This window comes from Jatropha curcas, chromosome 4 (assembly GCF_041381405.1).
Source record: "Jatropha curcas cultivar XTBG-Jc1 chromosome 4, XTBG_Jcur_1.0, whole genome shotgun sequence".
Taxonomy (NCBI): domain Eukaryota; kingdom Viridiplantae; phylum Streptophyta; class Magnoliopsida; order Malpighiales; family Euphorbiaceae; genus Jatropha; species Jatropha curcas.
Window position 1 is genome coordinate 8,975,438 of NC_143154.1, and position 72,089 is coordinate 9,047,526.

Consider the following 72,089-nt stretch of genomic DNA (forward strand, 5'->3'; position numbering starts at 1 on the left):
CTCTCTTCATTATGGGATTTTCCAAAGCTTCCTCTCTCTATATCTCTATAAACAAATAAATAGAGAGAGAAACCAGAGCAAGCAAACCTCATCAATTTCAAAGGGTTCTGTTTTAATACCACATCATCTGATCCTTGGATTGGTGATTTGACATTTTTAACAAATTTTATCTGCATGATTCGTAGTGTTTTTTTTAAACCATCGATATCCGAAAATTAGTTAATATTTGTATTCTTTGGTTATGAGTATGAATTGCTAACAGACACTCTTTATTATAGTATCTATCAACCTGTCAAAAAGCAGGACTTATTATCAGGGACCGACTAAATCTGGATTGGAACTTAGTCACATTTCAGACTCTTCGCCCCTCCCTGTAGGTGTATTTGGTGAGATCGAACCTGAGAGCTCCTCCCACATGCCCACTTGTGCTGCCAACTGAATTATTCTTATTATAATTAATCATGAATTATTCCACTAAAAACTCATGACTGAACTCCTTATTTATTTTACAATTCCACAACATAATAAAATAATGTTCCCCACGTTAAGATTACAGATGCTGTCATTTAAATAACTTACTGACAATTTATTTAAATCACAATATAACTTTAAGATTGTCGCTCAACTTATTTCATGTGTCGGATTCAATATCCACCTGCAGGTTTTACACTATGAAACCTTATAAGCTTACTTAAAGTGCATCATCAATCTCTAAACCGAGACATGGATTCTATCATTAATTAATATTTCACAAACACAAAATATCTTTGCCCAATTCACCGAGAATATTATTCCAATAATGAAACTCACCCTTTAATGAATCAAAGCACAAGACAATCAATGTTTGCTCATATTAAAATAAATCAAGATTAAGAACAATAAACATTATTTCTAATGTCCTAGAGAATATGTTTAACAGTCAGTACTAAACATCCATTCTCTACTTGGTCCAATTAAATACATACAAAATGTACTAATCACAATTATTGTTCATATGCTAATAACATTTATTAATGCAAATTTCCAATTAAATACAAAGAAATAATTGTCAATAGAAAATCATTCATAGCTATACTATTACATATGCATGGTTAATAGTATATCTCTATCAATCTCCCACTTAGACTCATAACCATGCATCTATAACTTTAACTCCCATTCCTTCTACATGACTGTCAAAAGTCTTTGCTGGTAAGCTTTTTGTAAAAGGATCTGCCAGGTTGTTTTCCGATGCAATCTTTGTCACTACCACATCTCCCCTTTGAACTATGTCTCGTATCAAATGATACTTCCTCTCAATGTGTTTTGCCCTTTTATGGCTCCGTGGCTCCTTCGAGTTTGCAACTGCCCCACTATTATCACAATAAAGTGTAATAGGCAATTGCACTGAAGAAACTACGCCTAGATCCATAAGGAAGTTCCTAAGCCATACAGCTTCCTTTGCAGCTTCAGAAGCTGCCACATATTCAGCTTCCATGGTGGAGTCAGCAACACAAGTTTGCTTAATACTCCTCCAACTTATGGCTCCACCTCCCAAGACAAAAACATTACCAGAGGTTGACTTCCGAGAGTCCTTATCAATCTGAAAATCCGAATCTGTATACCCAATGGGTACAAGATCGTCAGATTGATAAACTAACATATAATCCCTAGTCCTTTTCAAGTACTTGATTATATGCTTGACTGCAGTCCAGTGTTCTCGCCCAGGATTAGATTGAAATCTACTAACCATGCCAACAGCAAAACAGATATCAGGTCTGGTACACAACATTGCATACATAAGGCTTCCAACTGCAGAAGCATATGGAACTGCCTTCATGTTCTCTATCTCCTCAGGTGTCTTAGGACATTGGTCCTTAGATAGAGTGATTCCATGTCTGAAGGGAAGAAAACCCTTCTTGGAATCCTGCATGCTGAAACGAGCAAGAATGGTATCAATATAAAGTGCTTGAGATAAGCCAATCATCCTTTTCTTGCGATCTCGCATAAGCTTAATCCCAAGAATATGAGCAGCCTCTCCCAAATCCTTCATGTCAAAACGTTGGGATAGCCAATCTTTGACAGAATTCAACATACCTACACAATTCCCTATAAGCAGAATATCATCCACGTATAGTACCAGAAAAACAACCTTACTATCATTCCATTTCTTATACACACAAGACTCATCATGACACTGATCAAAGCCAAAACTTTTAATCGCCTGGTCAAAACAAGTATTCCATGACCTAGATGCTTGTTTAAGCCCATCAATTGTTAATTTTATTTGCAAAATTGTCTTAAAAATATATTATTTTGCAATTTTGATTATAATTAATTTATTTTAATTATATGAATTAATTTGTGAGTGGTTTTGTTTTTATTACTTTCTAGTTGTAATTATTTGCATTTCTTCACCATCGGAAGATGTCATGTTTTAATATAATTACTGAACTAGTCTAATTTGTCTGTATTGATTTAACTCTCCATCTGAGTAAATTAATTAGTGACATGAAACAGATGTAATATTTTCTCACACATTATCTTGAGGAAGACTATATTAAAAACCATATTCCCAAAAGTCAATTAGCCTTGTATGAATTGAGAGGAGAAAATATATCAACTAGAACCTTTCCATTAGAACAACAACCTAAACCATCAATGGTTGGAGCTGACATTCCATTGCCTAGTCGTAGTGGAAGAAATGTTAATCGACCAGTAAATCAATATCAGCCTGAATATTCAGTACCTAACATTTCACTACCACCTGAAAGTAGTGGGAGTTATGTAGAAACTGAAGTGGCAGCTGTTGATCCAAATATACAGGAGCACAATGTTGGGGCTTCTAACATTTCATTGCCTCCTGGTGATGACAGACATGTTGAAGTTCCAGAACATAATCAAGATGTAGTCCCACCAGTCATGGACTTGCCGGCTTTACAGCCACAGCAAGATGAAGGTGTGATTGCAGAACCTGTAGTACTTCGTCGTAGTGGGAGAATTAGACGACCACCGGTTCGATATACACTTTTGGGAGAAGCTTTTGATAGAATCCCTGAAGAAGTGAATATTGAACCTGTCTGTTACGATGAAGCACTACAAGATAAAGATGCTGATAAGTGGCTTGTAGCTATGAAATTTGAGATGGAGTCCATGTACTCTAATCAAGTCTGGAAACTTGTAGAACCACCTGAAGGGGTTAAACCCATCAGATGCAAGTGGATCTATAAGAAAAAGAGGGGTATAGACGGTAAAGTGCAAACTTATAAGGCAAGGCTTGTTGCGAAAGGGTTTACTCAGAAAGAAGGGATCGATTATGAGGAAACTTTTTCGCCGGTAGCCATGCTAAAGTCTATTAGAACTCTTCTATCCATTGCAGCTCATTATGATTATGAGATTTGGCAAATGGATGTCAAGATAGCTTTCCTAAATGGAAGTCTTGATGAATGCATCTATATGAAGCAACCAGAAGGTTTCATAAACAATGGACAAGAAAATTTGCTTTGCAAATTGAATAGGTCCATTTATGGGCTTAAACAAGCATCTAGGTCATGGAATACTTGTTTTGACCAGGCGATTAAAAGTTTTGGCTTTGATCAGTGTCATGATGAGTCTTGTGTGTATAAGAAATGGAATGGTAGTAAGGTTGTTTTTCTGGTACTATATGTGGATGATATTCTGCTTATAGGGAATTGTGTAGGTATGTTGAATTCTGTCAAAGATTGGCAATCCCAACGTTTTGACATGAAGGATTTGGGAGAGGCTGCTCATATTCTTGGGATTAAGCTTATGCGAGATCGCAAGAAAAGGATGATTGGCTTATCTCAAGCACTTTATATTGATACCATTCTTGCTCGTTTCAGCATGCAGGATTCCAAGAAGGGTTTTCTTCCCTTCAGACATGGAATCACTCTATCTAAGGACCAATGTCCTAAGACACCTGAGGAGATAGAGAACATGAAGGCAGTTCCATATGCTTCTGCAGTTGGAAGCCTTATGTATGCAATGTTGTGTACCAGACCTGATATCTGTTTTGCTGTTGGCATGGTTAGCAAATTTCAATCTAATCCTGGGCGAGAACACTGGACTGCAGTCAAGCATATAATCAAGTACTTGAAAAGGACTAGGGATTATATGTTAGTTTATCAATCTGACGATCTTGTACCCATTGGGTATACAGATTCGGATTTTCAGACTGATAAGGACTCTCGGAAGTCAACCTCTGGTATTGTTTTTGTCTTGGGAGGTGGAGCCATAAGTTGGAGGAGTATTAAGCAAACTTGTGTTGCTGACTCCACCATGGAAGCTGAATATGTGGCAGCTTCTGAAGCTGCAAAGGAAGCTGTATGGCTTAGGAACTTCCTTATGGATCTAGGCGTAGTTTCTTTAGTGCAATTGCCTATTACACTTTATTGTGATAATAGTGGGGCAGTTGCAAACTCGAAGGAGCCACGGAGCCATAAAAGGGCAAAACACATTGAGAGGAAGTATCATTTGATACGAGACATAGTTCAAAGGGGAGATGTGGTAGTGACAAAGATTGCATCGGAAAACAACCTGGCAGATCCTTTTACAAAAAGCTTACCAGCAGAGACTTTTGACAGTCATGTAGAAGGAATGGGAGTTAAAGTTATAGATGCATGGTTATGAGTCTAAGTGGGAGATTGATAGAGATATATTATTAACCATGCATATGTAATAGTATAGCTATGAATGATTTTCTATTGACAATTATTTCTTTGTATTTAATTGGAAATTTGCATTAAATAAATGTTATTAGCATATGAACAATAATTGTGATTAGTACATTTTGTATGTATTTAATTGGACCAAGTAGAGAATGGATGTTTAGTACTGACTGTTAAACATATTCTCTAGGACATTAGAAATAATGTTTATTGTTCTTAATCTTGATTTATTTTAATATGAGCAAACATTGATTGTCTTGTGCTTTGATTCATTAAAGGGTGAGTTTCATTATTGGAATAATATTATCGGTGAATTGGGCAAAGATATTTTGTATTTGTGAAATATTAATTAATGATAGAATCCATGTCTCGGTTTAGAGATTGATGATGCACTTTAAGTAAGCTTATAAGGTTTCATAGTGTAAACCCTGCAGGTGGATATTGAATCCGACACATGAAATAAGTTGAGCGACAATCTTAAAGTTATATTGTGATTTAAATAAATTGTCAGTAAGTTATTTAAATGACAGCATCTGTAATCTTAACGTGGGGAACATTATTTTATTATGTTGTGGAATTGTAAAATAAATAAGGAGTTCAGTCATGAGTTTTTAGTGGAATAATTCATGATTAATTATAATAAGAATATGTTGGTCTACATAGGTTCTTATTATAATTAGTAGCCTGATTTATTTTATTCCTGCGGTCCCTGTAGTGCCCTAATTATTTGGAAAGTTAAGGGTGTATTAAATAATGGATAAATTATTTAGTTTTAAAATAATTGATAATTATTTTAATTAAATAATTTTTTATTTAATTTATTTTATATTAAAAAAAATATCTTCCTATCGAAGAGAGTTTTTTTAATATAAGATTTGAAAACCCTAAGAATAGGGAGACGCACGTTATTCTATTCTCTGCCACTCAGAGAGTTCCAAAAGAGAGATAGTTAGGGATTACTGCAGAAGATCGTGGGTGACTCCAAGATCTCTGGAAAGAAGACCGGTGAGCGATTCTGCGCTTCAAGAGGTCAGTTTATTGATTTGTTCGATAATGTTTTTAGTTTGCCTCATATGGTTTCGAAGAGGGTTGTTTCCGCTTTATACCCGCTCCCATCACCCACTTGTGCTGCCAACTGAGCTACAATCCGTATGTCTTTCTTTTTTTTTTTTTTCCTTTCCCGTAAGATATATATTTTTTCATTTCTTTTAAGTGTTTTTTTTTCTTTCTCATTTTTTTTCTCAACTTTTTACTAATTTGAATTGGTTAAAGCCAATCCTTCAATGTGAGTGATATTGGCTTCATCTTTGATGGACGAGTTTTTGTTTGTATTAAAGATAGCATATTATTCTTTTTGTTAGAATATATATTATTTAATCTTTATAATATGGAAAAATTGCTGGTGTAAAAAGGAGCCTTCAGTTTACAGAGTCTCATCAAATGCAAAATCAGATTCGCATCTTTTATTTTTTATTTTTTATTTTTATGTTTCAATTATTGTTTTATTTTGAGAAATGGGTTTCACTTATGACTTTGTTTTTCAATTACAAATATAGGAAGCTAAAACGATAACTATAAATTTATAATAACCATGCTTTATTCATCTCAGTCTCTCAATGCCTTGCGTGAATTATTGGTATTTATGATTGGGTTGCTAACTGGCTTATTTTTAATTGTTTTAAGTTGGATGTTCTTATGTAGAGAGGAGGACAATAAGAAGATTGAGGGTAATTCTTGTCATTTCAAAAGATTTCTCCGTCTTCTCTCTTGCTTTTTCTTATATTTTAACGGTAAAAGTAGCTAAAAATGGATGGAAAAACTATATAGTTTGACGGAGGCAAACCTTGGGCATGATTTAGATATTTGACCAAACTACATGACTACTTAAATAATTTTGTCAAACCTCAAGGACAAAATAATAATTTTCCCTAACTAAAATATTTAGAAAATATCTTATTCTTTGCTTTACCATATAATAAAAGTAAAACCGTTGAAAAAGCAGGGAATCTGTTTTTAAACTGACTTCTCTATTTAGCCTGTGTTTAAGGTTAATGTGTAAAAATAAAAGGGCTAGGATTTCCAGTTTTACTGTTGATCTATAAAAGCAAAAAAATAAAAAAAAATAAAAAACTAGAATTTGAGTTTTGAAATTTATTTTGCATCTTCATCAGTTCAGTGCGTTGGAATTCCATTATCTGCATTCTCAACTCCTCAACAAGTGTTTCCTCTAGGACCTTGTGAACACAAAAAGTTAAGATCTTTTGTTTCAGCTTAGGTTTCAACAGGTTGCTAACATATATATTCCTTGGATTCTTAGGGGTAATAAGGTTGACTTTCTCTAAGGAATCTTGAATTTCAGTATGAATATCATCTAACTTAGAAGATGCTAGTTCTTCCCAAAGATCATTTCAGCTCTATTAAACTCTAGGAACTCCTTTCTAGCTAACCTGTCATAGAGTTACTATAAATAAGATCTAGAGATAGCAGCTGTAGTGGCTGCCACATCCTCGTTAGTATATGGTTTCTTAATCTGGTGAGCTATCAGGAGATGAACTACGATCCTATAATGCCCTGATTTTTGGAATTATGAGCAACGACTTATTGGATTGTTAATTGGTACTAAATTAGGGTTTTAGTATGATTTGAGATCCAAAGAAGTTATTTTCATAACTATTGAGTCTTAATTGTGATTCGTGCATTACATGTTAGAGCATGATCAGTTATGCATAAAAATGATTTTTGAATTGAGAGTTGTGAAGTTGTACCTTAGGAAGCCAAATTGAGGAATTAATTGTGATATAGTTCTAATTGCACCAGTTAAAATGAAATTAGATTTGAAAATAAGGTTAATTTGATTTTTCATTATTTTTCTAAATTAATGCAATTTTCCCTATTTATTGAGCATTTAATTGTCCAATTGGTATTTATTAATAATTATTAGTATTTGTTCATCAAAATATAATTTAGTAATGTTTACTAGTAATTATTTGCTAAATTATGATTTATTAAATATTTATTGATATTTTATTTATTAAAATTGGTTTTGAGTTAATAAAATGAAGTTTTATTAATTAATGCCTATTTTTTTAAAGTGTGCGCCACATTAAGAGGAAAAAAAAAATTATTTTCCTATTTTTCTAAAGACGGGGCTAACTTAAGTGAAGAAGAAAAAACTAATAATAAAAAAAATAATAACCTAAACTGAAAGAGGCTGAAGCCTCTTGTTTCTCAAACAAGAAAGCGCCACTTTCTTCTACGTGCACAAAGGAGAGAAAAGAGTTAGGAAGTTTTTCTGTGATTTTGTACCATCAAAACAAGTGATCAAACAATAAATTAAGTTTTATTAAGCATAGATTAGTGATTTAAAATAAGAGATTAAGGTGAAATTAAGCTATAGTCGCAGGAAGGCATTCTGTAATTAAGGTAAGCTTTCGTTTTGCAATCCATACGGAGTTTTTGAAATATGAATACATATTTAGAATCAACATGATTCAGAGATTCTAAATATCTAATTTTTGCATATTTTCTGTGTGTTTTCTGATTTTGTGCCTGTAGAAGGTACGGACTTTTGAAAGTCAAATAAGGTTAAGAAAGGGCTTGAATTTTGAAATTGATTGGATATTTGTGAAATTGGAGGTTCGTAATTTTCATATTTATGCTTGATTTGATTTTTTATCACTGTTTGTGAAATGGGTAATTTGGGGATTTCATTGATTTGGGTTGAATTACATAAAATTGATTGGTCTATTATGCAATTGGCTATTGAATGGTTGTGTATTTGCAAGGAAATAAAAAAAGGAAACCCGAGTTATGAGAACATGACTTGGCCGAATGGTGTAGGGGGTTGAACATGTGAGTTTTTATTAATTATTTGACTATTGCTTGTTTAATGGTGTTATAGTAATATGGTATGATTAAAGACTTAAGTTGACTCATGTATACTTTAATCTCTTAAAAACTGAATATGATTGTGTTTAAGTTCTTAGTTTGACTTGTTCGCTTTGTTTAATTGGCATGCTATGATGTTTAGTTAGCTAATTATTGTTACAAGATTAGCATGTGTTATGGATGCATGTTGAGGTTACTAGTAATGAAGTATGAATTGACTATGCATGACATAAGTAAGTTAGCTATGTTAAGTGAATCTAAATATGCATGTAATGAGGTAAAAATTGTTGTTATAATAGTAAATGCAGACCAATGAATATGAGAATATACGAATTAGACTTGGATAAGGCTAGCTTCCAAAGGAGGCAGAACCAACAATTGCAAACCAATGAATGTGAGAACATACGAATTAGGCTTAGGCAAGGTTAGCTTTAGAAGTGATACGGATCCACCATCATCAATCATCTATGGAGCTCAAGGGAATAAGGAGCATGACAATGACAATCCATTAGTACTTCCTCGTGGACCAATTACAAGGAGCTGTGCAAAGAAATATGGAGCAACCATGTCCTTATACATTCAAGAACAAGTTACACAAGAGCTCCATGACCTTGCTTTCAACAAGTGCTATGAAGAACTTAAAGGCACACCTAAGTTTCTCACATTGATGGAAGCACATGTTGAGATGAAATCTGAAATTCCAGCATATGGCACGCCCAGACCGTGCTAGATTGGCACGCCCAGACCGTGCTAGATTAGCACGCCTGATACGGATCCACTATCACCAACCACCTATGGAGCTCAAGGGAACAAGGACCACAACAATGGCAATCCATTAGTACTTCCTAGTGGACCAATTACAAGGAGCCGTGCAAAGAAGTATGGAGCAACCATGTCCTTATACATTCAAGAACAAATCACATAAGAGCTCCATGACCTTGCTTTCAACAAGTGCTATGAAGAACTTGAAGGAACACCTAAGTTTCTCACATTAATGGAAGCACATGTTGAGTTGGAACCTGAATTTCTAACACATGACATGGCTAGACCGTGCTTGGTTAACACGCCCGTGCAAGGTGGCACGCCCCAGACCGTGCAAGCTTCTGCCTCTCAAGGAACAACACTTGATTTGAAGCACGCCCGTGCCAACTCGCATGCCCCAGACCGTGCACTCTTCTGCCTCTCGCAAAGGAAGTCTTACATTGACGGGCACGCCCGTACCAACTAGCACGCCCCAGACCATGCACGCCTCCGATTCTCGCGAGAATGCACTTATTCTGAAGCACGCCCCAGACCGTGCACGCCTCTGCCTCTCATTAAACTAGTTAGCTTATTTTGAGTTTTTGCAATGTAAATGGGTCGGGCCTCCTATAATTCAGCCACCCTTGATTATTTTAGCCTTATTTTGTTAGATTTAGTCAATCTTTAGTTGATTTGGATTAGATATCCAAATCCTTAAGTTGTTATGATTTGTTAGTCAACTCCTTAGTTGGTTTAGATTTGCTAATCCTTATCCTTAGCTGATTTAGACTAACTAATCTAAATCCTTTAAGGATCTGGACCTCTTAGAATTAGTATAAATAGCTTGCTATATTGTAATTATTATTATTCAACAATCAATACAAAGAGAATTTCTTCTTCATGCTTAGGCGTGTTGTTGCTTTAGAGGGTGTGAGATTGCATTCTTCTAATTGCATCAAGAATCAAGGTAAACTTATCAATTCTTTGTGGCGTTTATCTTATTCTTTTACTCTATTATTGGTGTTCTTGCTTCTTTAAGCTTTGGGTGCCATAGAGGGGGATTTAGTTTGATTTTGGATCTCTTCCAAAACTTGTCATAGAGTTCATGGAATTTATTTCCATTGGGTTTCGCGTCAACGGCCATGCAAGGTAGCACGCCCAGGCTGTGCCAGAGTTGACTTGCAAAGGGAAACAACCACCATGAAGCACGCCCGTGCATATTGGCATGCCGAGGCCGTGCTAGAGTCTGCCTCTAGCGAGATTAGTTAGTCCAATTATGCTTATTTTGAGTTGTAACAATGTTAATGGGTTGGGCCTCCTATAATTCGGCCACCCTTGGTTAATTTATCCTTATTTTGTTTAGATTTAGCTAATCTTTAGTTAGTTAGGATTTGTTATTCCTAAATCCTTAAGTTGTTGAGATTTGTTAGTCTTATTCTTAGTTGGTTTAGATTAGCTAAATCCTTATCCTTAGCTGATTTAGATTAATTATTCTAAATCCTTTAAGGATCAGGACCTCTTAGATTTAGTATAAATAGCTTGTTATATTGTTAAACAAAAGCAATTCATTGAAATAAGAAATCTACAGATTTTGTTCATGCTTAGGCATTTTCCTTTGATTAGAGAGATTGTGAGAGTGCATTCCTCTAATTGCATCAAGAATCAAGGTAAACTTATCAATTTACTTGTGGCATTTATCTTATTCTTTACTCTAATTATTGGTGTTCTTGCTTCTTTAAGCTTTGAGTGCCATAGAGAGGAGTTTAGTTTGATCTTTGATCTATTCCAAATCTTGTCATAGAGTTCTTAGAATTAATTTCCATAGGGTTCCGCGTCAGTTTGGTATCAGAGCCAAAGATTAAGGTAAATTCTTATTTATCTTAGTTTTAGGGTTCGTAATTTTTTTCTTGTTTTCTTAAATTCCTGTGTTTGTTTTATTGTTTTGTTTAGTTTTAATTCTGAGTTTGCGTCATTGTGCTTTCTTAATCTTGTTCTTATTCCATTAAAAATAAAAAAAATCTGGAAGTTGTGATCTTAGATCTTGCTAATTAAGATCTGTTTTTTTTTTTTTTTTAAAAAAGGAAGAAAAAAATTCGTCTACCATTAAAGCTTGATTGTTTTGAGTGGATATTGTTCCTAATTCATAGGGATTTTGACCTTATTTTGTGGAGATTTAGCTTATCCACTATAATCTTTGATAAAATCTAATCTTAACTACTTTGTGGATAAGGTAACAAGAATTATTTGTCCATATCTTTTTGAGATTTAGTTTATCCACTATAATCCTTGTCAAAAATCTAATCTTAACTAAATTGGGTTATATTGAAAGGATAAGGGAGGATACAAGTCAGCACGCCCGTGCTTCACAACAAGCACACCCGTGCTAGGCTCTGACTCTCAATTGTTGGACCAAGTTATACATGCACGCCCGTGCTTCCATCTAGCACGCCCGTGATGGTTCTGACCTTATAAATTTTTTTTTTTGAATTTTTGGATCTTTCTTTGATTGCTTGCTTTGTTTGGGGTAGGATTAACTAGGTCCATATTTGGTTTGCTTTGTAGTAAACTAAATTCATACATTATATCCAGAAATTGTCTTTTAAATTCTAGTTTCTTTATTCTTGTTTTGAGCTTTTCTTTTGCTTCTATACATTGTTAGGGTGTGTTTGCTTGTTTACTACACTCTAATTGATAATTAAGTAGCACATTGTATTGTTCTTGTGCTGCTATCCATTACGTTTTGAGTCTTCTTTCTAGAATTTGTGCTTACTTTTATTGTTAAGTTTTATTCCTTGTTTCTAAACGTGCTTTTGAGTTGATTGGTTGACCTGAGATTCTGAAGTACAATTGGAGGAATTGCAAGGAGTGATTAAAGAGTGTAAACACGTGAGGGAGTGTTTATTATTAACTCAAATCTATTCTTATTTTTTTCTGTTTCTTTCTTGATACGGATCAAGGGAGCAAGATGAAGGATTCCCTAGCTCTACCTAATGGGCCAATCACAAGAGCTCGTGCAACAAAGCTACAAGTAACCTTGAATGGATTTGCTCAATAACAAATCACATTGGAGCTTCAAGATCATAATTATGCAACATGTGAGATTGAACTTGAAGAAGCACCAAAGCTTGTTATGGTGCTTGAGGCGTGCAAAGAGGCTGCCCGTTGATGCATTCTACATGATTCTATACTTAGGAAAATTTAGGAGGATGTTATTTTATTATGAACTTAAGTATGGGCTGTGGAGGGCCAGAGGCCCATTTGTCCTGTTTTGTTTAAATTCTTTTAGTGGACTTAATTAATTAGTGTAAGGCTGGTTGGGTTTATTTTCCAGAGTTGGGCCAGCCCTAGATTAGTTAATGTTTAAGTCAGGCTTGTTTTAATTAGTTAGCTTGGACTTGTATTTAGTTAAGCCCATTTGGGCCACATTAGGTTTATGCCTGGGCTAGCTTAAGTTAATAGCTAAATTAGGTTTAGCTTAGGTTATTTATATTATGATGTAAGAGCTGCACGGTAGCCAACATTGAAATTTAATCAAAAACAAACGTTTTCTTTGTTCTTCAAGAACAACCGTGTTCTTCATCATTGTATGAACAGAACCGAAACATCCTTAGTAATTAAGATTGTGAGTTCTACAAGATTAATTGCGCCAAGAATTTTAGAGTTGTTTTCAAGAGTACTTGAAGGTAAGTTTTTGATTCTTGTTTTAAATTCCTTGCTTTCTCTCTTCAAGAGTACTTAGGGGTTAAAGGGATTGACGGATACTTCCGTGATTGCATGCTTTCCACTAGATTTTCCTTGTTGATTTGCAAGAGTACTTGTTAATTAGCTAAGGTCGTATTATCTGGTATTAGAGCACTGTGGTTGTGGATTTCAATCTATCCTAGGGTTAGGGACTTAAAAAAAAAAAAACAAAAAGAAAAAGAAATTTGTGAGAATTTAGCTGCAAATTTGCATTGAAAAAAAAAATTGTCATTCGTTTCTTACTTGAGAATTATATGCTAGTCAACTATATGCTTGTATCAAGCACTTGCGAATTGATTTGTGACAACCCAAAATTGTGCACTGAAGTGAATTGATATTTTAGCATTGCTATAGTTACATTCTGTTCTTGGGAAAATTTTCTTGAATACTAGCTTTGATAATTAGATTAATTAGGTCCATAGTTAATTTTGCTTTGTAGTGAATTAACTTCATTCATCTTGTCCAGAATTGTCTATTTGTTGATTCTTGTATTTTGCTATTTGTTGTGTGGAAATTTTGGATTTTGCTATTTGTTGTAGTTAGGAAATTTTGGATTTCGCACATTCAGGGAGAAGCACACCCTTGCCATATTTTAGCATGCCCGTGCTCGCCTCTGGAAGTCCAGGCGATTCTGCAGGCTGGAGAAGCACGCCCGTGCTAGCCTCTAGAAGTCTAAGCACGCCCGTGCTAAACATACCACTCCCGTGTTCACCTCTGGAAGTCCAAAACCTACCCGTGCCATTCCAGCACGCCCCTGCTTTGCCTCTTATCATTGCTAAAGTGTTATTTGCTTGTTCCTACACTTTAGTTTATTAAATTCTAGCAATACACCTTTCTTATTCTTGTACTGCCATTCAAAACGTTGTGATTTCTTATTAGAGTTTGTACTTTATTTGGTTATATTCTTTGCTTTCCTAACTTTGTCTTGACTTTTGTAGCAACTTTGGGATTCTGAACACTTTAGTTTATTGAATTCTAGCAATACACCTTTCTTATTCTTGTACTGCCATTCAAAACGTTGTGATTTCTTATTAGAGTTTGTACTTTATTTGGTTATATTCTTTGCTTTCCTAACTTTCTCTTGACTTTTGTAGCAACTTTGGGATTCTAAAGTGCAATTATTCAAGTGGAAAGAGTGGTAACAGGCTGGAGTGAAACCCACATATTGTGAAAAGCCAAATAAAGAGAGAAACACAAGAGGGAGTGATAAAAGGCTGGAGTGAAACCCACATATTGTGAAAAGCCAAATAAAGAGAGAAACACAAGAGGGAGTGATAAACTAACCATTTCCTTTAGATTTGTGTTTGCTATTTTATTTCAGGTTGTCTGATTCATCTAGAGGTAAGAATGACAGCCCTCTCAAGGTTGAAGATCCAAAATGATACGGATCCATCATCACTCGTCAGTGGATCGCAAGGAGGCATGGTGAACGACGAAGGAGATCCATTGGTGCTTCCTATTGGACCGATTACAAGGAGCCGTGCCAAGCGATATGGGGCAGCCATATCATTATTTGTTCAAGCCCAAATCACACAAGAACTGCATGATGTCGCATTCAACAAGTGTTGTGAGGAACTTGAAGGCATTCCTAGGCTTCTAATGTTGTTGGTGGCTCTTTAAGTGGAGGAAAGCACGCTGCTACGGTGCCCGTACCAATTAGTTTGACTTTGCTACAGTAAATTTGACTTTGCTACAGTAAACTGCTACAGGTACTCAGACGCGCTACAGTGCTACAGTGCGAGTTTTAGCCCATTTGAACTTAGGCGTGTTTTGTGTGTTTTATGCTTTGTTAAACCTAGATTCCTTATTTAGTATAAATAGCTTGTCTTCCATGTAATAAGACAACTTTGATAAATTGAAAAAAACTTCATTTGTTCAAGCTTTGCTTGTTCCATTTGCTTAGAGTGACAGTGAGAGATTGCTTCCTCTAATTGCATCAAGAATTTAAGGTAAACTTATCAATTCGATTGTGGCGTTTATCTTGTTCTTTGCTTGATTATTGGTGTTACCGTTTCCTTATAAACGTGGGGTGCCATAGAGCGTTTAATCTCGATTATTGGTGTTTCCGTTTCATTATAAACGAGGGGTGCCATAGAGGCGAACTTACATCTCATCCTTTGATTCGATCCGTATCATTTGGTATCAGAGCCAAATCAAAGTTTTGGGGTAAGTTCTGTTATCTTAGTTAGGAATTTGAGTCTTCTTGTTACTGGATTCCATTGTTGTTTGTCTTATTTCTTGTTTTCATTGTAGATCTGGAATTTTCTCTTTAGATCTTGCTGGATCTAGGTGTTTCTCGTTAGATCTTCTTAGATCTGGAATTTTCTCTTTGGATCTTGTTGCATCTAGATATTTTTCTCATTGGATTTACTTAGATCTAGAATTACCTTCTTCTGAATCTTCTTGTTGTTGCTTGTTCTTCATTCAAAAAAAAAAAAAAAAAAAAAAAGAACAAATCAATTGATTACGTTATTAAGAATTTATAAGTTATTAAATACCAAATCTAGAGATTTGTTTGTCTTCTTGAATCTTGTTGATAAAAAAAAAAAAAAAAAAAAAATCATTGTTGGACAACTAATTATTACCTACCCAAATTTGAATTGGGGGGACACAAACACATTGTTGGACAATTAATTATTACCTACCAAATTAGAAGTGGGAGACACAAAAGCATTGTTGGACAACATAATTATTACCTACCTAAATTGAATTGGGGGACACAAATTGGGTCACTTGCTACAGGAACTCACCTACCTAAATTGGGTCACTTGCTACAGGAACTTGCTACAGTAACTTGCTACAGTAACTTGCTACAGGTACTCAGTAGCATCCGTGCTACAGTACCTTAAAAAAATTTTTTTTTTTTTTGGGTTTTTCTTTGTTTTCTTGCATTGTTTGGGTAGAAGTAAATTAGGTCCATATTTGGTTTGCTTGTAGTGAACTAAATTCATACATTATATCCAGAATTCGTCTTTTAAATTCTAGTTTGTTTATTCTTGTTTTGAGCTTTCTTTTGCCTCTATTACATTACTAGGGTGTATTTGTTTGTTCACTACACTCTAAATTAATATAATCAAGTAGTACATCATCTTGTCCTTGTACTACCATCCATTATCGTTTTGAGTCTTCTTTCTAGAGTTTGTGCTTACTTGTTGTTAAGGTTTGTTTTCCTTGTGTTCTAAACGTGCTTTGAGATTGATTGGTTGGCTTGAAATTCTGAAGTACAATTGGAGGATTTGCAAGGAGTGATTAAGGAGTGTAAACACGTGAGGGAGTGCTTTATCACTAACTCAAATCTTTTTCGTGTTTTCTATTTTTGAATACTAACCATGAGTACAGGCAAATCTGGAGATGGTAATGATGGAATTCCAATTAAAGATCCTCAATTGAAACTTTTCATGGAAGCAATTCAAGGACAGTTTAGAACCTTCAATAATCTTGTGCAAGACATGAGGGAGGAATTGCAAGAGATAAAAGCTTCACATAGCTCTAATACAACTAGAACTCGTCCACAAACTAGATTTCAAGACCATGATGATGAAGAAAGTGAAGAGACCAATCGTAATAAACTTGATGGGGACTTGGGATCAATTAAGATGAGGATTCCAGAATTCAAAGGCAACAACAATGCTGAAGAGTACCTTGAATGGGAAAGGAAGGTAGAACAAATCTTTGAATGCCATAACTATTCCCAAGAGAAGAAATCCCATCTTGCAGCTGTGGAGTTCAAAGGATATGCTATGTTTTGGTGGGAACAATTGCTATTAAAAAGAAGAAGTAGGGGGATGCGACCAGTACCACCATGGGAGATCATGAAGGAATTAATGCACCAAAAGTTTGTCCCTGCTCATTACTTTAGGGATTTACACAACAAACTAGCAAGAATGGTGCAAGGAGGGAGGAGTGTGGAAGAGTACTACAAGGAGATGGAGATTTGCATGGCAAGAGCTAAGATTGAGGAAGATGTCCAAATCACCATGTCACGATTCCTTGGAGGTCTAAATAGCGATATTGCTGATGCTTTGGAGATGTATCGCTATGATACACTAGAAGAGATGGTAGATATGGCCATGAAGCTAGAAAGGCAGAAAAAGGGAAAGTCTACCGACAAGTATTCCAACAATACTTTGGGAACCAAATGGTCCAAAGGAGGTGAGAAGAAAGACTTCAAAGGTCCTAGTTTCCAAAGGACAGAATCAGTTTCGAAAGGTAAAGAGGTTGCCCAAACTACATTCAAAGGAAACAAAGGTACTTCTAACTCTATAAACCCTGCTAGAGAGATTAAATGCTTTAAGTGTTTAGGAAAAGGGCATATTGCATCTCAATGTCCTAATAAAAGGGTTATGATTGTTAGGGAAGATGGAAATGTTAGTTCTGAATCCGAATGTAGTGATTGTGATGATATGCCTCATTTGCATGATGTTGATAATGATAATTCAGATGAGGATGAGCATAACTTGTTGTTTGCTGAACGTGGAGAATCTTTGGTTGTTAGGCGAGTTTTGAATATGCATGTTAAGGAGGAGAGCCTTGAACAACGTGAGAACATATTTCACACTAGATGCTTGATACATGGAAAAGTGTGCTTGCTTATTATTGATGGGGGTAGTTGCACTAATGTTGCTAGTGTAAGTATGGTGAATAAGTTGAATTTGGCATGTCTTAAACATCCTAAACCTTATAGATTGCAATGGTTGAATGATGGTGGAGAGGTGAAGGTGACACGCCAAGTGCTTGTGCCATTCTCCATTGGATGGTACAAAGATGAGATTTTGTGTGATGTAGTACCGATGCAGGCAGGCCATCTATTGTTGGGAAGGCCATGGCAATATGATCGAAAGGCACTACATGATGGGTTCTTTAACCGATACTCTTTGGTTCATAAGGGGAAGAAGGTGACTCTTGTTCCATTATCACCTCAAGAAGTGTACACCGATCAGAAGAAAATACTTGAGAGAGAGAGAGAAACTTCAGTTTTGAGGGAAAATGAGAGTGAGACATCCAGTTCGAGAGAACAAAAGAGTATTAAAAGAGAGGTTGAAAAGAAAGAGGCCACAAAAGATACCAAACAGATTATTGGCCCAAAAGTGAGTGAAACACAAAGAGGGGAGAGAAAGAAACACACTTTTTATGCGAGAGCTAGAGAGGTTAAGTGTGCCATAGCCTTGAGGCAACCCGTGTTGCTTCTTAGATTCAAGGAAATTTTGTTTTCTAACGCTGACACTAATCTTGATGGTTTACCTCCTGTGTTTGTTTCTATGTTACAGGAATTCACTGATGTTTTTCCAGAGGAGCTACCTAGTGGATTACCACCTTTGAGAGGGATAGAACATCAGATTGATTTCATTCCCGGCTCCACCATTCCAAATCGACCAGCCTATAGAAGTAATCCGACGGATACAAAGGAGTTGCAAAGGCAAGTTGATGAGCTTATGGAGAAAGGATTGGTGCGAGAAAGCATGAGTCCTTGTGCCGTTCCAGTACTTTTAGTACCAAAAAAGGATGGTACATGGCGAATGTGCATTGACTGCAGGGCGGTCAACAAAATCACTGTAAAGTATAGACACCCTATTCCTAGACTTGATGATATGTTAGATGAATTGTGTGGGTCGACTTACTTTACAAAGATCGATTTAATGAGCGGTTATCATCAAATTCGGATGCAACCAGGTGATGAATGGAAAACTGCTTTCAAAACTAAGTATGGTTTGTATGAATGGTTAGTTATGCCTTTTGGATTGTCTAATGCACCTAGTACTTTCATGAGGCTTATGAACCATGTTTTACGTGCTTTCTTAGGAAAATTTGTAGTTGTGTACTTTGATGATATACTTGTTTATAGCAAGTCTCTTAATGATCATGTTGGGCATGTTAGGCTAGTATTACAAGCTTTGAGAACTGAACAATTGTATGCTAAGCTTAAGAAATGCACATTTTGTATAGATAGACTTGTGTTTCTTGGTTTTGTTGTGAGTGCGCAGGGTATAGAGGTGGATGACGAGAAAGTGAAAGCTATCAAGGAATGGCCAATGCCGAAATCAGCTTCGGATGTACGAAGTTTCCATGGGTTGGCAAGTTTCTACCGACGGTTTGTACAGGATTTCTCTTCAATTGCTGCACCACTCACGGAGGTAATTAAGAGGGAAGTTGGGTTCAAGTGGGGCGAGGAACAACAGAAAGCGTTTGACATGCTTAAAGGGAAGTTGACATCCGCTCCAATACTTTCTTTACCTAATTTTGAGAACACCTTTGAAATTGAGTGTGATGCTTCTGGTGTAGGTATTGGAGGAGTGCTGATGCAAGAGAAGAAGCCAATTGCCTACTTCAGTGAGAAGTTGAATGGAGCACAACTCAATTACTCGACCTATGATAAGGAGCTATATGCCTTGGTGAGGACTTTGAACGTATGGCAACACTACTTATTACCTAAGGAGTTTGTCATTCACACTGATCATGAAGCCCTAAAACACTTGAAGGGTCAAGGTAAGCTCAACAAGCGACATGGTAAGTGGGTTGAGTTCATTGAACAATTCCCTTACGTTATTAAATACAAGCATGGAAAGGATAACGTTGTTGCTGATGCATTGTCACGGAGACATGCTTTACTTACTACTCTTAGTTCTAAGTTGCTAGGATTTGAGTATGTTAAGGATTTGTATGTGTCTGATTCAGATTTTGGCAATGTGTATTTGGCATGTGAACATGGAGCATTTGATAAATTTTATCGACATGAAGGATATTTGTTTAAGGGCAGTAAACTTTGTGTTCCTAAATGCTCTATGCGTGATTTGCTTGTACTTGAGTCTCATTGTGGGGGATTGATGGGACATTTTGGGGTACATAAGACTTATGACATGTTGAATGAACATTTTTATTGGCCTCATATGCGTAAAGATGTCGAGAAAGTTTGTGATTCTTGCCTTACTTGTAAACAGGCCAAGTCTAAGTCTATGCCTCATGGCTTGTATATGCCTTTACCAGTTCCTAGCTCACCTTGGGTTGATATCTCTATGGATTTTGTACTTGGATTACCTAGGACTAGGCATGGTAGAGACAGTATATTTGTAGTGGTTGATAGGTTCAGCAAAATGGCTCATTTCATTCCTTGTCATAAAACTGATGATGCCATTCATATTGCTGAATTGTTCTTTAGAGAGGTGGTACGATTACATGGAGTTCCACGGACTATCGTTTCTGATAGGGATGCTAAGTTCCTTTCACATTTTTGGAAGGTTTTGTGGGGTAAGCTAGGTACAAAATTACTTTATTCTACTACCTGTCATCCACAAACAGATGGCCAAACTGAAGTTGTGAATAGGACTTTAGGAACTTTACTTCGTGCTATAGTGGGTAAAAATTTGAAAACTTGGGAGGATTGTTTGCCATTTATTGAATTTGCATATAATCGAAGCATACATTCTACTTCAGGTTTTACTCCATTTGAACTTGTTTATGGATTTAACCCACTAACTGTTTTGGATCTTGTTCCTTTACCTTTACATGAGCTCTCTAGTTTAGATGGTGCTAAAAAAGCTGAATTGGTGAAGTCTTTACATGAGAAGGCTCGAGTAAATATTGAAAAGAGGAACAAACAATATGCTGACAGGGCAAACAAAGGAAGGAAGAAGCTGGTGTTTGCGCCTGGAGATTGGGTTTGGGTGCACCTTCGGAAGGAGAGGTTTCCCAACCAACGAAAGTCTAAGTTAGATGCACGTGGAGATGGTCCATTCCAAGTCTTGGAACGCGTCAATGACAACGCCTACAAGATAGACTTACCAGGTGAGTATGGTGTTTCCGCTACCTTTAACGTTAGTGATTTGTCTCCTTTTGACATGGATGCAGATTTGAGGACAAATCTTTTTGAGGAAAGGGGGGATGATACGGATCCATCATCACTCGTCAGTGGATCGCAAGGAGGCATGGTGAACGACGAAGGAGATCCATTGGTGCTTCCTATTGGACCGATTACAAGGAGCCGTGCCAAGCGATATGGGGCAGCCATATCATTATTTGTTCAAGCCCAAATCACACAAGAACTGCATGATGTCGCATTCAACAAGTGTTGTGAGGAACTTGAAGGCATTCCTAGGCTTCTAATGTTGTTGGTGGCTCTTTAAGTGGAGGAAAGCACGCTGCTACGGTGCCCGTACCAATTAGTTTGACTTTGCTACAGTAAATTTGACTTTGCTACAGTAAACTGCTACAGGTACTCAGACGCGCTACAGTGCTACAGTGCGAGTTTTAGCCCATTTGAACTTAGGCGTGTTTTGTGTGTTTTATGCTTTGTTAAACCTAGATTCCTTATTTAGTATAAATAGCTTGTCTTCCATGTAATAAGACAACTTTGATAAATTGAAAAAAACTTCATTTGTTCAAGCTTTGCTTGTTCCATTTGCTTAGAGTGACAGTGAGAGATTGCTTCCTCTAATTGCATCAAGAATTTAAGGTAAACTTATCAATTCGATTGTGGCGTTTATCTTGTTCTTTGCTTGATTATTGGTGTTACCGTTTCCTTATAAACGTGGGGTGCCATAGAGCGTTTAATCTCGATTATTGGTGTTTCCGTTTCATTATAAACGAGGGGTGCCATAGAGGCGAACTTACATCTCATCCTTTGATTCGATCCGTATCACAAAACTACAAGCCTTTCTAGATGCCTTCTATGGAGAGATGGGATGAATCACTAGGTTTATGGAGAGCTTTAATGACACACTGGAGCTTCAAGAGCAAAAGACAGAAAGACATGACCCTAATGCCACAAGGAGGGGTGCAACCACTTCCAAAGAGTACTCTAGACAACCTTGGCATGAAGAGTATGAAGAAGAGGTTGATACGCCATTAGATGGTAACTTAGGTAACATCAAACTCAAGGTGCCGCCTTTCAAAGGCCGAAACAATGCAGACGAATACTTGGAATGGGAGAGGAAGGTTGAGATGATCTTTGAATGCAACAGATATACCGAGGAGAAAAAGGTGAAGATTGTAGCCTTAGAGTTTCAAGACTATGCTCTATTTTGATGGGACCAACTTAATTAGAGTAGAAGGAAAGTGGGAAGACGACCTATCAATAATTGGGAGGCTATGAAGGAGGTAATGAGAAAAAATTTTCTTCCTACTCATTATTTCAGGGAGTTGCATCAGAAGCTTCATAGACTCATCCAAGGAGCCAAATCAGTGGAGGACTACCATAAAGATATGGAGATGTGCATGGCTAGAGCACACATCGAGGAGGATGAGGAGGTGACTATGGCTAGATTCCTAGGGGGCCTTAATAAGGACATAGTTGATGCACTAGAGATGTGCAAGTATGATTCCATGGAGGAGATGCTGAATATCGCTATGAAGTTAGAGAAGTAGAGAAAAGGGAAGAGCACCACAACATATAGGGCTGCCAACAACAACAGCAACTCTTGGAGTGCTAGATGGCCTAAAAGAGAGGAGAAAAAGGAGTTTCAAAGCTCTACACAAAAGGGGGCAGATTTAGTGTCTAAGGCATTCACGCCTAATGCTCCAACTTATTCGAAGGGATCAAGCTCCAACACTCCTAGTAGAGACATCAAGTGTTTCAAGTGTCTTGGGAAGGGCCATATATCTTCTCAATGCCCTAACAAGAGGGTAATAGTGATTAGGGATGGATACACCTATTTTGAATCCGAGGATGAAGAAAACCCAATGCTGCCACTTGAGGACTGCAATGATGATGATGAGGTTGATGAAGAAGTTTTACAGCCTGATGATACGGATCCACTATCACCAATCACCTATGGAGCTCAAGAGAACAAGGACCACAACAATGGCAATCCATTATTACTTCCTAGTGGACCAATTATAAGGAGCCGTGCAAAGAAATATGGAGCAACCATGTCCTTATACATTCAAGAACAAGTTACACAAGAGCTCCATGACCTTGCCTTCAACAAGTGCTATGAAGAACTTGAAGGAACACCTAAGTTTCTCACATTAATGGAAGCACATGTTGAGTTGGAACCTGAATTTCCAACATATGGCATGCCTAGGCTGTGCTAGGTTAGTACGCCCGTGCAAGGTGGTACGCCCCAGGCCGTGCAAGCCTCTGACTCTCGTGAGGAAACACTTAACTTGAAGCACGCCCGTGCCAATTAGCAAGCCCCAAACCGTGCCCGCCTCTGCCTCTAGCTAGATTAGTTAGTTTATTTAGAGTTTTAATAATGTTAATGGATTGGGTCTCCTATAATTCAGCCACCCTTGGTTATTTTATCCTTATTTTGTTTAGATTTAGTCAATCTTTAGTTGATTTGGATTAGTTATCCAAATCCTTAAGTTGTTAAGATTTGTTAGTCTTATCCTTAGTTGGTTTAGATTTGCTAAATCCTTATCCTTAGCTGATTTAGATTAATTATTCTAAATCCTTTAAGGATCAGGACCTCTTAGAATTAGTATAAATAGCTTGTTATATTGTACACATAATTCAATTATTCAATGAAATAGAAATTCTTCAACTTCATGCTTAGGCATGTTCCTTACTTTAGAGAGAGTGTGAGATTGCATTCTTCTAATTGCATCAAGAATCAAGGTAAACTTATCAATTCACTTGTGGCGTTTATCTTATTCTTTTTCTCTATTATTGGTGTTCTTGCTTCTTTAAGCTTTGGGTGCCATAGAGGGGAGTTTAGTTTGATCTTGGATCTCTTCCAAATCTTGTCATAGAGTTCTTGGAATAAATTTCCATAGGGTTCCGCGTCAGTTTGGTATCAGAGCCAAAGATTAAGGTAAATTCTTATTTATCTTAGTTCTAGGGTTTGTGATTATTTGTTTTCTTGTTTTTCTTATTTTCGTGTTGTCTTCTTGTTTGTTTAGTTTCAATTTTTAGTTTGCATCAATTGTTTGTTGATTTCGTTCTTATTCAAAAAAAAAAAATTTCTGGAAGTTGTGATCTTAGATCTTGTTAATTAGATTTGCAAAAAAAAAAAAAAAAAAAAAAAAAAGAGTAAGAAGAAAAAAAAATTCATCCACCATTAGAAAGCTTGTTTGAGTTGTGTGGATTTTGTTCCTAATTCATAGGGATCTTGTTCCTAATTCATAGGGATTTTGTTCCTAATTCATAGGAATTTTGTTCCTAAATCTTAGGGATTTGACCTTATTATGTGGTATTAAGTTTATCCACTATAATCTTGTGATAAAATCTAAATCTTAATTACTTTGTGGATAAGGTAACAAGAATTAGTTGTCCATATCTTTTTGAGATTTAGTTTATCCACTATAATCCTTATCAAAATCTAAATCCTCACTAAATTGGGTTATATTGAAGGATAAGGGAGGATATAATTCAGCACGCCCGTGCTTCACCACAAGCACACCCGTGCTTCACCACAAGCACGCCCGTGCTAGGCTCTAACTCTCAATTGTCGGACCAAGCTATAGACGCACGCCCGTGCTTGGTTCTGACCATATAAAAAAAATTTTCTTTTGGATTTTCTTTGATTGCTTGCTTTGTTCTGGGTAGAATTAATTAGGTCTATATTTGGTTTGCTTTGTAGTAAGCTAAATTCATACATTATATCCAGAAATTGTCTTTTAAATTCTAGTTTCTTTATCCTTGTTTGAGCTTTCTTTTGCTTCTAGTACATTATTAGGGTGTGTTTGCTTGTTTACTACACTCTAATTGATAATTAAGTAGTACATTGTTTTTTTGTTCTTGTGCTGCTATCCATCTCGTTTTGAGTCTTCTTTCTAGAATTTGTGCTTGCTTTTCATTGTTAAGTTTTATTCCTTATTTCTAAACATGCTTTTGAGTTGGTTTGTTTACTTAAGATTCCGAAGTACAATTGGAGGGATTGCAAGGAGTGATTAAAGAGTGTAAACAAGTGAGGGAGTGCTTTACTATAAACTCAAATCTTCTTGTGTTTTCTCTTTTGAATACTAACCATGAGTTCAGGCAAATCTGGAGATGGTAATGGGGATGGAATTCCAATTAAAGACCCTCAATTGAAACTTTTCATGGAAGCAATTCAAGGACAGTTTAGAACCTTCAATAATCTTGTCCAAGACATGAGGGAGGAATTGCAAGAGATAAAAGCTTCCCAAAGCTCTAATACAATAAGAGCTCGTCCACAAGCTAGATGATGAAGAGACTGAAGAGACTAATTTTAATAAAATTGATGGAGACTTGGGATCAATTAAGATGAGGATTCCAGAATTCAAAGGCAACAACAATGCTGAAGAATACCTTGAATGGGAAAGAAAGGTAGAACAAATCTTTGAATGCCATAACTATTCTCAAGAAAAGAAATCCCATTTTGCTGCTGTTGAATTTAAAGGTTATGCTATGTTTTGGTGGGAACAATTGCTATTAAAAAGAAGAAGGAAAGGGATGCGACCTATACCACCATGGGAGATCATGAAGGAGCTAATGCACCAAAAATTTGTCCCTACTCATTACTTTAGGGATTTACACAATAAATTAGCAAGAATGGTGCAAGGAGGAAAGAGTACTACAAGGAGATGGAGATTTGCATGGCTAGAGCCAAGATTGAGGAAGATGACCATGTCATGATTCCTTGGAGGTCTAAATAAAGACATTGCTGATGCTTTAGAGATGTATCGCTATGATACCTTGGAGGAGATGATAGATATGGCCATGAAACTTGAAAGGCAGAAAAAGGGGAGATCCACCAACATGTATTCTAACAACACATGGAGATCTAAATTGCCCAAAGAAGGTGAAGAAAGGATTTTAAGGGTTCCAATTTCCAAAGGATAGAATCAACTTCAAAATGTAAAGAGGTTGTCCAAACTCCAATTAAAAGCAACAAAGGTACTTCTAACTCTACAACCCCTTCTAGAGAAATTAAATGTTTTAAATGTTTGGGGAAAGGGCATTATGCATCTCAATGTCCTAATAAAAGAGTTATGATTGCTAAAGATGATGGGGATATTAGTTCTGAATCTGAATGTAGTGATTATAATGATATGCCTAAATTAATTGATGATGATGATGATGATTCAGATAACTTAATACTTCCTGAACATAGAGAAGCTTTGGTTGCTAGGCGTGCTTTGAATATGCATGTCAAAGAGGAAAGCCTTGAGTGAGAACATATTTCACACTAGATGTTTGATTAGTGGAAAAGTGTGTACTCTTATTATTGATGGGGGTAGTTGCACTAATGTTGCTAGTGTAAACATAGTAAACAAACTGAACTTAACTTGTCTCAAGCATCCTAAACCTTATAGGTTGCAATGGTTGAATGATTGTGGGGAGGTGAAGGTGACTCGACAGGTTCTTGTGCCATTTTCTATTGGATGGTATGAAGATGAAATTTTATGTGATATAGTACCTATGCAAGCAGGCCATTTATTGTTGGGAAGACCATGGCAATATGATAGAAGAGCACTTCATGATGGATTCCATAATCGATACTCTTTGGTCCATAAGGGGAAAAAGGTGGTTCTTGTACCATTATCACCTTAAGAAGTATATAAAGATCAAAGGAAGATAGTTGAGAGAGAGAGAGAGGTTTCGGCCTTGAGGAAAAATGAGAGTGAGATCCCAAAAGAACAAAAGAGAGAAAAGTGTAAGGATGAGGGGAAAGAGGCCACAAAAATAACAAAAAAAAATTAATGGCCCAATTGTGAGTGAAAAACAGAGAGAGGAAAAGAAGAAACAAACTTTTTATGCGAGAGCTAGGGAGGTTAAGTGTGCTATTGCCTTGGAGAAGCCTGTATTGCTTCTAAGGTATAAAGAGGTTTTATTTGCTGAAACTAACACTAACCTTGACAGTTGGCCTTCTATGTTTGTTTCTATGTTGCAGGAATTTGATGATGTATTTCCTAGTGAATTACCTAGTGGTTTACCACCTTTAAGGGGAATAGAACATCAAATTGACTTCATTCCTGGATCCACCATTCCAAATAGACCTGCTTATAGAAGCAATCTAATGGAGACAAAGGAGTTGCAAAGGCAAGTTGATGAGCTTATAGAGAAAGGTTTGGTGCGAGAGAGCATGAGCCCTTGTGCCGTTCCAGTGCTTCTAGTGCCTAAAAAGGATGGAACATGGCGCATGTGTGTTGATTGTAGGGCAGTCAACAAAATCACTGTAAAGTATAGACACTGACGCGGAACCCTATGGAAATTAATTCCAAGAACTCTATGACAAGATTTGGAAGAGATCAAAGATCTAAATAAACTCCCCTCTATGACACCCAAAGCTTAAAGAAGCAAGAACTGATACGGATCCACCATCACCAATTACCTATGGAGCTCAAGGGAACAAGGAGCACAATAATGGCAATCCATTAATACTTCCTAGTGGACCAATTACAAGGAGTCGTGCAAAGAAATATGGAGCAACCATGTCCTTATACATTCAAGAACAAGTCATACAAGAACTCCATGACCTTGCTCTCAACAAGTGCTGTGTAGAACTTCAAGACAGACCTAAAATTCTTACACTAATTGAAGCATATGTTGAGGAAAACAAGAAGCACGCCTGTGCTAGTTGGCACGCCCAGACTGTGCTAGAGTCTGACTTAAGGAAGGAAAGCAATAACATGAAGCACACCCACTCAACCATGGAGCTCAAAGGAGCATGGGTACCTCAACTTCTAACTAAGATTCGAGGACGAATCTTTTCGAGGAAAGGGGGAATGATACGGATTCGCTACCACTCAACCATAGAGCTCAAGGAAGCATGGGGAGCATCTAAGTTTCTCACATTGATGGAAGCACATGTTGAGATCGAATCTGAAATTCCAGTATATGGCATGCCCTGGCCATACTAGAGCCTAACTTTGGCATAATAAGTGATACGAATCCGCCATCACTCATCCGTGGAACTCAAGGGGGCAAGGAGAACAATATGAAAAATCCATTAATGCTTCCTAGTGGATCAACTACAAGAAGTCATGCAAAGAAATATGGAGCAACCATGGAGAACAAGGGAGCATGGATACCTCAACTTCTAACTAAGATTCGAGGACGAATCTTTTCGAGGAAAGGGGGTATGATACGAAATCGAGACCACTCAACCATAAAGCTCAAGGAAGCATGGAGGGCATCTAAGTTTCTCACATTAATGGAAGCACATGTTGAGTTGGAACCTGAATTGCCAACATATGACAAGCCTAAACCATGCTTGGTTAGCATGCCCGTGCTAGATGGCACACCCAGGCCATGCTTCCCTCTGACTCTGAAGCACCCCCGTGCCAAATAGCACACCCTGGCCGTGCTTCCCTCTGACTCTCACGAGGGAACCTCTACATTGAAGCACGCCCGTGCCAAATAGCACACCCAGGCCGTGCTTGTCCCTGCCTCTCATTAGTTAGTTAGCTTATTTTTGAGTTTTTGCAATGTTAATGGGTTGGGCCTCCAATATTTCGTCCACCCTAGATTAATTAGCCTTATTTTGTTTAGATTTAGTCAATCTTTAGTAGATTTGGATTATATATCCAAATCCTTAAGTTGTTATGATTTTATTAGTCTTATCCTTAGTTGGTTTAGATTTGCTAAATCCTACTCCTTATGATACGGATCCACTACTGCCAACCACCTATGAAGCTCAAGGGAACAAGGACCACAACAATGGCAATCCATTAGCACTTCCTAGTGGACCAATTACAAGGAGCCGTGCAAAGAAGTATGGAGCAACCATGTCCTTATACATTCAAGAACAAATCACACAAGAGCTCCATGACCTTGCTTTCAACAAGTGCTATGAAGAACTTGGAGGAACACCTAAGTTTCTCACATTAATAGAAGCACGAGTTAAGTGGGAACCATGTTTGGATAGCACGCCCGTGCAAGGTGGCACACCCCAGGCCGTGCAAGCTACTGCCTTTCAAGGAACAACACATGACTCGGAGCACGCCCCAAGCCGTGCACCTTACTGACTCTCGCGAAGGAAACTCTTCCATGCGCGCACGCCCGTGCAAGCTGACACGCCCCAGGCCGTGCACTTCTCTGCCTCTCGCGAAGGAAGTCACACCATGCGCGCACGCCCGTGCGCCTTGGCACGCCCTAGACCGTGCACTAGCCTGCCTCTCATTAACATAGTTAGTTATTTTGAGTTCTTTGCTTTGTAAATGGGTTGGGCCTCCTATAATTTGACCCCCCCATGATTATTTTAGCCTTGGTTTGTTTAGATTTAGTTAATCTTTAGTGGATTTGGATTAGATCTCCAAATCCTTAAGTTGTTATGATTTTGTTAGTCAACTCCTTAGTTGGTTTAGATTTGCTAAATCCTACTCCTTAGCTAACTCTAAATCCTCTAGGGATCTGGACCTCTTAGATTAGTATAAATAGCTTGTTATTTTGTAAAATTGGACAGATGATTCAATCAATTAAAGAGAGATTTTCTTCTTCCATGCCTTTGGCGTGTTCATGTTTTTAGAGAGTGTGAGATTGCATTCTTCTAATTGCATCAAGAATCAAGGTAAACTTATCAATCTAATTGTGGCGTTTATCTTATTCTTTTTCTCTATTATTGGTGTTCTTGCTTCTTTAAGCTTTGGGTGCCATAGAGAGGGGTTTAGTTTGATCTTGGATCTCTTCCAAAACTTGTCATAGAGTTCATGAAATTTATTTTCATTGGGTTCCGCGTCAGTTTGGTATCAGAGCCAAAGATTAAGGTAAATTCTTATTTATCTTAGCTCTAGGATCTGTGTTTATTTGTTTTCTTATTCTTATTGTTCTTGTGTTTGTTTTCTTCTTCATCTTGTTTCTTTGTGTGATTGTTTTCTTTTGTTTAGTTTCAATTCGTTTTTGCTTCAATTAAATTTAGTAATTTCGTGCTTGTTTCAATTCTGGAAGTTTAGATCTTAGATCTTGTTGACTAAAAAAAAAAAAAAAAAAAGTATAGAAAGAAAATTTCGTCCACGATTAAAATTGCTTGTGTGGATCTTGATTTGTTCCTGAATCCAAGGGATTTGATCCTAATTCAAAGGGATTTTACCTTATTTTGTGGGATTTTGCCATATTTTGTGGGATTGTTCCTAATCCTAAAGGGATTTGACCATATTTTATGGGATTTAGTTATCCACTATAATCTTGTGATAAAATCCAATCTTAACTACTTGTGGATAAGATAACAAAATTAGTTGACCATATCTTTTGAGATTGAGCAAAATCTACTACAATCCTTGTCAAATCTAAGAATCCTACTTGAATTGGGTTACAATAAAAGGGACACAAGGCAGCACGCCCGTGCTTCACCTCAAGCACAACCGTGCACTTTTCTGACTTCCACTTGTTGGACTAAGATCTTACACGCACGCCCGTGCTCCATCTAGCACGCCCGTGCACGGTTCTGAACCTATTAAACAAACTGTTTTCTTTTGTTTTTCTTTGATTACTTGCTTTGTTTTGGGTAGAATTAATTGATACGACCCTAGCCAATTAACAAGTACTCTTGCAAATCATCAAGGAAGATCTAGCGGAAAGCATGCAATCACGGAAGTACCCGACAATCCCTATAACCCCCAAGTACTCTTGAAGAGAGAAAGCAAGGAATTTAGAACAAGAATCAGAAACTTACCTTCAAGTACTCTTGAAAACAACTCTGAAATTCTTGGTGCAATTAATCTTGTAGAACTCACAAGCTTAACTACTAATGATATTTTGGTTCTATGAAGAACACAATCTGTTCTTGAAAGAACAAGAAGAAAACGTTTTGTTTTGATTTCAATTCAATGGTTGGCTAAAAATCCCGTTTTACATCTTAAGGAGGCTATATATAAGCCCCAAACAAACATAACCCTAAAGAAGAGTATCTAACTAGGCTGCCCTAAGGCCAAAACACATGGGCCTAACTAGTACACACAAAATAGAATCATTTCTAGCCCAAAATAGACAACTTAATATTGGGCAGATTGCATGCATCATAAAATCAACCCAAAACAACTTAAATAAACACTATGGGCCCATATCCCTTACATATTAATTAGACCAAAACAAGCAATAAGGGATAAGACCACATCCAAGCAAAGTCCACTAGAATCCATTAGGAGGCACCAATGGATCCATATCATTAATTAGGTCCATATTTGGTTTGCTTTGTAGTAAGCTAAATTGATACATTATATCCTAATATTGTCTTTCAAATTCTAGTTTCTTTGTTTTTGTGTGAGCTTTCTGTTGCTTCTATTACATTATTAGGGTGTGTTTGCTTGTTCACTACACTCTAATTGATCATTAAAGTAGTGCATTGTTTATGTTCTTGTGCTACTGTCCATATCGTTTTGAGTCTTCTTTCTAGAACTTGTGCTTGCTTTTCATTGTTAAGTTTTATTCCTTGATTCTAAACGTGCTTTGAGTTGAATTGGTTGAACTAAGATTCTGAAGTTCAATTGGAAGAATTGCAAGGAGAGATTCAAGAGTGTAAACACGTGAGGGAGTGATTTACCAATAATCCAAAATCTTTTGTGTTTTCTTTTGAATACTAACCATGAGTTCAGGCAAATTTGGAGATGGAAGTCCCCTTGATGATCCTCAAATGAAGGTTTTCATGGAAGCAATTCAAGGACAGTTCAGAACCTTCAATAATCTTATCCAAGACATGAAGGAGGAGTTACAAGAGATGAAGGCTTCACAAAGCTCCAATGCAACAAGAGCTCGACAACAAGCTAGATTTCAACCCCAAGATGATGAAGATACTGAAGGTACTAATTTTAATAAACTTGATGGGGACTTGGGATCAATTAAGATGAGGATTCCAGAATTCAAAGGCAACAACAATGCTGAAGAGTACCTTGAATGGGAAAGGAAGGTAGAACAAATATTTGAATGCCATAACTATTCTCAAGAAAAGAAATCTCATCTTGCTGCTGTTGAATTCAAAGGATATGCTATGTTTTGGTGGGAACAATTGCTATTGAAAAGAAGAAGGAAGGGATTACGACCCGTACCACCATGGGAGCTCATGAAAGAACTAATGCACCAAAAATTTGTCCCTACTCATTACTTTAGGGATTTACACAATAAATTAGCTAGAATGGTGCAAGGAGGAAGGAATGTTGAAGAATACTACAAGGAAATGGAGATTTGCATGGCTAGAGCCAAGATTGAGGAAGAAGAGCAAATCACCATGTCACGATTCCTTGGAGGCCTAAATAAAGACATTGCTGATGCTTTAGAGATGTATAGGTATGATACCTTGGAGGATATGATAGATATGGCCATGAAACTTGAAAGACAGAAAAAGGGAAGATCCAACACCCATAAGTATTCCAACAACACATGGGGATCTAAATGGTCTAAAGAAGGTGAGAAGAAGGAATTTAGAGGTTCAAATTCTCAAAGGACAGATTCAACTTCAAAAGGTAAAGAAGCTGTCCAAACTCCATTCAAAAGCAATAAAGGTACTTCTAACTCTACAACCCCTTCTAGAGAAATTAAATGTTTTAAATGTTTGGGGAAAGGGCATTATGCATCTCAATGTCCTAATAAAAGGGTTATGATTGTTAAAGATGATGGGAATGTTAGTTCTAAATCTGAATGTAGTGATTATGATGATATGCCTAAATTACTGATGATAATGATGATGATGATTCAGAAAATTTAATACTTCCTGAACATGGAGAAGCTTTGGTTGCTAGACGTGCTTTGAACATGCATGTTAAAGAAGAAAGCCTTGAGCAACGTGAGAATATATTTCACACTAGATGTTTGATTAGTGGGAAGGTGTGTACTCTTATTATTGATGGGGGTAGTTGCACTAATGTTGCTAGTGTGAACATGGTAAACAAACTGAACTTGACTTGTCTCAAGCATCCTAAACCATATAAATTGCAATGGTTGAATGATTGTGGGGAGGTAAAAGTGACTAAACAGGTACTTGTGCCATTTTCTATTGGATGGTATGAAGATGAAATTTTGTGTGATATAGTACCTATGCAAGCTGGACATCTATTGTTGGGAAGACCATGGCAATATGATAGAAAAGCACTTCATGATGGATTCCACAATCGATATTCTTTGATTCATAAAGGGAAAAAGGTGGTTCTTGTACCATTATCACCTCAAGAAGTATATGAAGATCAAAGAAAGATAGTTGAGAGAGAGAGAGAGGTTTCGGCCTTGAGAAAGAAAGAAAGTGAGGTTTCGAGAGAACAAAAGAGAGAAGATAGTAAGAATGAGGGAAAAGAGGCCACAAAAATAACAAAACAAATTAATGGCCCAATTGTGAGTGAAAAAAAGAGAGAAGAAAAAAAGAAACAGACTTTTTATGCAAGAGTTAGAGAGGTTAAGTGTGCCATTGCCTTGAAGAAGCCCATATTACTTCTTAGGTACAAGGAAATTTTATCTGCTGAAACTAATGCTAACCTAGATAATTTGCCTTCTATGTTTGTCTCTATGTTACAGGAATTTGATGATGTCTTTCCTAGTGAATTACCAAGTGGTTTACCACCTTTAAGAGGAATAGAACATCAAATTGACTTCATTCCTGGATCTACCATTCCAAATAGGCCTGTCTATAGAAGCAATCCAATGGAGACAAAGGAGTTGCAAAGGCAAGTTGATGAACTTATGGAGAAAGGTTTGGTAAGAGAAAGCATGAGCCCGTGTGCCGTTCCTGTGCTTCTAGTGCCTAAAAAGGATGGAACATGGCGCATGTGTGTTGATTGTAGAGCGATCAACAAAATTACAGTAAAGTATAGACACCCTATCCCTAGACTTGATGATATGTTAGATGAATTGCATGGGGCAACTTACTTTACTAAAATTGATTTAATGAGTGGTTACCATCAAATTAGAATGCAACCAGGTGATGAATGGAAAACTGCTTTTAAAACTAAGTATGGTTTGTATGAATGGTTAGTTATGCCTTTTGGACTATCTAATGCACCTAGTACTTTTATGAGGCTTATGAACCATGCATTGCGTGCCTTCTTAGGAAAGTTTGTGGTTGTATACTTTGATGATATACTTATCTATAGCAAGTCTCTTAATGATCATATTGAGCATGTTAGGATAGTGTTACAAACTTTGAGGACAGAAAAGTTGTATGCTAAACTTAACAAATGCCCATTTTGTATAGATAGACTTGTATTTCTTGGTTTTATTGTGAGTGCACAGGGTATTGAAGTAGATGAGGAGAAAGTGAAAGCTATCAAAGAATGGCCAACTCCCAAATCAGTTTCTGAAGTTAGGAGTTTTCATGGGTTGGCAAGCTTCTATAGAAGGTTTGTTAAAGATTTCTCTTCAATTGCAGCACCACTAACAGAAATTATCAAAAAGGAAGTTGGGTTTAAGTGGGAAGAAGAACAACAAAAGGCATTCGAAACACTAAAAGGGAAGTTAACTTCTGCACCTATACTTTCTTTGCCTAATTTTGATAATACTTTTGAGATTGAGTGTGATGCTTCTGGAGTGGGAATTGGGGCTGTCCTAATGCAAGAAAAGAAGCCAATTGCCTACTTTAGTGAGAAGTTGAATGGAGCACAACTCAATTATTCAACCTATGACAAAGAGCTTTATGCCTTGGTAAGAACTTTACATGTTTGGCAACACTACTTATTACCTAAAGAGTTTGTCATCCATACTGACCATGAGGCCCTAAAACACTTGAAGGGTCAAGGTAAGCTCAATAAAAGACATGGTAAGTGGGTTGAATTTATTGAACAATTTCCATATGTGATTAAATACAAGCATGGAAAAGACAATGTTGTTGCTGATGCATTATCAAGAAGATATACTCTAATTACTGCTCTTAGTTCTAAATTGCTTGGATTTGAGTATGTTAAGGACTTATATGTGAAAGATTCAGACTTTGGCAACATATATGTAGCTTGTGAGCATGGAGCATTTGATAAGTTCTATAAACATGATGGATATTTGTTTAAGAACAACAAACTTTGTGTGCCTAAATGTTCTATGCGTGAATTGCTTGTGATTGAATCTCATAGTGGGGGATTGATGGGACACTTTGGGGTACATAAGACTTATGATATGTTGAATGAACACTTTTATTGGCCTCATATGATTAAAGATGTAGAAAGAGTTTGTAACTCTTGTATTGCATGTAAACAGGCCAAATCTAAGTCGATGCCTCATGGATTATACATGCCTTTACCTGTTCCTAGTTCTCCTTGGATTGATATATCTATGGACTTTGTACTTGGATTACCTAGGACTAAACGTGGTAGAGATAGCATATTTGTTGTTGTTGATAGATTTAGCAAGATGGCTCATTTTATTCCTTGTCATAAAACTGATGATGCCAACAATATTGCTGAATTATTCTTTAAAGAAGTGGTAAGATTGCATGGGGTACCAAGAACTATAGTTTCTGATAGGGATGCAAAGTTCCTTTCACACTTTTGGAGAGTTTTGTGGAGTAAGCTTGGAACTAAATTGCTTTACTCTACGACTTGTCATCCACAAACAGATGGACAAACTGAAGTTGTGAATAGAACTTTAGGGACATTACTTCGTGCCATTGTGGGTAAGAACTTGAAAACTTGGGAAGATTGTTTGCCATTCATTGAGTTTGCATATAATCGTAGCATACATTCTACTTCAGGTTATAGCCCATTTGAACTTGTTTATGGCTTTAATCCACTAACTGTATTAGATCTTGTTCCTTTACCTTTAAATGAACTTTCTAATCTAGATGGTGAGAAAAAGGCAGAATTGGTGAAGTCTTTACATGAGAAGGCTAGAGCCAACATAGAAAAGAGGAACAAGCAATATGCTAATCAAGCCAACAAGGGCAGAAAGAAGTTAGTGCTTATGCTAGGTGATTGGGTTTGGGTACACTTTCGCAAGGAAAGATTTCCCAACCAAAGGAAGAATAAGCTAGATGCACGTGGAGATGGTCCATTCCAAGTCTTAGAGCGCATCAATGACAATGCCTACAAAATAGACTTACCAGGTGAGTATGGTGTTTCTGCAACTTTTAATATTAGTGATTTGTCTCCCTTTGACATGGATGCAGATTTGAGGACAAATCTTTTTAAAGAAGGGGGGGATGATACGGATCCACTACTGCCAACCACCTATGAAGCTCAAGGGAACAAGGACCACAACAATGGCAATCCATTAGCACTTCCTAGTGGACCAATTACAAGGAGCCGTGCAAAGAAGTATGGAGCAACCATGTCCTTATACATTCAAGAACAAATCACACAAGAGCTCCATGACCTTGCTTTCAACAAGTGCTATGAAGAACTTGGAGGAACACCTAAGTTTCTCACATTAATAGAAGCACGAGTTGAGTGGGAACCATGTTTGGATAGCACGCCCGTGCAAGGTGGCACACCCCAGGCCGTGCAAGCTACTGCCTTTCAAGGAACAACACATGACTCGGAGCACGCCCGTGCCATTCAGCACGCCCCAAGCCGTGCACCTTACTGACTCTCGCGAAGGAAACTCTTCCATGCGCGCACGCCCGTGCGCCTTGGCACGCCCTAGACCGTGCACTAGCCTGCCTCTCATTAACATAGTTAGTTATTTTGAGTTCTTTGCTTTGTAAATGGGTTGGGCCTCCTATAATTCGACCCCCCATGATTATTTTAGCCTTGGTTTGTTTAGATTTAGTTAATCTTTAGTGGATTTGGATTAGATCTCCAAATCCTTAAGTTGTTATGATTTTGTTAGTCAACTCCTTAGTTGGTTTAGATTTGCTAAATCCTACTCCTTAGCTAACTCTAAATCCTCTAGGGATCTGGACCTCTTAGATTAGTATAAATAGCTTGTTATTTTGTAAAATTGGACAGATGATTCAATCAATTAAAGAGAGATTTTCTTCTTCCATGCCTTTGGCGTGTTCCATGTTTTTAGAGAGTGTGAGATTGCATTCTTCTAATTGCATCAAGAATCAAGGTAAACTTATCAATCTAATTGTGGCGTTTATCTTATTCTTTTTCTCTATTATTGGTGTTCTTGCTTCTTTAAGCTTTGGGTGCCATAGAGAGGGGTTTAGTTTGATCTTGGATCTCTTCCAAAACTTGTCATAGAGTTCATGAAATTTATTTTCATTGGGTTCCGCGTCACCTTAGCTAACTCTAAATCCTTTAAGGATCTGGACCTCTTAGATTAGTATAAATAGCTTGTTATTTTGTAATTATTCATCAATTATTCAATCAATTAAAAGAGAGGTTTTTCTTCTTCCATGCCTTTGGCGTGGTCATGTTTTTAGAGAGTGTGAGATTGCATTCTTCTAATTGCATCAAGAATCAAGGTAAACTTATCAATTCTTTGTGGCGTTTATCTTATTCTTTTACTCTATTATTGGTGTTCTCGCTTCTTTAAGCTTTGGGTGCCATAGAGGGGAGTTTATTCTAGATCTTTGATCTCTTCCAAAACTTGTCATTGAGTTCATGAAATTTATTTTCATTGGGTTTCGCGTCAGTTTGGTATCAGAGCCAAAGATTAAGGTAAATTCTTATTTATCTTAGCTCTAGGGTTTGTGTTTATTTGTTTTCTTATTCATCTTGTTCTTGTGTTTGTTTTCTTGTTCATCTTGTTTCTTTGTGTTTGTTTTTCTTATTTGATTAGTTCAATTCGTTTTGCTTCAATTAAATTTCATAAATTTCGTTATTGTTCAAGTCTGGAAGTTTAGATCTTAGATCTTGTTGACTAAAAAAAAAAAAAAAAAAAAAAAAAAAGAGTATAAAAAAAAAAAAATTCGTCCACCATTGAAGTTTGTTGGTGTGGATCTGGTTTTTGTTCCTGAATCCAAGGGATTTGATCCTACTTCAAAGGGATTTTACCTTATTTTGTGGGATTTTGCCATATTTTGTGGGATTATTCCTAATCCTTAGGAGATTTGACCATATTTAGTGGGATTGCTCCTAATCCTAAAGGGATTTGACCATATTTTATGGGAATTAGTTATCCACTATAATCTTGTGATAAAATCCAATCTTAACTACTTGTGGATAAGATAACAAAAAAATTAGTTGACCATATCTTTTGAGATTGAGCAAAATCTACTACAATCCTTGTCAAATCTAAGAATCCTACTTAAATTGGGTTGCATTAAAAGGGACACAAGGCAGCACGCCCGTGCTTCACCTCAAGCACCACCGTGCACTTTTCTGACTTCCACTTGTTGGACTAAGATCTTACACGCATGCCCGTGCTCTATCTAGCACGCCCGTGCACGGTTCTGAACCTATTAAACAAACTGTTTTCTTTTGTTTTTCTTTGATTACTTGCTTTGTTTTGGGTAGAATTAATTAGGTCCATATTTGGTTTGCTTTGTAGTAAGCTAAATTCATACATTATATCCTAATATTGTCTTTCAAATTCTAGTTTCTTTGTTTTTGTGTGAGCTTTCTGTTGCTTCTATTACATTATTAGGGTGTGTTTGCTTGTTCACTACACTCTAATTGATCATTAAAGTAGTGCATTGTTTATGTTCTTGTGCTACTGTCCATATCGTTTTGAGTCTTCTTTCTAGAACTTGTGCTTGTTTTTCATTGTTAAGTTTTTATTCTTTGATTCTAAACGTGATCTTTGAGTTGATTGGTTGAACTAAGATTCTGAAGTTCAATTAGAAGAATTGCAAGGAGTGATTCAAGAGTGTAAACACGTGAGGGAGTGATTTATCAATAACCCAAATCTTTTGTGTTTTCTTTTGAATACTAACCATGAGTTCAGGCAAATCTGGAGATGGTAATGATGGAATTCCAATTAAAGATCCTCAATTAAAACTCTTCATGGAAGCAATTCAAGGACAGTTTAGGACCTTCAATAATCTTGTCCAAGACATGAGGGAGGAGCTGCAAGAGATAAAAGCTTCACAAAGCTCTAATACAACTAGAACTCGTCCACAAACCAGATTTCAAGACCATGATGTTGAAGAGAGTGAAGAGACCAATCCTAATAAACCTGATGGGGACTTGGGATCAATTAAGATGAGGATTCCAGAATTCAAAGGCAACAACAATGCTGAAGAATATCTTGAATGGGAGAGAAAAGTAGAACAAATTTTTGAATGCCATAACTATTCTCAAGAAAAGAAATCCCATCTTGCTGCTGTTGAATTCAAAGGGTATGCTATGTTTTGGTGGGAACAATTGCTATTGAAAAGAAGAAGGAAGGGATTACGACCCGTACCACCATGGGAGATCATGAAAGAGCTAATGCACCAAAAATTTGTCCCTACTCATTACTTTAGGGATTTACATAACAAATTAGCTAGAATGGTGCAAGGAGGAAGAAGTGTTGAAGAATACTACAAGGAGATGGAGATTTGCATGGCTAGAGCCAAGATTGAGGAAGAAGAGCAAATCACCATGTCACGATTCCTTGGAGGTCTCAATAAAGACATTGCTGATGCTTTAGAGATGTATAGGTATGAAAGCTTAGAGGAGATGGTAGATATGGCCATGAAACTTGAAAGACAGAAAAAGGGGAGATCCAACACCAATAAGTATTCCAGCAACACATGGGGATCTAAATGGCCCAAAGAAGGTGAGAAGAGGGAATTTAAGGGTTCTAATTCTAAAAGGACAGATTCAACTTCAAAAGGTAAAGAGACTGTCCAAACTCCATTCAAAAGCAACAAAGGTACTTCTAACTCTACAACCCCTTCTAGAGAAATTAAATGTTTTAAATGTTTGGGGAAAGGGCATTATGCATCTCAATGTCCTAATAAAAGGGTTATGATTGCTAAAGATGATGGGAATGTTAGTTATGAATCTGAATGTAGTGATTATGATGATATGCCTAATTTAGATGATGATAATGATGATTCAGAAAATTTAATACTTCCTGAACATGGAGAAGCTTTGGTTGCTAGACGTGCTTTGAACATGCATGTTAAAGAAGAAAGCCTTGAGCAACGTGAGAACATATTTCACACTAGATGTTTGATTAGCGGAAAAGTGTGTACTCTTATTATTGATGGGGGTAGTTGCACTAATGTTGCTAGTGTAAACATGGTAAACAAACTGAACTTGACTTGTCTCAAGCATCCTAAACCTTATAGGTTGCAATGGTTGAATGATTGTGGGGAAGTGAAAGTGACTAAACAGGTACTTGTGCCATTTTCCATTGGATGGTATGAGGATGAAATTTTGTGTGATATAGTACCTATGCAAGCTGGACATCTATTGTTGGGAAGACCATGGCAATATGATAGAAAAGCACTTCATGATGGATTCTACAATCGATATTCTTTGATTCATAAGGGGAAAAAGGTGGTTCTTGTACCTTTATCACCTCAAGAAGTATATGAAGATCAAAGGAAGATAATTGAGAGAGAAAGAGAGGTTTCGGCCTTGAAAGAAAATGAGAATGAGGCTTTGAGTTCAAAAGAACCAGAGTGTGAAAAGAGTGAAGAAAAAGAGGAGGAAGAGGCCACAGAACAAAAGAGTGAAAAGAGTGAGGAGAAAGAGAAAGAGGCCACAAAAATAACAAAACAAATTAATGGCCCAATTGTGAGTGAAAAAGAGAAACAAATTGTGTATGTGAAAAAGAGAGAGATCCAAAACAGTGTGAGAGAGGGTAGACCAGTCTTGATGATTCGGTTTAAGGAGTTTTTGCATAGTTTGACTAACATTAATACTTTTTCTCTACCTTCTAGTTCTGTTTCTTTGTTGCAGGGATTTCCTCAAAGTGAAGAAAAGCCTACATTGGTGAAGGAGATGCACGCTAAGGCTAGGGTTCATATGAACATGAAGAACAAAAGCTATGCCAACCGTGCCAACAAGAGAAAAAGGCATGATGTGTTTAAACCTGGAGATTGGGTTTGGGTACATTTTCGCAAGGAAAAGTTTCCCAACCAAAGGAAGATTAAGTTTGATAAACATGGAGATAGAGCATTACAAGTCTTGGAGCACATTGATGACAACACCTACAAGATAGACTTACCAGGTGAGTATGATGTTTCCATCGCTTTCAATGTTAGTAATTTGTCTCCTTTTGACATTAATGCAGATTCAAGGATGAACCTTTTCGAGGAAAAGGGGAATGATACGAATCCGCCATCACTCATCCGTGGAACTCAAGGGGGCAAGGAGAACAATATGAAAAATCCATTAATGCTTCCTAGTGGATCAACTACAAGAAGTCATGCAAAGAAATATGGAGCAACCATGGAGAACAAGGGAGCATGGATACCTCAACTTCTAACTAAGATTCGAGGACGAATCTTTTCGAGGAAAGGGGGTATGATACGAAATCGAGACCACTCAACCATAAAGCTCAAGGAAGCATGGAGGGCATCTAAGTTTCTCACATTAATGGAAGCACATGTTGAGTTGGAACCTGAATTGCCAACATATGACAAGCCTAAACCATGCTTGGTTAGCATGCCCGTGCTAGATGGCACACCCAGGCCGTGCTTCCCTCTGACTCTGAAGCACCCCCGTGCCAAATAGCACACCCTGACCGTGCTTCCCTCTGACTCTCACGAGGGAACCTCTACATTGAAGCACGCCCGTGCCAAATAGCACACCCTGGCCGTGCTTCCCTCTGACTCTCACGAGGGAACCTTTACATTGAAGCACGCCCGTGCCAAATAGCACACCCAGGCCGTGCTTGTCCCTGCCTCTCATTAGTTAGTTAGCTTATTTTTGAGTTTTTGCAATGTTAATGGGTTGGGCCTCCAATATTTCGTCCACCCTAGATTAATTAGCCTTATTTTGTTTAGATTTAGTCAATCTTTAGTAGATTTGGATTATATATCCAAATCCTTAAGTTGTTATGATTTTATTAGTCTTATCCTTAGTTGGTTTAGATTTGCTAAATCCTACTCCTTAGCTAACTCTAAATCCTTTAAGGATCTGGACCTCTTAGATTAGTATAAATAGCTTGTTATTTTGTAATTATTCATCAATTATTCAATCAATTAAAAGAGAGGTTTTTCTTCTTCCATGCCTTTGGCGTGTTCATGTTTTTAGAGAGTGTGAGATTGCATTCTTCTAATTGCATCAAGAATCAAGGTAAACTTATCAATTCTTTGTGGTGTTTATCTTATTCTTTTACTCTATTATTGGTGTTCTCGCTTCTTTAAGCTTTGGGTGCCATAGAGGGGAGTTTATTCTAGATCTTTGATCTCTTCCAAAACTTGTCATTGAGTTCATGAAATTTATTTTCATTGGGTTCCGCGTCAATAAGTTAGCCCATTTTTTTTAGTTTTGAGTTGCAATGTTGTTAATGGGTTGGGCCACCAATAAATTGGGCCACCCTTTTATTTTTTATCCTTAGTTGGTTTGGATTAATTATTCCTTATCCTTAGTTGGTTTGGATTAATTATTCCTTATCCTTAGTTTGTTTGGATTAGTTAGTCCTTATCCTTAGTTGGTTTGGATTAATTATTCCTTATCCTTAGTTGGTTTGGATTAATTATTTCTTATCATAGATTTGTTTAGATTTAGTCAATCTTTAGTTGATTTGGATTAGTTATCCAAATCCCTAAGTTGTTAAGATTTGTTAGTCATATCTTTAGTTGGTTTAGATTTGCTAAATCCTTATCCTTATCTGATTTAGAGTAACTAATCTAAATCCTTTAAGGATCTAAACCTCTTAGAATTAGTATAAACAGCTTGCTATATTGTAATTATTATGGAATTCATTCAATTAATCAAAAAGAGAGTTTCCAAATCTTGTCATAGAGTTCTTGGAATTAATTTCCATAGGGTTCCGCGTCACTTAACTTTTGGAAGGCACTTACCTTTTTTCAGCTCATTTAGAGCATGACAAAATGAGCTCGTAGCTTAGAGAAAGGTGCTTAACCTTTTGAAGACACTTAGCCTTTTTTCAGCTCACTTAGAGCATGACGAAGAGAGTCCATAGCTCGGAGAAAAAGGTGCTTAACCTTTTGATGGCACTTAGCATTTTTTCAGCTCTCTTAGAGCATGACATTTTCCTCCAAAAAATATGCATATATATATATATATATATATATACTTGTAAGACATTTCGATCAAAATTATTTGTTTTATTATTTATCCCTTGTCCTGGAAAAACTTAATGAGTTAGGTATAATTCTATGCCTTGACCAATAGGTCATCCCAAATACATCCTTTTTCTTAAACCTAACTAATTAAGTGAAACAACCTAGCAAAACTCATTGTTTAAGTGAAGGAAAGACCAAAGCATTTCTTTATATTATCTGCATTCCAAGTTCAAGGTAATTCAATTCCCTCGATCTTCTTAAGTTTAAAGGTTCTAGATCCTATTTGTTATGTAATCTTATAAGGCCCTTCCCAATTAGGTCCCAATTTTCCAACTCCAGCTGTGCCTTCAGTTACATCTGTTTTCCTCCACACCCTGTCTCCAACCTTAAACTTTCTTGAAATTACCTTCTTCTTATTATGGTAGCTAGCCATCTGCTGTCAGTATACCGTTGCTCAAACATTAGCTTGCTCTCTCCTTTCCTCAGCAAGGTCTAAGTTAATTCTAAAGCTTTCTTGGTTGTGTTCTTCATCAAATTGTCTGGTTCTGATGCAAGGCATACCTATTTCGACCGATATCACTCCTTTTGTTTCGTATACTAGTGAAATTATAGTTTCTCCAGTCGATCGCCTAGGGGATGTTCTATACGCCTAAAGGATGTTATTCAGCTCTTCAGTCTAGTTAGCTTTTTCACCATTTAGTTGCTTCTTTAATCCCTGTAATATAGTTCTATTAGTAACTTCAGTTAGCCCATTTGTTTGGGGATGAGCAACCGAGGTAAAGTGTAAATTAATGCTCCATTCATTGCAAAAAGTTCTAAATTGGGAGGAGTCAAATTGCTTTCCATTGTCAGTTACTAGTTTCTTAGGTACTCTGTATCTAAAAATTACTTCATTTCTGAAGAATTGGATGATTTTATTTGGAGTAATCGCAGCTAAGGCTTTTGCTTCAACCTACTTAAAGAAATGGTCGATGGCGACTACAACAAATTTCTTATCCCGTAGTAACTAGAAAAGGTCCTAATATGTCAATCCCTCATTGAGGGAAGGGCCATGCACTTCCAAGTGGCCTCTTCTCTAACACAGGTTGCCTTGGTACTCTACCAAATTTCTAACGGGGTTCACATTTTCGAACCACTGTTCATCACTCTTAATTGTTGGTGAATAATATCCTGCTAGAAGTATCTTACGTATTAATACATATAAGTTTTTATGAGCCCCACAAACACCTTCATGTGCTTCATGCAAGACGTAATTGCCTTACTCCATTAACAAACATCTAGCCCATAAATGCGCTTTAGATCTTCTATAGAGTATTCCTCTATCTGTAAATAATTGGCCACTTTTCTAATCAACTTGAGAGATGCTTTAGGTTCAGAAGGGAGAACTTCATGTTCTAAATATTAAAGAATGGGAATTCTCCAATCATTTTCTACTTCGGTAGGGAAAGATTCCATTACTTTAGTGCTTGGACATTCCTGCATTTCCGCTATCATTTCTTCTTTTAGTGGTTCCCCATAAGCCGTCGATTTGGCTAACTCATCTGCTACTGTGCTCTCGGACCTATTAACCTGTGAAATTTCCCAATCGCCCCCTTCTTGAACAATTTGGTTTAAGAGAGTTTTGACCAAATTATGGTACCTTATCATGTCTTTTTCTTTTGTTGCAAAGGCACCTAATAATTGGTTAACGACCAATTGTGAGTCACAAAAAATTTTAAGTTTGTTAGCTCGTACCTCTAATGCTAGCTTGACGCCGGTTATGAGGGCTTCGTAATCAGTTGCATTATTTGTCAGGGTAAAGTTGAGGCGAATTGTATACTTGAATTGGATTCTTTATGGATCAATCAATAATATCCCTTCTCTAGAACCTTGTGATCTTAATGCCCCATTAGTGAATAACTTCTAAGTTTCTTTTTCAAGTGTCGTCCCTTCTTCTTTTGTTTGTTCCCCTGAGAACTCTGCCATAGAATCTGTAAGACTAGTGCTTTTAAGGTAGGGTGAGGTACATATCGAATATCGAACTCCTCTAAATGGATTGACAATTCTACTAGTTGGCCAAAAATCTCAGCTTTTTGGAAAATCTTACGAAGTGGGTAGTTCGTCCAAACATGTATTTCATGGGATTGGAAATAATGTCGGAGCCTGATAGCAGACATTAAAACTGCAAAATCCAATTTCTTAATGGTGGGATATTGAGCTCCACCCCCCGTAATACCTTACTCGCATTATACATCAACAATTGTTCGCCTCCTTCTTCACGACTAGAATTGAAGCCACAGTTTCTTAAGTTGTGGCCAAATACAAATAAAGAGCTTCTCCTGCTTTTGGTCTACTCAATAAGGGAGGTGAACTCAAAAAGGATTTGAGTGCCCTGAAGGCTGCTTGGCATTCTTTTATCCACTGAAATTCTTTCAACTTCTTGAGAGCTTGGTAGAACGGCAAGCACCTCTTTGCTGAACATGATACAAAATGTCCAAGAGTTATAATCCTACCGTTCAACTATTGTACTTCATTTATGTTCTTTGGAGGAAGCATGTCCAAAGCTGCTCAGATTTTCTCTGGGTTGGCCTCTATTCCCCTTTGAGATATCATGAATCCATGAATGATCGAACTCCAAATACACATTTCTCTTGGTTTAATTTCATGTCATAATTTTGAAGTATTTGGAATGCCTTAATGAGATCTTGCATGTTCTTCAACTTTTACACTTTTGACGATCATATCATCTACATAAACTTCTACTCATTTGCCTATTAGATTTTTGAACATACGATTGACTAACCTCTAGTATGTAGCTACTGCATTCTTCAATTTGAAAGGCATCACCTTGGAGCAATAAATCCCCTTATTTGTTATAAAACTTGTATGTTCTTCATCTAACTTGTTCATTCCTGTCTGATGATACCCAACTGCCACATCAATAAAGCTGTAAATTTCGTAACCAGCGGTAGAATGGATGAATTGTTTAATAATGGATAAGGGTGTTTAAGACAAGCTCTGTTCAGATCGGTGAAGTCTACACATAGCCTCCATTTTCCATTTGGTTTAGGCACCAATACTACATTAGCTAACCAATCTGGATAATCCACGTCTCTAATGAATCCTGATACGAAATCGAGACCACTCAACTATAAAGCTCAAGGAAGCATGGAGGGCATCTAAGTTTCTCACATTAATAGAAGCACATGTTGAGTTAGAGCCTGAATTTCCAACACATGACATGCCTAGGCCATGCTTAGTTAGCATGCCCGTGCTAGATGGCACACCCCAGGCCGTGCCCTCGTCTGACTTGCTGAGGAAAACAACTGCCTTGAAGCACCCCCGTGCCAAATAGTACACCCAGGCCGTGCTTCCCTCTGACTCTGAAGCACCCCCGTGCTAAATAGCACACCCAGGCCGTGCTTCCCTCTGACTCTGAAGCACCCCCGTGCTAAATAGCACACCTAGGCCGTGCTTCCCTCTGACTCTCACGATGGAACTCCTACATTGAAGCACCCCCGTGCCAAATAGCACACCCAGGCCGTGCTTCCCTCTGACTCTCACGAGGGAACTCCTACATTGAAGCACGCCCGTGCCCAATAGCACACCCTGGCCGTGCTTGTCCCTGCCTCTCATTTAGTTAGTTAGCTTATTTTGTGTTTTTGCTTTGTTAATGGGTTGGGCCTCCAATATTTCGGCCACCCTTGAATAATTAGCCTTATTTTGATTAGATTTAGTCAATCTTTAGTGGATTTGGATTAGATTTCCAAATCCTTAAGTTGTTATGAGTTTGTTAGTCAACTCCTTAGTTGGTTTAGATTTGCTAAATCCTACTCCTTAGCTAACTCTAAATCCCCTAAGGATCTGGACCACTTAGATTAGTATAAATAGCTTGTTATTTTGTAATTTTTTAACAATCAATTATTCAATGAATTAAAGACTACTTCTTCATGCTTAGGCGTGTTCATGTTTTTAGAGAGTGTGAGATTGCATTCTTCTAATTGCATCAAGAATCAAGGTAAACTTATCAATCTAATTGTGGCGTTTATCTTATTCTTTTTCTCTATTATTGGTGTTCTTGCTTCTTTAAGCTTTGGGTGCCATAGAGAGGGGTTTAGTTTGATCTTGGATCTCTTCCAAAACTTGTCATAGAGTTCATGAAATTTATTTTCATTGGGTTCCGCGTCAGTTTGGTATCAGAGCCAAACATTAAGGTAAATTCTTATTTATCTGAGTTCTAGGGTTTATGTTTATTTGTTTTATTGTTCTTCTTGTTTTTGTGTTTGTTATCTTCTTCATCTTGTTTCTTTGTGTGTTTGTTTTCTTTTGTTTAGTTTCAATTCGTTTTGCTTCAATTAAAATTCATAAATTTCGTTCTTGTTTCAATTCTGGAAGTTAGATCTTAGACCTTGTTGATTAAAAAAAAAAAAAAAAAAAAAAAAAGAGTATAGAAAATTTCGTCCACCATTGAATTTGTGTGTGTGGATCTTGATTTTGTTCCTGCAACCAAAAGATTTGATCCTAATCCAAAGGGGATTATACCTTATTTTGTGGGATTTGACCATATTTTGTGGGATTATTCCTAATCCTTAGAAGATTTGACCATACATTGTGGGATTGTTCCTAATCCTAAGGGATTTGACCATATTTTATGGGATTTAGTTTATCCACTACAATCTTGTGATAAAATCCAATCTTAACTACTTGTGGATAAGATAACAAAAATTAGTTGACCATATCTTTTTGAGATTGAGCAAAATCTACTACAATCCTTGTCAAATCTAAGAATCCTACCTAAATTGTGTTGCATTAAAAGGGATACAAGGCAACACGCCCGTGCTACACCTCAAGCACACCCGTGCTAGGTCTTACCTTCCATCTATTGGACTAGACCAATACACGCACGCCTGTGCTCCTTATAGCACGCCCGTGCACTATTCTGTCCATTGTTTTCTTTTGTTTTTCTTTGATTGCTTGCTTTGTTTTTGGGTAGAATTAATTAGGTCCATATTTGGTTTGCTTTGTAGTAAGCTAAATTCATACATTATATCCTAATATTGTCTTTTAAATTCTAGTTTCTTGTTTTTGTGTGAACTTTCTATTGCTTCTATTACATTGTTAGGGTGTATTTGCTTGTTCACTACACTCTAATTGATCATTAAAGTAGTGCATTGTTTGTGTTCTTGTGCTACTGTCCATAACGTTTTGAGTCTTCTTTCTAGAATTTGTGCTTGCTTTTCATTGTTAAGTTTTATTCCTTGATTCTAAACGTGCTTTGAGTTGAATTGGTTGAACTAAGATTCTGAAGTTCAATTGGAAGAATTGCAAGGAGAGATTCAAGAGTGTAAACACGTGAGGGAGTGATTTACCATTAACTCAAATTCTTTTTGTGTTTTTCTCTTTTGAATACTAACCATGAGTACAGATAATAGTGAGGGTGAATGTCAAATAGATGATTCCCAATTAAAACTTGTAATGGAATCAATCCAAGAACAGTTTAAAAGCTTCAACAGTTTCTTCCAAGATATGAGGGAGGGTTTGAAGGAGATTAAAGCCGCCCAACGCTCTAATACAACAAGAGCTCGTCCAAGTACTACACCAACTAGATTTCAAATGCCTAAAGGTGAGGAGGTTGATAATCCTAATTGTTACTTTAGGAATTTGAACAATAATTCAGGAAGGATGCAAGGAAGGAAAAATATGGATTACCTCAATAGGTATTCATTCACAAAGGATGAATGGATGACTAGCCCAAGATCATGTTCCTCAAAGGAAGTGTGTGAAGATCAATATGGAAATCAAAAGATGAGTTTTGTAACTCTCAATAAAGAAAAAGAGTGTAAAAATAAAATGAGTGAAAATATACTGAGTGAAAATAAAAAGAAAGAGGGAGAAGAAAAGGAAAGACAAATTCAACCTATAATTGTGCCTTTGTGCAAAGAAATTTGTTTAACCATCAATGATCCTAAACCATCTTTGCCAAGTGTGTTTGTTAATCCTTTGCAAGAATTTGAAGATGTGTTTCCAGAAGAGGATTGCCAATATTCAATTGAGGATAGAAAGATGGTTCTTGATCCATTATCATCTCGAGAAGTATATGAAGATCAACGGAAGATAATTGAGAGAGAAAGAGAGGTTTCGACCTTGAAAGAAAATGAGAATGAGGCTTCAAGTTCAAAAGAACCAGAATGTGAAAAGAGTAAAGAAAAAGAGGAGGAAGAAGCCACGAAACAAAAGAGTGAAAAGAGTAAGGATGAAGGAAAAGAGGCCATAAAAGATACAAAACAAATTAATGGCCCAATAGTGAGTGAAAGAGAGAAACAAATTATGTATGTGAAAAAGAGAGAGATCCCAAACAGTGTGAGAGAGGGTAGACCAGTCTTGATGATTCGGTTTAAGGAGTTTTTGCATAGTTTGACTAACATTAACACTTCTTCTCTACCTTCTAGTTTTGTTTCTTTGTTGCAGGGATTTCATAAAAGTGAAGAAAAGCCTACATTAGTGAAGGAGATGCACGCTAAGGCTAGGGTTCATATGAACATGAAGAACAAAAGCTATGCCAACCGTGCCAACAAGAGAAAAAGGCATGATGTGTTTAAACCTGGAGATTGGGTTTGGGTACATTTTCGCAAGGAAAAGTCTCCCAACCAAAGGAAGATTGAGTTTGATAAACATGGAGATAGAGCATTACAAGTCTTGGAGCACATTGATGACAACTAATACGACCCTAGCCAATTAACAAGTACTCTTGCAAATCAACAAGGAAGATCTAGCGGAAAGCATGCAATCACGGAAGTACCCGACAATCCCTATAACCCCCAAGTACTCTTGAAGAGAGAAAGCAAGGAATTTAGAACAAGAATCAGAAACTTACCTTCAAGTACTCTTGAAAACAACTCTGAAATTCTTGGTGCAATTAATCTTGTAGAACTCACAAGCTTAACTACTAAGGATATTTTGGTTCTATGAAGAACACAATCTGTTCTTGAAAGAACAAGAAGAAAACGTTTTGTTTTGATTTCAATTCAATGGTTGGCTAAAAATCCTGTTTTACATCTTAAGGAGGCTATATATAAGCCCCAAACAAACATAACCCTAAAGAAGAGTATCTAACTAGGCTGTCCTAAGGCCAAAACACATGGGCCTAACTAGTACACACAAAATAGAATCATTTCTAGCCCAAAATAGACAACTTAATATTGGGCAGATTGCATGCATCATAAAATCAACCCAAAACAACTTAAATAAACACTATGGGCCCATATCCCTTACATATTAATTAGACCAAAACAAGCAATAAGGGATAAGACCACATCCAAGCAAAGTCCACTAGAATCCATTAGGAGGCACCAATGGATCCATATCATTCCCCCTTTCCTCAAAAAGATTCGTCCTCGAATCTTAGTTAAAAGTTGAGGTATCCTTTTGCTTGCGAGGATCAGTCCACTTTTCCTTAGAATCCATGCCCTTTTCTTTACTCTTCTTCTCCTTTTTAGATCGTATTGAACTCCATTGGTTGCTGCAACCTGAATATGCCTTTGCAACTCCTTTGTCTCCATTGGATTGCTTCTATTGGCTGGTCGTTTTGGAATGTTGGAGCCAAGAATGAAGTCGATTTGATGATCTATCCCTCTCAAAGGTGGCAATCCACTAGGCAACTCTTCAGGAAAGTCATTAGTGAACTCCTCTTTCTCTCTCTCAAACAACTTTTTCTGATCACTATTCACTTCTTGAGGTGTCAATGGTGCAAGAACCACCTCTTTACCGTCAAATGAAGATTGGGCAATCTCTTCTGGAAATGCATGTTCAAAGTCCTGCAAAAGATCAACAAACACACTTGGCAAGGATGGGTTAAGATCATTAGTGGCCAAATAAGCTCCCTTGCACAAAGGTACAAGTATAGGCTGATTGTGGTACAAAGCATATGTATCCTCACGTGCCCTAGCTATCAAACTCACATTCTTTTCTTTTTCTTTTTCCTCTTTCTCTTTTTTTGCACTCTGTTTATTTTCACTAATTTTATTTTGAATCTCCTTTTCTTCGTTTATAACATCAAATCTCATGGTTTCATTTTTACATTGATCTACATATACTTCCTTTGACCAAACTGGTGTTAGAATGGTCTTCCGCTCATCCTTTGTGATTGAATACCTATTGAGGTAATCCACACTTTTCCTTCCTTGCACCCTTCCTAACTTATTGTTCAAATCCCTAAAGTAATGATCAGGATTATCAACCTCCTCATCTTCAGGAGTTTGAAATCTAATTGGTGTAGTACTAGGACAAGCTCTTGTTGTACCCCTCCTTGTGGCATTGTGGTCATGTCTTTCCGTCTGTTGTTCTTGAAGCTCGAATCTGTCATTAAAGCTCTCCATAAACCTAGTGATTCGTCCCATCTCTCCAGAGAGAGCATCTAGAAAGGCTTGAAGATTTGGATCTTCAATTTTAAGAGGGCTGTCATTATTATCTCTAGATGAATCAGACATCCTGAAATAGAATACAAACACAAAACTAAAGGAAATGGTTAGTTTATCACTCCCTCACGTGTTTCTCTCCTTATTTGGCTTTTTTTTTTTTTTTTTCAATATGTGGGTTTCACTCCAGCCTTTTACCACTCTTTCCACTTGAATAATTGCACTTCAGAATCCCAAAGTTGCTACAAAAGTCAAGAGAAAGTTAGGAAAACAAAGAATATAATTAAGTAATGCACAAACTCTATCAAGAAATCACAATGTTTGAATGGCAATACAAGAATAAGAAAGGTGTATTGCTAGAAATCAATAAACTAAAGTGTAGGAACAAGCAAATAACACTTTAGCAATGTTAAATGAAGCAAAGATAGCACACAAACAAGAAATTGAAACTAGAATTTAAAAGACGATTTAGGGATATAGCGTATGAATTTAGTTCGCTACAAAGCAAACCAAATATGGACCTAATTAATTCTACCCAATCAAAGCAAGCAAACAAAGAAAACTCAAAAAAAAAAAAAAAAAAAAAAATTTTTTTTAAGGTACTGTAGCAAGTTTGCTTCTGAGTTCCTGTAGCAAGTTACTGTAGCAGACGTTTTTGATTTATATCCTCACTTAACCTACAAATGTGACCCAATTTAGGTAGGGGTAAGAGCTTAACAAGGTATAAGTGGAGGGTTTGTGTCTCCCAATTCAATTTAGGTAGGTAATGACTTAGTCCAACAATGACTTTTGTGTCTCCCAATTCAATTTTAGGTAGGTAATGACTTTAACAACCAATTCAAATCCAGATTTTTTTTTTTATCAAGAAATAAGCAAACAACAAGAATGTTCAAAGATAGATCTTGAATTAGTCAAAAGGGTAACTAGAAAATGATGCAAACAATAAGAAGATACAAAGAGAAAACTAGATTCAAGAAGATTTAACAAGAAAATTCTAGATCCAAGAAGATCTAATGAGAAATTGTCTAGACCCAACAAGATCTAAAGAGATAATGTCTAGATCGAACAATATTTAAAGATTTTTTTTTTTTTTTTTTTAAGTCCCTAACCCTAGGATAGATTGAAATCCACAACCACAGTGCTCTGATACCAGATGATACGACCCTAGCCAATTAACAAGTACTCTTGCAAATCAACAAGGAAGATCTAGCGGAAAGCATGCAATCACGGAAGTACCCGACAATCCCTATAACCCCCAAGTACTCTTGAAGAGAGAAAGCAAGGAATTTAGAACAAGAATCAGAAACTTACCTTCAAGTACTCTTGAAAACAACTCTGAAATTCTTGGTGCAATTAATCTTGTAGAACTCACAAGCTTAACTACTAAGGATATTTTGGTTCTATGAAGAACACAATCTGTTCTTGAAAGAACAAGAAGAAAACGTTTTGTTTTGATTTCAATTCAATGGTTGGCTAAAAATCCCGTTTTACATCTTAAGGAGGCTATATATAAGCCCCAAACAAACATAACCCTAAAGAAGAGTATCTAACTAGGCTGTCCTAAGGCCAAAACACATGGGCCTAACTAGTACACACAAAATAGAATCATTTCTAGCCCAAAATAGACAACTTAATATTGGGCAGATTGCATGCATCATAAAATCAACCCAAAACAACTTAAATAAACACTATGGGCCCATATCCCTTACATATTAATTAGACCAAAACAAGCAATAAGGGATAAGACCACATCCAAGCAAAGTCCACTAGAATCCATTAGGAGGCACCAATGGATCCATATCAACAACACCTACAAGATAGACTTACTAGGTGAGTATGATGTTTCCATTGCTTTCAATGTTAGTAATTTGTCTCCTTTTGACATTAATGCAGATTCGAGGATGAACCTTTTCGAGGAAAAGGGGAATGATATGAATCCGCCATCGCTCATCCATGGAACTCAAGGGGGCAAGGAGAACAACATGAAAAATCCATTAATGCTTCCTAGTGGACCAACTACAAGAAGTCATGCAAAGAAATATGGAGCAACCATGGAGAACAAGGGAGCATGGATACCTCAACTTCTAACTAAGATTCGAGGACGAATCTTTTTGAGGAAAGGGGGTATGATACGAAATCGAGACCACTCAACTATAAAGCTCAAGGAAGCATGGAGGGCATCTAAGTTTCTCACATTAATAGAAGCACATGTTGAGTTAGAGCCTGAATTTCCAACACATGACATGCCTAGGCCATGCTTAGTTAGCACGCCCGTGCTAGATGGCACACCCCAGGCCGTGCCCTCGTCTGACTTGCTGAGGAAAACAACTGCCTTGAAGCACCCCCGTGCCAAATAGCACACCCAGGCCGTGCTTCCCTCTGACTCTGAAGCACCCCCGTGCTAAATAGCACACCCAGGCCGTGCTTCCCTCTGACTCTCACGATGGAACTCCTACATTGAAGCACCCCCGTGCCAAATAGCACACCCAGGCCGTGCTTCCCTCTGACTCTCACGAGGGAACTCCTACATTGAAGCACGCCCGTGCCAAATAGCACACCCTAGCCGTGCTGGTCCCTGCCTCTCATTTAGTTAGTTAGCTTATTTTGTGTTTTTGCTTTGTTAATGGGTTGGGCCTCCAATATTTCGGCCACCCTTGAATAATTAGCCTTATTTTGATTAGATTTAGTCAATCTTTAGTGGATTTGGATTAGATTTCCAAATCCTTAAGTTGTTATGAGTTTGTTAGTCAACTCCTTAGTTGGTTTAGATTTGCTAAATCCTACTCCTTAGCTAACTCTAAATCCCCTAAGGATCTGGACCACTTAGATTAGTATAAATAGCTTGTTATTTTGTAATTTTTTAACAATCAATTATTCAATGAATTAAAGACTACTTCTTCATGCTTAGGCGTGTTCATGTTTTTAGAGAGTGTGAGATTGCATTCTTCTAATTGCATCAAGAATCAAGGTAAACTTATCAATCTAATTGTGGCGTTTATCTTATTCTTTTTCTCTATTATTGGTGTTCTTGCTTCTTTAAGCTTTGGGTGCCATAGAGAGGGGTTTAGTTTGATCTTGGATCTCTTCCAAAACTTGTCATTGAGTTCATGAAATTTATTTTCATTGGGTTCCGCGTCAAATCCCACTTCCAGTAGTTTGTCCACCTCAACTAATATAATCTTTTGTCCCTCCGGAGCATGAGTTCTCTCTTTTTGCTTTCCGGTTTTACCTTTGGATCAATAGTTAGTTTGTATGTCATCACCTTTGGATCTTTTATGACTATATCATGGGCATACTGTGCAAAATTATGATTATTTTGTATCAGCACCTGTCGAATTGATTCTTTAACATTCGTGGATAACTCGGACCCTAGCTTCACTTTCTTCCCATTATCTATCTCCACATTGTCAAGTTCATAGTTAATTCAAGGCTGAGCTCAGTTCGTTCCATCAGGAAGTCGAAAGGAGGGGAGGCTTGAACCTGTACTTCTGTAATATGAATTTGGTTTGCCTACATAATTCGCAAAGATATATCAGCTCCTTTTAGCCCTAGCATGTAGGCTTCACGTGCTATCCTTTGACTTCCCCTGACAACTACAATATCATGATTATTACTTGATAAATGTGCACGCCACTAAGTCGTATAGTGTGGGTCTTGCTAGTATTGCATTATAGGGGAAAGGAACATCCACCACCATAAATTCTGCTTTAATGATTCTTGTATATTCTTCATCACCCTATTCCACCATCAGATCAATGAGGCCTTCTACTTGAATATGTTTGCCTACTAATCCTACTAATGGAGTTCAAACGGGCCTCAACTTCGCCACTTTAAGGTTTAAAGATTTAAAAACCTCAAAAGTTATGAGGTTGACTACTCCCATCATCCACCAAGATCCTTTTCACAAAAATACTCCATATCCCTTCAATTACTAAAGCATCGGTATGGGGGAATTAAAGATTCCTTCTATCTTCTTCTTTAAAGGTTAGCAACTTTCTTTGAGCTCGCGTCGATTAGTATTAAGTGTTGTCAATGCTTCTCTATCTATTCCCCACCTATCTCCTTTAGCATAAGGAGCAGGATACGATTAACATGGTCTAAGTGTTTTGATAGGTGAGTGAGACTTGGTTGGTTCATTTTTCTTTTCACGTGAGCATTTTGAATGAACACTCTAAACTTTCCATGCTTCATCCAATTTGGAGTACTTGTTTGCTTACGCCATAAGCTATGTGAAGGTGGAAGTAGGATCAATGTGAAAAGATTCAAACAACTTATTATACTTACAGTTTTTTTTTTCCATGGCACTAACCGTTATTTCATGGTATAAGTTTTCCACTTGCATTGCCATCTTTTGAAATATGTCTATATTTCGTCTTAACGACTCTCCTTCCTCCCTTTTCAAAACCAAGAGATTAGAGAAATATTCCTTCTTGGGATGCAAGTGACAAACCTGGATCTGAAAAGGGATGCTAATTGCAAGAATGAGTTAATGGATCTGGATTCCAATGTTTGGTACCATTCTTACGCTACTCCTTTTAATGTTATGGAAAAAAACTCGACACATAATCTCATCTGAGTTCATATGTAAGTACATGATGGTTCTTAAGTTACCCAAGTGACTTTTCAGATTAGTTGAGCCATCATACTGGTCAAATATTGGCATCTTGTATTGAGGAGGTATGGGACAATTAATATGTTTATCGATAAAGGTGAATCATCTATGAGCCAATAATTACTCGAGTCCCCTCATGACTCCTTGAATTCTCTTAATACTTCTCTAATTCTTGAACGCCAATCAATGTCGGCGATAGGTCGAGACATACTGCTATGATTAGAGCGAGTAAAGTACGTCTCGTCTTGATATGAGGCATCGTCTCTACCATCTTGGTCTCCTTCACCAAAATTTACTTGTACCTATTTTGGAAAGCCCTTGGGATTTTGATTCCGTAAGTTGTAAGGATATGATTGATCATTATCTAGTGGCGAACTTTGATTTTCTCGATGTGCATCAACCTTTGGTTATTGGTTGGCAATCACCTAAGTGAGTTTTTTGAGAATTCCTATAAAATTATTTAATGCCATTGTTGCTTAAGGATCCGAATTTTCGATGAGGGTCGAGTTGCTAGTATTGTCTCCTGTTTGGTTCCATTATTGTTGATGGGGGTGGCGCCGCTACCACTGCTATTATTAACTTGAACTTCAGTGACAACTGGATTCATACCGTTAGCCATTGTCGTTTGACAAAGATATGCAAAGAATATATTATGACTGAATAAAAATCGGGTCGTGTCCACGCTAATTGCACCAATTGATAACCTTTAAGATATTAGAGACTACTTGTAGAGTAAGATTAATTGTGTTTCAGGGTTCTTATTCTTTCTAGATCGCTTGCCTGTTATGAAAATTAGGAGAGTATATATATATATATGGTCTTTCTTGGACTCTAAGTCACCGTCTAAATAGGAGAATGTATCCATTTCTATTTAGGATTTTACGATAAATATCCAATTAGTCACTGTAATTATGAGAATTTTGTATGTAAATTCCATTTTAGTCCTTGGTGAATACTTATATTTTATCAAGTCTATTTATAATAAAAATTCCTAGGCTCATGAGATAACATTTAAACTGAAATGTTGAAATATAGGAAGCGTAATCCACTCCTCAAGCCACTCATTCCACAAGGATGCTGACCTATTCTTGTGCTAATTGCATCAAATTAGCAGGACTAATTTATAAAAATTGGTCAACCATTAAACCCTTTTCTCTATCACTCGCATGTTGATATTTACATCTTCTTTTATAGACCTATAAGGTCGTGGGTTTGTATTAGAATACTTATTTTCTAGCATGTTGCCCCATCGTTATTTCTGCATGAGTTACATTGGCCCCAAAATTTCTACAAACCATTCTAGTCCCATTGCATAAACCGTTTGAAGGATCCATGTTCCTGAGTAGTTTTACTACACAATTTACTTTCAGTTCAAGCTTATGTGGATGCAGTCCATTTGGTAGCAGAGTGTTCAAAAATTCCTCTTGATAGTAGTTATTTATGTCATATGTTGCTTCATTAAAAACTATTGTAGATCTTGGTTTGACCATGGAACATGTGTATCATCTTCTGATTCAAGTGTCGACATATGCATTTTTTATTGCCATTATTGCATGGCTGGTCATATATTCTATAGGGCTTGCATTATCATGCAATGATGGAAATATTACATTAATTAATGCCCTCTCGCAATTTTCATCATTTTCATGCCTAACTACCATTTCGATATTATTATATTTCCCTCATCATTTGTCTGCTCTTCTCAATCATTAATCTAAGTAGGAATCCACTGAAATTTTTATCGGTTCTGGCTCTCATATTGTTTGTCAAACTCAACACTTCCATAATGCTCCACAGGTAATACTTTACAAGACTTGCATTGACTTTCTCTAGTCTTGTAGTTTTAGTAACTACTAGTAACACTGGCTTGAAATCTCCCCAAAACACTATTACCTTCCCCTCAAATGGTTTGAATATTCCATTATATCCTTCGTGCTTTAATCAACCATTTATACTACTAGTCTCTTAGCTATGGGTGCCTCATCCCATATAATGAGTCTTGCCCTATGGATTAATTTTGCCTATATGCTTTGTTTTGATATGCAACATAAAAGTGGACTCTATTGGATTTAATGGTATGTTGAATAGGTGCCCAGTCCTACCTCCTGGTAATCATTACTGCTGCGATACCTAAGGTTGTTGTTGCACGCGCTATACATCTTGTAGATATGACATTTGCTATTGGTGCATGATACAAAAATGTCTTCCCTATCCCACTAGTCCATCCACGAAGAACACCCCATGGGTGTTTGAGTTCACCCTTCCAGTATTGTTCTATATGCATATAGTTGCTCATTCTTCAATTTTTGTACTGTATCTATGTCTTCTTGGGGTAGATCCACTGCCATTTCATATGGAATTTCTCTTGAGTTGTTGATTAACCAATGTGTTTATTCTTTTGCTGCCTCAAGTAAAGCATACTTTTTAATTTCATTTTCCATACTCTACAGATGATATTTTATGCTCTTCAATGTGCATGAGATCTATGTGTATATTGAGCTCGGGTGCAATATAATGAAATCATCTGACATGCATCAATGTAATTATTCCATAATTGTAACACCCATTATTCGATCTTGTAAGACTAGATAATAAATGTCAAATTCTATGTCGGAAGCACATACTGGCTTATTTGATGATTTCAATAGTTCAAAATTAAGAAGGTAACTAAGTTAAAAAAATGTATTTAGATATCTAACATTTGAAATATGAGTGGATAACTTATTAATTAAAGAAAAACCCTAGGTAAAATCTTATCATTTTTAAATCCAATTGATATATGGAACATTCTTTAATACAAGGAAATCAATTTGCAAATTTAAAAGAATAAAAACATAATCTGTAAAAAAAAAAATATAATTCTCAAAATGTCTAAATTTCACATTTTTTCATAAAAGTATCTGACTTCATATTATTGGTTTCTCTCTGATTTTCAATAATAAAAATTTAAATTAGTATTGAAGTTTGTAAAGTAATTAAACCAGATTGATACCAAATTTATTACATTTTCATTTATAATCCCAAACCAAAAATAACTCTCTCTAACAAAATAATATCCTACTACGTGCCAAGTTCATAGTAAATTCATACTCATGTCAACTGAAACCATAACCTCCTCCTCTAATGCTAGAACTCTGGATCATCTCAGTGCACACAGATCTTCTACCTACGTGAGAGAAATTCATCGTGCTAAGTATAAAACTCAGTGGTGCTTATTACATGCATTCAATCACAGTGTCTGAACCATGGCACACATAGAAATATACAGTCTCATATAATAATTAGTCAAGTACTATATATATATATATATATATATATATATATATATACACACACACACACACACAATTATAGATAGTCAATCAGCAATCAAGGCTTAATGTAAAAATATACCTCTATATTCAATGGATACTCACATTTCAATAACATAGTATTATATAACAACAGATAATCTTAACTTCACAACAGATATGAACCAAACATGTATAGCTCAATGCTTCATTAAGATCTTTTCCCAAATACTCATTTCAATTTAGGGTCTTATTAGTAACTTAGATAAAATAGAAACAAAACAGATAGCAAATCAACTAACAGTTAGCAGAGCCCTAAAGAAATATTGTCTTTATCAAACTGGCATAAGCCTTTCAATTTAGTATAGCGCGTCCGCTCACTCATAAGACAACCACGTGTCTAGCATATGATCATAGTTCAATATCCAAATTTGTATTAATAGCAATGCTAATATTTACCCTCTAGGATTCATCCTTAGAGAAATGCCCAATTTCATAATGAAGCAATCACATTTCATATCCATTCATCCAATTATATAACATAAAGCCCAATTTCTCATAGTTCTTAATCATTCTCAATAAATTTCAATTTAAACTCACATTAAACATTTCATGCTTCAAATGCATTATTAATTCATCCAGATATCATGACATTCTCATCATACATTTCAAGTATAATAGGTACTACCTATTACTTTATTCCCAGATTAAGACTCATAATCTCAATCTCCTTGCTCACATAATATAACATGTAAACATAAACACATTATGCTTTAATTCCACAATAACAAATTCAATAATTCATAAAATAAAACATGTATTATGACAAGCATGATTTGGCTTGTTTAACGAAAATTGGTTAGCCTTATCCATATATGATCATGCAACTATACACCAACAGACCTTAATTGAACATTTGACCATTAATTTGACAAACCCCATCCAATTAAACAAAATCCTTACTTTAATTCCATAATCCATTACCAATCTTTAATCAGTCCAATTCCTCGCTAAACTTACATTTAATCATTAGGCATGTTGACAAGTGTAACGACATTTTAATTTTTCATTAAGACCAAGTAGACATAACTTTCTGTTTACAATTAGGTTATGTCATACTTAAATAATTAGTCTTCACTTCATCTTTATTTAACACAAACTAGTAGTATAATAAATTATCCACAGTCCACACTTATATTCCATTTTTTATAAAATACTATAAATTATAATTAAGAACCGATATATTAGTTAAATGCCATATAAAATTTCATTTATCACTTTAGAATTAAATACATGTCTGTGCATATCTCTAATAAACTCACTTGTTTGTTTAAACAATTAAGAGTAAATCATTATTTATATATATGTTTTATCAAAAATTAAGTAGCACTTACCTGTTTAGGCTTTCAAATAAAAGCTTTAACATACAACCAATAAAAACTCATAATTTTATTCCATTCCATAATTACTAAAAATTAAAGGTGTATATATAATATTTAACTTCCTATAATAAGTTTATAATTTCTCCACTTTAATATCCTATAATAATAATATCAAAACCTCACTTCCTTATGTATGTTTAGTATCAAAATTATCATAGAGGAATCACGAAAAATGAAAAAAAAAAAAAAATCATTGAAACCTATTCGGCCACTCAAAATTCCCAAACAACATCAAACCTCCATTTATCAAATTTATGTTATTAAACATTATACTTCCATGCCTTTGGCGTGTTCATGTTTTTAGAGAGTGTGAGATTGCATTCTTCTAATTGCATCAAGAATCAAGGTAAACTTATCAATTCTTTGTGGTGTTTATCTTATTCTTTTACTCTATTATTGGTGTTCTCGCTTCTTTAAGCTTTGGGTGCCATAGAGGGGAGTTTATTCTAGATCTTTGATCTCTTCCAAAACTTGTCATTGAGTTCATGAAATTTATTTTCATTGGGTTCCGCGTCAATAAGTTAGCCCATTTTTTTTAGTTTTGAGTTGCAATGTTGTTAATGGGTTGGGCCACCAATAAATTGGGCCACCCTTTTATTTTTTATCCTTAGTTGGTTTGGATTAATTATTCCTTATCCTTAGTTGGTTTGGATTAATTATTCCTTATCCTTAGTTTGTTTGGATTAGTTAGTCCTTATCCTTAGTTGGTTTGGATTAATTATTCCTTATCCTTAGTTGGTTTGGATTAATTATTTCTTATCTTAGATTTGTTTAGATTTAGTCAATCTTTAGTTGATTTGGATTAGTTATCCAAATCCCTAAGTTGTTAAGATTTGTTAGTCATATCTTTAGATGGTTTAGATTTGCTAAATCCTTATCCTTATCTGATTTAGAGTAACTAATCTAAATCCTTTAAGGATCTAAACCTCTTAGAATTAGTATAAACAGCTTGCTATATTGTAATTATTATGGAATTCATTCAATTAATCAAAAAGAGAGTTTCCAAATCTTGTCATAGAGTTCTTGGAATTAATTTCCATAGGGTTCCGCGTCACTTAACTTTTGGAAGGCACTTACCTTTTTTCAGCTCATTTAGAGCATGACAAAATGAGCTCGTAGCTTAGAGAAAGGTGCTTAACCTTTTGAAGACACTTCGCCTTTTTTCAGCTCACTTAGAGCATGACGAAGAGAGTCCATAGCTCGGAGAAAAAGGTGCTTAACCTTTTGATGGCACTTAGCATTTTTTCAGCTCTCTTAGAGCATGACATTTTCCTCCAAAAAATATGCATATATATATATATATATATACTTGTAAGACATTTCGATCAAAATTATTTGTTTTATTATTTATCCCTTGTCCTGGAAAAACTTAATGAGTTAGGTATAATTCTATGCCTTGACCAATAGGTCATCCCAAATACATCCTTTTTCTTAAACCTAACTAATTAAGTGAAACAACCTAGCAAAACTCATTGTTTAAGTGAAGGAAAGACCAAAGCATTTCTTTATATTATCTGCATTCCAAGTTTAAGGTAATTCAATTCCCTCGATCTTCTTAAGTTTAAAGGTTCTAGATCCTATTTGTTATGTAATCTTATAAGGCCCTTCCCAATTAGGTCCCAATTTTCCAACTCCAGCTGTGCCTTCAGTTACATCTGTTTTCCTCCACACCCTGTCTCCAACCTTAAACTTTCTTGAAATTACCTTCTTCTTATTATGGTAGCTAGCCATCTGCTGTCAGTATACCGTTGCTCAAACATTAGCTTGCTCTCTCCTTTCCTCAGCAAGGTCTAAGTTAATTCTAAAGCTTTCTTGGTTGTGTTCTTCATCAAATTGTCTGGTTCTGATGCAAGGCATACCTATTTCGACCGATATCACTCCTTTTGTTTCGTATACTAGTGAAATTATAGTTTCTCCAGTCGATCGCCTAGGGGATGTTCTATACGCCTAAAGGATGTTATTCAGCTCTTCAGTCTAGTTAGCTTTTTCACCATTTAGTTGCTTCTTTAATCCCTGTAATATAGTTCTATTAGTAACTTCAGTTAGCCCATTTGTTTGGGGATGAGCAACCGAGGTAAAGTGTAAATTAATGCTCCATTCATTGCAAAAAGTTCTAAATTGGGAGGAGTCAAATTGCTTTCCATTGTCAGTTACTAGTTTCTTAGGTACTCTGTATCTAAAAATTACTTCATTTCTGAAGAATTGGATGATTTTATTTGGAGTAATCGCAGCTAAGGCTTTTGCTTCAACCTACTTAAAGAAATGGTCGATGGCGACTACAACAAATTTCTTATCCCGTAGTAACTAGAAAAGGTCCTAATATGTCAATCCCTCATTGAGGGAAGGGCCATGAACTTCCAAGTGGCCTCTTCTCTAACACAGGTTGCCTTGGTACTCTACCAAATTTCTAACGGGGTTCACATTTTCGAACCACTGTTCATCACTCTTAATTGTTGGTGAATAATATCCTGCTAGAAGTATCTTACGTATTAATACATATAAGTTTTTATGAGCCCCACAAACACCTTCATGTGCTTCATGCAAGACGTAATTGCCTTACTCCATTAACAAACATCTAGCCCATAAATGCGCTTTAGATCTTCTATAGAGTATTCCTCTATCTGTAAATAATTGGCCACTTTTCTAATCAACTTGAGAGATGCTTTAGGTTCAGAAGGGAGAACTTCATGTTCTAAATATTAAAGAATGGGAATTCTCCAATCATTTTCTACTTCGGTAGGGAAAGATTCCATTACTTTAGTGCTTGGACATTCCTGCATTTCCGCTATCATTTCTTCTTTTAGTGGTTCCCCATAAGCCGTCGATTTGGCTAACTCATCTGCTACTGTGCTCTCGGACCTATTAACCTGTGAAATTTCCCAATCGCCCCCTTCTTGAACAATTTGGTTTAAGAGAGTTTTGACCAAATTATGGTACCTTATCATGTCTTTTTCTTTTGTTGCAAAGGCACCTAATAATTGGTTAACGACCAATTGTGAGTCACAAAAAATTTTAATTTTGTTAGCTCGTACCTCTAATGCTAGCTTGACGCCGGTTATGAGGGCTTCGTAATCAGTTGCATTATTTGTCAGGGTAAAGTTGAGGCGAATTGTATACTTGAATTGGATTCTTTATGGATCAATCAATAATATCCCTTCTCTAGAACCTTGTGATCTTAATGCCCCATTAGTGAATAACTTCTAAGTTTCTTTTTCAAGTGTCGTCCCTTCTTCTTTTGTTTGTTCCCCTGAGAACTCTGCCATAGAATCTGTAAGACTAGTGCTTTTAAGGTAGGGTGAGGTACATATCGAATATCGAACTCCTCTAAATGGATTGACCATTCTACTAGTTGGCCAAAAATCTCAGCTTTTTGGAAAATCTTACGAAGTGGGTATGATATGGATCCATTGGTGCCTCCTAATGGATTCTAGTGGACTTTGCTTGGATGTGGTCTTATCCCTTATTGCTTGTTTTGGTCTAATTAATATGTAAGGGATATGGGCCTATAGTGTTTATTTAAGTTGTTTTGGGTTGATTTTATGATGCATGCAATCTGCCCAATATTAAGTTGTCTATTTTGGGCTAGAAATGATTCTATTTTGTGTGTACTAGTTAGGCCCATGTGTTTTGGCCTTAGGGCAGCCTAGTTAGATGCTCTTCTTTAGGGTTATGTTTGTTTGGGGCTTATATATAGCCTCCTTAAGATGTAAAACAAAATTTTTAGCCAACCATTGAATTGAAATAAAAAAAAAAAACAAAACGTTTTCTTCTTGTTCTTTCAAGAATAGATTGTGTTCTTCATAGAACCAAAATATCCTTAGTAGTTAAGCTTGTGAGTTCTACAAGATTAATTGCACCAAGAATTTCAGAGTTGTTTTCAAGAGTACTTGAAGGTAAGTTTCTGATTCTTGTTCTAAATTCCTTGCTTTCTCTCTTCAAGAGTACTTGGGGGTTAAAGGGATTGTCGGGTACTTCCGAGATTGCATGCTTTCCGCTAGATGTTCCTTGTTGATTTGCAAGAGTACTTGTTAATTGGCTAGGGTCGTATTATCTGGTATCAGAGCACTGTGGTTGTGGATTTCAATCTATCCTAGGGTTAGGGACTTAAAAAAAAAAAAAAATCTTTAAATATTGTTCGATCTAGACATTATCTCTTTAGATCTTGTTGGGTCTAGACAATTTCTCATTAGATCTTCTTGGATCTAGAATTTTCTTGTTAAATCTTCTTGAATCTAGTTTTCTCTTTGTATCTTCTTATTGTTTGCATCATTTTCTAGTTACCCTTTTGACTAATTCAAGATCTATCTTTGAATATTCTTGTTGTTTGCTTATTTCTTGATAAAAAAAAAAAATCTGGATCTGAATTGGTTGTTAAAGACATTACCTACCTAAAAAAAAAAAAAAAAAAAAAAATTTGAATTGGGAGACACAAAAGTCATTGTTGGACTAAGTCATTACCTACCTAAATTGAATTGGGAGACACAAACCATCCACTTATACCTTGTTTAGCCCTTACCCTACCTAAATTGGGTCACATTTGTAGGTTAAGTGAGGATATAAATCAAAAACGTTGTGCTACAGTAACTTGCTAAGGAACTCAGAAGCAAACTTGCTACAGTACCTTAAAACGTCTGCTACAGTAACTTGCTACAGGAACTCAGAAGCAAACTTGCTACAGTACCTTAAAAAAAAAATTTTTTTTTTTGGGTTTTCTTTGTTTTCTTGCTTTGATTGGGTAGAATTAATTAGATCCATATTTGGTTTGCTTTGTAGCGAACTAAATTCATACACTGTATCCCTAAATCGTCTTTTAAATTCTAGTTTCAATTTCTTGTTTGTGTGCTATCTTTGCTTCATTTAACATTGATAAAGTGTTATTTGCTTGTTCCTACACTTTAGTTTATTGATTTCTAGCAATACACCTTTCTTATTCTTGTATTGCCATTCAAACATTGTGATTTCTTGATAGAGTTTGTGCATTACTTAATTATATTCTTTGTTTTTCCTAACTTTCTCTTGACTTTTGTAGCAACTTTGGGATTCTAAAGTGCAATTATTCAAGTGGAAAGAGTGGTAAAAGGCTGGAGTGAAACCCACATATTGTAAAAAAGCCAAATAAAGAGAGAAACACGTGAGGGAGTGATAAACTAACCATTTCCTTTAGTTTTGTGTTTGTATTCTATTTCAGGATGTCTGATTCATCTAGAGATAAGAATGACAGCCCTCTTAAAATTGAAGATCCAAATCTACAAGCCTTCTAGATGCTCTCTCTGGAGAGATGGGACGAATCACTAGGTTTATGGAGAGCTTTAATGACAGATTAGAGCTTCAAGAACAACAGACGGAAAGACATGACCACAATGCCACAAGGAGGGGTACAACAAGAGCTTGTCCTAGTACTACACCAATTAGATTTCAAACTCCTGAAGATGAGGAGGTTGATAATCCTGATCATTACTTTAGGGATTTGAACAATAAGTTAGGAAGGGTGCAAGGAAGGAAAAGTGTGGATTACCTCAATAGGTATTCAATCACAAAGGATGAGCGGAAGACCATTCTAACACCAGTTTGGTTAAAGGAAGTATATGTAGATCAATGTAAAAATGAAACCATGAGATTTGATGTTATAAAGAAAGAAAAGGAGATTCAAAATAAAATTAGTGAAAATAAACAGAGTGCAAAAAAAGAGAAAGAGGAAAAAGAAAAAGAAAAGAATGTGAGTTTGATAGCTAGGGCAAGTGAGGATACACATGCTTTGTACCACAATCAGCCTATACTTGTACCTTTGTGCAAGGGAGCTTATTTGGCCACTAATGATCTTAACCCATCCTTGCCAAGTGTGTTTGTTGATCTTTTGCAGGACTTTGAACATGCATTTCCAGAAGAGATTGCCCAATCTTCATTTGACGGTAAAGAGGTGGTTCTTGCACCATTGACACCTCAAGAAGTGAATAGTGATCAGAAAAAGTTGTTTGAGAGAGAGAAAGAGGAGTTCACTAATGACTTTCCTGAAGAGTTGCCTAGTGGATTGCCACCTTTGAGAGGGATAGATCATCAAATCGACTTCATTCTTGGCTCCAACATTCCAAATCGACCAGCCAATAGAAGCAATCCAATGGAGACAAAGGAGTTGCAAAGGCATATTCAGGTTGCAGCAACCAATGGAGTTCAATACGATCTAAAAAGGAGAAGAAGAGTAAAGAAAAGGGCATGGATTCTAAGGAAAAGTGGACTGATCCTCGCAAGCAAAAGGATACCTCAACTTTTAACTAAGATTCGAGGACGAATCTTTTTGAGGAAAGGGGGAATGATATGGATCCATTGGTGCCTCCTAATGGATTCTAGTGGACTTTGCTTGGATGTGGTCTTATCCCTTATTGCTTGTTTTGGTCTAATTAATATGTAAGGGATATGGGCCTATAGTGTTTATTTAAGTTGTTTTGGGTTGATTTTATGATGCATGCAATCTGCCCAATATTAAGTTGTCTATTTTGGGCTAGAAATGATTCTATTTTGTGTGTACTAGTTAGGCCCATGTGTTTTGGCCTTAGGGCAGCCTAGTTAGATGCTCTTCTTTAGGGTTATGTTTGTTTGGGGCTTATATATAGCCTCCTTAAGATGTAAAACAAAATTTTTAGCCAACCATTGAATTGAAATAAAAAAAAAAAACAAAACGTTTTCTTCTTGTTCTTTCAAGAATAGATTGTGTTCTTCATAGAACCAAAATATCCTTAGTAGTTAAGCTTGTGAGTTCTACAAGATTAATTGCACCAAGAATTTCAGAGTTGTTTTCAAGAGTACTTGAAGGTAAGTTTCTGATTCTTGTTCTAAATTCCTTGCTTTCTCTCTTCAAGAGTACTTGGGGGTTAAAGGGATTGTCGGGTACTTCCGAGATTGCATGCTTTCCGCTAGATGTTCCTTGTTGATTTGCAAGAGTACTTGTTAATTGGCTAGGGTCGTATTAGGGTAGTTCGTCCAAACATGTATTTCATGGGATTGGAAATAATGTCGGAGCCTGATAGCAGACATTAAAACTGCAAAATCCAATTTCTTAATGGTGGGATATTGAGCTCCACCCCCCGTAATACCTTACTCGCATTATACATCAACAATTGTTCGCCTCCTTCTTCACGACTAGAATTGAAGCCACAGTTTCTTAAGTTGTGGCCAAATACAAATAAAGAGCTTCTCCTGCTTTTGGTCTACTCAATAAGGGAGGTGAACTCAAAAAGGATTTGAGTGCCCTGAAGGCTGCTTGGCATTCTTTTATCCACTGAAATTCTTTCAACTTCTTGAGAGCTTGGTAGAACGGCAAGCACCTCTTTGCTGAACATGATACAAAATGTCCAAGAGTTATAATCCTACCGTTCAACTATTGTACTTCATTTATGTTCTTTGGAGGAAGCATGTCCAAAGCTGCTCAGATTTTCTTTGGGTTGGCCTCTATTCCCCTTTGAGATATCATGAATCCATGAATGATCGAACTCCAAATACACATTTCTCTTGGTTTAATTTCATGTCATAATTTTGAAGTATTTGGAATGCCTTAATGAGATCTTGCATGTTCTTCAACTTTTACACTTTTGACGATCATATCATCTACATAAACTTCTACTCATTTGCCTATTAGATTTTTGAACATACGATTGACTAACCTCTAGTATGTAGCTACTGCATTCTTCAATTTGAAAGGCATCACCTTGGAGCAATAAATCCCCTTATTTGTTATAAAACTTGTATGTTCTTCATCTAACTTGTTCATTCCTGTCTGATGATACCCAACTGCCACATCAATAAAGCTGTAAATTTCGTAACCAGCGGTAGAATGGATGAATTGTTTAATAATGGATAAGGGTGTTTAAGACAAGCTCTGTTCAGATCGGTGAAGTCTACACATAGCCTCCATTTTCCATTTGGTTTAGGCACCAATACTACATTAGCTAACCAATCTGGATAATCCACGTCTCTAATGAATCCTGATACGAAATCGAGACCACTCAACTATAAAGCTCAAGGAAGCATGGAGGGCATCTAAGTTTCTCACATTAATAGAAGCACATGTTGAGTTAGAGCCTGAATTTCCAACACATGACATGCCTAGGCCATGCTTAGTTAGCATGCCCGTGCTAGATGGCACACCCCAGGCCGTGCCCTCGTCTGACTTGCTGAGGAAAACAACTGCCTTGAAGCACCCCCGTGCCAAATAGCACACCCAGGCCGTGCTTCCCTCTGACTCTGAAGCACCCCCGTGCTAAATAGCACACCCAGGCCGTGCTTCCCTCTGACTCTGAAGCACCCCCGTGCTAAATAGCACACCCAGGCCGTGCTTCCCTCTGACTCTCACGATGGAACTCCTACATTGAAGCACCCCCGTGCCAAATAGCACACCCAGGCCGTGCTTCCCTCTGACTCTCACGAGGGAACTCCTACATTGAAGCACGCCCGTGCCCAATAGCACACCCTGGCCGTGCTTGTCCCTGCCTCTCATTTAGTTAGTTAGCTTATTTTGTGTTTTTGCTTTGTTAATGGGTTGGGCCTCCAATATTTCGGCCACCCTTGAATAATTAGCCTTATTTTGATTAGATTTAGTCAATCTTTAGTGGATTTGGATTAGATTTCCAAATCCTTAAGTTGTTATGAGTTTGTTAGTCAACTCCTTAGTTGGTTTAGATTTGCTAAATCCTACTCCTTAGCTAACTCTAAATCCCCTAAGGATCTGGACCACTTAGATTAGTATAAATAGCTTGTTATTTTGTAATTTTTTAACAATCAATTATTCAATGAATTAAAGACTACTTCTTCATGCTTAGGCGTGTTCATGTTTTTAGAGAGTGTGAGATTGCATTCTTCTAATTGCATCAAGAATCAAGGTAAACTTATCAATCTAATTGTGGCGTTTATCTTATTCTTTTTCTCTATTATTGGTGTTCTTGCTTCTTTAAGCTTTGGGTGCCATAGAGAGGGGTTTAGTTTGATCTTGGATCTCTTCCAAAACTTGTCATAGAGTTCATGAAATTTATTTTCATTGGGTTCCGCGTCAGTTTGGTATCAGAGCCAAAGATTAAGGTAAATTCTTATTTATCTGAGTTCTAGGGTTTATGTTTATTTGTTTTATTGTTCTTCTTGTTTTTGTGTTTGTTATCTTCTTCATCTTGTTTCTTTGTGTGTTTGTTTTCTTTTGTTTAGTTTCAATTCGTTTTGCTTCAATTAAAATTCATAAATTTCGTTCTTGTTTCAATTCTGGAAGTTAGATCTTAGACCTTGTTGATTAAAAAAAAAAAAAAAAAAAAAAAAAGAGTATAGAAAATTTCGTCCACCATTGAATTTGTGTGTGTGGATCTTGATTTTGTTCCTGCAACCAAAAGATTTGATCCTAATCCAAAGGGGATTATACCTTATTTTGTGGGATTAGACCATATTTTGTGAGATTATTCCTAATCCTTAGAAGATTTGACCATACATTGTGGGATTGTTCCTAATCCTAAGGGATTTGACCATATTTTATGGGATTTAGTTTATCCACTACAATCTTGTGATAAAATCCAATCTTAACTACTTGTGGATAAGATAACAAAAATTAGTTGACCATATCTTTTTGAGATTGAGCAAAATCTACTACAATCCTTGTCAAATCTAAGAATCCTACCTAAATTGTGTTGCATTAAAAGGGATACAAGGCAACACGCCCGTGCTACACCTCAAGCACACCCGTGCTAGGTCTTACCTTCCATCTATTGGACTAGACCAATACACGCACGCCTGTGCTCCTTATAGCACGCCCGTGCACTATTCTGTCCATTGTTTTCTTTTGTTTTTCTTTGATTGCTTGCTTTGTTTTTGGGTAGAATTAATTAGGTCCATATTTGGTTTGCTTTGTAGTAAGCTAAATTCATACATTATATCCTAATATTGTCTTTTAAATTCTAGTTTCTTGTTTTTGTGTGAACTTTCTATTGCTTCTATTACATTGTTAGGGTGTATTTGCTTGTTCACTACACTCTAATTGATCATTAAAGTAGTGCATTGTTTGTGTTCTTGTGCTACTGTCCATAACGTTTTGAGTCTTCTTTCTAGAATTTGTGCTTGCTTTTCATTGTTAAGTTTTATTCCTTGATTCTAAACGTGCTTTGAGTTGAATTGGTTGAACTAAGATTCTGAAGTTCAATTGGAAGAATTGCAAGGAGAGATTCAAGAGTGTAAACACGTGAGGGAGTGATTTACCATTAACTCAAATTCTTTTTGTGTTTTTCTCTTTTGAATACTAACCATGAGTACAGATAATAGTGAGGGTGAATGTCAAATAGATGATTCCCAATTAAAACTTGTAATGGAATCAATCCAAGAACAGTTTAAAAGCTTCAACAGTTTCTTCCAAGATATGAGGGAGGGTTTGAAGGAGATTAAAGCCGCCCAACGCTCTAATACAACAAGAGCTCGTCCAAGTACTACACCAACTAGATTTCAAATGCCTAAAGGTGAGGAGGTTGATAATCCTAATTGTTACTTTAGGAATTTGAACAATAATTCAGGAAGGATGCAAGGAAGGAAAAATATGGATTACCTCAATAGGTATTCATTCACAAAGGATGAATGGATGACTAGCCCAAGATCATGTTCCTCAAAGGAAGTGTGTGAAGATCAATATGGAAATCAAAAGATGAGTTTTGTAACTCTCAATAAAGAAAAAGAGTGTAAAAATAAAATGAGTGAAAATATACTGAGTGAAAATAAAAAGAAAGAGGGAGAAGAAAAGGAAAGACAAATTCAACCTATAATTGTGCCTTTGTGCAAAGAAATTTGTTTAACCATCAATGATCCTAAACCATCTTTGCCAAGTGTGTTTGTTAATCCTTTGCAAGAATTTGAAGATGTGTTTCCAGAAGAGGATTGCCAATATTCAATTGAGGATAGAAAGATGGTTCTTGATCCATTATCATCTCGAGAAGTATATGAAGATCAACGGAAGATAATTGAGAGAGAAAGAGAGGTTTCGACCTTGAAAGAAAATGAGAATGAGGCTTCAAGTTCAAAAGAACCAGAATGTGAAAAGAGTAAAGAAAAAGAGGAGGAAGAAGCCACGAAACAAAAGAGTGAAAAGAGTAAGGATGAAGGAAAAGAGGCCATAAAAGATACAAAACAAATTAATGGCCCAATAGTGAGTGAAAGAGAGAAACAAATTATGTATGTGAAAAAGAGAGAGATCCCAAACAGTGTGAGAGAGGGTAGACCAGTCTTGATGATTCGGTTTAAGGAGTTTTTGCATAGTTTGACTAACATTAACACTTCTTCTCTACCTTCTAGTTTTGTTTCTTTGTTGCAGGGATTTCATAAAAGTGAAGAAAAGCCTACATTAGTGAAGGAGATGCACGCTAAGGCTAGGGTTCATATGAACATGAAGAACAAAAGCTATGCCAACCGTGCCAACAAGAGAAAAAGGCATGATGTGTTTAAACCTGGAGATTGGGTTTGGGTACATTTTCGCAAGGAAAA

General features: G+C 36.6%; 1 protein-coding gene and 1 pseudogene across 1 annotated transcript; both read left to right on the top strand.

The window, feature by feature from the left end:
* The first annotated feature begins 8,827 nt into the window (after positions 1 to 8,827).
* Positions 8,828 to 22,394, top strand: LOC149496812 (uncharacterized; annotated as a pseudogene).
* A 9,173-nt stretch (positions 22,395 to 31,567) lies between these two features.
* LOC149496813 (uncharacterized) lies at positions 31,568 to 58,059 on the top strand. Its single transcript, XM_089719930.1, has 8 exons — positions 31,568 to 31,670; positions 31,815 to 32,533; positions 32,587 to 32,952; positions 33,373 to 33,623; positions 34,053 to 34,702; positions 34,835 to 35,605; positions 35,759 to 35,884; positions 57,956 to 58,059. The coding sequence occupies exons 1-8, from the start codon at positions 31,568 to 31,570 to the stop codon at positions 58,057 to 58,059; spliced, it is 3,090 nt and encodes a 1,029-aa protein (XP_089576056.1).
* The last annotated feature ends 14,030 nt before the right edge of the window (positions 58,060 to 72,089 follow it).

Bases quoted from the DNA above. Each gene is read 5' to 3' on its own strand.
- LOC149496813 (XM_089719930.1), top strand. From the start codon at position 31,568: ATGAAGGAGGAGTTACAAGAGATGAAGGCTTCACAAAGCTCCAATGCA. The intron at 33,624-34,052 runs GTGTGTTGATTG...TTGTATAGATAG, and splicing joins AAGGATGGAACATGGCGCAT to ACTTGTATTTCTTGGTTTTA. The intron at 35,606-35,758 runs ATGAACTTTCTA...TAGGTGATTGGG, and splicing joins TCTTGTTCCTTTACCTTTAA to TTTGGGTACACTTTCGCAAG.